The following is a 72,089-nucleotide window of genomic DNA, read 5'->3' as shown; positions in this document are numbered from 1 at the left end:
TCTAGGCAAAGACATATGTGGCTCCGTATGAAAAACAAAGGGGAATGGGGACCTACCTTCAGTTTCACAGGAAGGGGGTCATTTTCCTGGGTGGACCTAACAGTTGCTAGCTTACAGACAGAGAAACTGAAGCACTTTCAGGTATTTGCCCAATGTTTCAAATAAGCAATAGAGCTGGGTTTGAGTGCAAGTAGTGTAGTTTTTAACCACACCTTAGTGTAGTTTTTAACCACACCTTGCTCTGAACCACTTCTACTGAAAGTAGTTGGCTGCACTGCAGTCCTTTGTTTGGGTCCTTTGAGAGTGGAGGAAGGTTCTGTTGAATTAGTCAGTCTGCATCACTTGTGCTCCTCAGAGGTAGGTTAGTTTGCAGTCATGCCATTTGCCATCCAGTTTCTGAGTTGAGCAGGGAAGGGATGGACCAGCAGAAGAATATCTGGTGCTTTACTTAGAGCAAGAGAGATTGGAAGCTCTGAAGATATAAGATGACCTTTCTCACATGATTGGGATGGAAAAAAAAAGAGTACACTTTTCCATGGATGAACTCTTGTACAAAGCTAAAAGTTGAGGCTATGAAATGATTGCCAAGCTCTAGTGTCTCACACCTGTCATCCTAGCTACTCAGGAGGCTGTGGGCCTGTGGGCTATCAAGGATTTGATTGACATGCTTGGAGTATGAATGATGCCAGCGGCAAAACCCTGCTGTGTGCTTGCTTAGGCTGTGTGATTGATCTTCTGCAGTAATCTGTCAAAAGACAAGAATGAGTGCCTGAAGACTACTACCCAAACTACTAAACTTACTGTCTCCTGATTTTTGATTATCTGCCTCTTTTTATTTATTTTTTCCATAACTCCATTTAGATAGCTCCAGGAAAATCTGATCTTATAAAAAGCAGAGAGTGAAACAAACAACACAAGTTGTGGGTGAGGATGGAAGGGGAAATCTGGGGGAGAGTGAGGGAAGGGGTGGCATTATTAAAAAGAAATGTACTATTTACTTGACTTATATAACTGTACATCACCTTTACAATAACAATTGTTTTTTGTAGGTTGTGGGGCTTGAACTTTTGGGCCTGGGCGCTGTCCCTCAGCTCTTCAGCTCAAGGCTAGTGCTCTACCACTTGAGCCACAGCCCCACTTCCAGTTTTCTGGTGTTTTATTAGAGGTAAGAGTCTCACAGACTTTCCTGCTTGGGCTGGCTTTGAACTGAGATCCTCAGATCTCAGCCTCCTGAGTAGCTAGGATTACAGGTGTGAGCCACCGGCGTCCAACTTACAATAACAGTTTTAAAAAAGCAGAGGATGAGGGAGACACATTTAGTTTAACTGTCTCTCCCTGATTAAACTTGTTTCTTGGTGGTATTAAAATATTAATTACGTAATAATAAAAGATTAGGAGATATCACTTTATGGGCATTTCTTCATCCAGTTGCCCAAGAATGTTGGTCAGAAACAGCAGGAAGTTGAGATCTAAGAATTGTGCTTTGAAGCCAGACAGAGTAGGAAAGTCTGTGAGACTCTTATCTCCAATTAATCCCTAAAAAGCTAGAAGTAGAGCTGTTGCTCAAGTGGAAAAGTATAAACCTTGAGCACAAAGGCTCAGGACAGGGCCCAGGCCCTTGAGTGCAAGCCCCAGCACACACACACACACACACATACACACACACACACACACACACATACACACACTCACACACAGAGTAAAGGAAGTTCCTTAAGGGCTAAGTGCTTTACTCTAAGGCTCACACTTGCTAGGAAGTGCTTGACCATTCAGGAAGTCCCTGAATGCAACATGAAAAGACAGATGATGGGTCACATTGTAGTAATAAATGTCGAGTAGGCAAACACACAGAGAACTTTATAAATACACAACTATACTGAATCTTTCAAATTACTGTTCTCATAATTAGCTGGAATGGCTGAAAAAAAACATTCTGACCAAGAATATAATACAATGTTTTACTAATTAAAAAGTACTCATATGAACTGAGATTACTCATATGAACCAAATGATATATACATAAGGACTTCTTACATTTTGCAAAGGGAGAAAATATTTTTGTGATAACACTGAAAGAAATGGGTGTAATCCCACATGTATAATCCAGCACTTGGGAGGATGAGTCAGGAACCTCGTGATTCAAGGCCAGCTTGGGCCTCAGAACAAGACCCTACCTCAATGAAAAGGAAGGGAGGAAAAAAGGAAGAATAGGTTTTCATATTTTGGGTCCCAAAGAAAACTTTAAAAACAAAACACCTGACTTTGTAGGCCACATTCTTTGATCAAAAGCTGATCATCTATAGATGCATTAAAAAAAAGACCTAAACATTTTAAATAGTTAAAAGGTAAGTTACTCCTAGACATGCCATGAGTTAAAATGAAACAGAAGGTACCCTACAAATTTTCTATAAACCAGTCAAAGAAAACCACTTTCTGTTGGCTGACAGGATCTGAAAGTAGGACCTATGGGAACATGTACAACTCTCAACTGCTTTTGCAATACAAAGGTAAAGCAAAGGAATAAATAAATAAGGGAACTAAGTAGTCACTTCAAAAAGTTAGAAAAAGAGCCGGGCGCCTGTGGCTCATGCCTGTAATCCTAGCTACTGAGGAGGCTGAGATCTGAGGATCACACAGCTCAAAGCCAGCCCAGGCAGAAAATTCTGAGAGACTCTTATCTCCACTTAACCACCAGAAAACCGGAAGTGGTGCTGTAGCTCAAGCAGTAGAGCACTTGCCTTGAGCTGAAGAGCCCAGGGACAGTGCCCAACCTCAGAGTTCAAGCCTCATGACCGATCCCCCCCCAAAAAATGTTAGAAAAAGAAACCAGGAAGTTGGAATTAATAAAGAAAAGTAAAAGCTGGCATTAATGAAGTAGAAAAACAATAAAGGTAAAGAAGGGTAGGAAGGATAAATAGGAAAAATCTGCTGAAAAAGCTTATTGGATAGACTAATAAAAATAATTAACTTATTAGTCTTAAAAAAGGAAAAAAAGCAAATACAAGATATTAAGAATCAGAACAAATCATTACCATCGGTAACAGAAAATTAATATTCAAATGACTCATAGACAATTTTATGACAAAGGATATGAAAACCTATTGGAAATGTATAATTGCAGAATACAGGACAAATTTTTAAAGTTGGCCCAAGGAAAGAGGAAACACATGAACAAACCAGTGGCTACAGTAGTAATGAATGGTGAGGTGACTGGAGGTTTACTATTGAAAACAATTTAGGGCCAGGGGGTTGTTGTATGGCTCAAGCAGAGAGCACCGTCCAGCAAGCTTCAAGTCCTGAGTTCAAACTCTAGCACTGGCCCTGCCCCAAGTACTTTAGAGTCAGATAGCATCATCATTGACTTTTTGGGTCAGGTCATGGGGCCTGAACTCTGGGCCTGGGCGCTGTTCCTCAGCTCTTCAGCTCAAGGCTAGTGCTCTATCACTTGAGCCACAGCGCAACTTCCAGGTTTTTTTTTTTTTTAATGTGGTGCTGAGGAATTGAACCCAGGGCCTCAGGCATGCAAGGCAAGCGCTCTACCACTGAGCCACCTTCCCAGCCCCCATCATTGAGTTTAAATTTACCTCTAAGAGTAAAGTAAATCTGATCATTCCAATGTGAAATTATTGAAACCCTGTTCCTGTAACATCTACAAGGACCAGAAGTATCAGCATCACCTAGGACCTACTTATAAATGTAGGTTTTGCTGCTATAAGCCAAGGAAAAAGTGGGATTTTTTACCAGTCATAGGGTTTGAACTCATGGCCTGAGTGCTGTCCCTGAGCTTTTTTACTCAAGACTAGTACTCTACCACTTTGAGCCACAGCTCCACTTCTGTTTTTTAGGTGGTTAATTTGAAAATAAGGGTCTCACAGACTTGCCTGCCCAGGCTGGCTTCAAAGTGGGATCTTCAGATCTCAGCTTCCTGAGTAGCTAGGAATACAGGTGAGAGCCACTGTGCTTGGCTGAAGAGTTTTTATTTAATTTTTTTTAATATACAAATTGAGAAGAAAGATGACCACCAACCTAGCATTAAACATACAGCCAATGTGAATTGGCAATAGAGAGAAGAACAAACATGAAATAAAAAAAGACCCATAAACATGAAATGACACTTACTAGTTAGGGAAATGGAAATTCCGTCTCACTGCTGCAAGACTGGTTATCATTAAGAATACAAACAACATGGGGCTGGGAAGGTGGCTCAGTGGTAGAGCACTTGCCTTGCATGCTCAAGGCCCTGGGTTCGATTCCTCAGCACCACATAAGAAAAAAGCCGGAAGTGGTGCTGTGGCTCAAGTGGTAGAGTGCTAGCCTTAAGCTGAAGAGCTGAGGGACAGCGCCCAGGCCCAGAGTTTAGGCCCCACGACCGGACCCAAAAAAAAAAAAAAAAGAATACAAACAAGAGGCTGGGAAGGTGGCTCAGCGGTAGAGTGCTTGCATGAGGCCCTGAGTTCGATTCCTCAACACCACATAAGCAGAAAAAGTTGGAAGTGGAGTTGTGGCTCAAGTGGTAGAGTGCTAGCCTTGAGCTGAAGAGCAGAGGGACAGTGCCCAGGCCCAGAGTTCAGGCCCCACAACCAACAAAAAAGAAAAGAAAAAAGAAAAAAAAAGAATACAAATAACAACAAATTCTATCAAGGATGTAGGGAAAAAGGAAACTATTACACCATTGATGTGAATGTATACTAGTGAAACCACCATGGAAATTAGTATGGAGAACCTGCTTCCAAAAACTAGAGTTATATATAACATGGATATATATATATATATATATATATATATATATATGTATAAAATGTCCAATGATCCCATTCTTGGGCATTATATGAGAGACTGAATGTCTGGATACAATAAAGTCACCTGCGTATCCATTGAAGCACAATAACAAAGTTATAGAAACAGTTCAAAAGCCCACAATGGATGAATGGATCAAAAAATGTGATACTCACACATACACACAAACACACACACAGGTGGAATTTTGTGCAGCCACCAGGAAGAATGAAATCATGTCATTTGTAGGTGAATAGATGTATCTGGGAAATCTCACACTGAGAGAAAGCAAGCCAGGCTCAGAAAGAAAAGGATGAATGCTTTCTCTCATATGCAGAACTGAGACCTAAAATACAACTTCCTATATAATTTACACAGGGGCATGTGCTTATATACATGATTTAGTTGACTGACATATCGTATGTACCGGAGTGAATCTCCATGAAGGCTACCTTTTGAACAACTAACCCACAGTTTAACAAAATGAGTATTAGGAAGCTGAAACAAGATTGTAAGGTGTGGGCTAATGAGGGGAGTAGATTCATGACAAAAGGAAGAGGGAACAATGCAGCAAGAAGACAATGTGCACAGGGGATGAAGTGGGAGCTTTGAAATGGGTCTGAGAAAAGGATGGAGGGGTGACTCTTAACAGAGAGCACTGGACACTTAGGTGGACACATGATAACTCCTTACTACCATCTTTTGAGGTTCAGAAAAAATAAAATATCACTAAGACCATAACATGACAAAGGAGGTCATCTGCCTCTTGTGAGTAAAATATGAGAAAGAGTGTCATTGTCATGCCAATTTGTAGAAACATGAAATGAAACAGTCTTTGGGAATGGCAATGTAACATTGGAACAATATTTATGAGCTCTTTAATATTGTGTCCATGTGGCTATCATCTAGTAAATGCCAAGCCTTCCCCCCCCCCCCCCCCCCCGCCAGTGCTGGGTTTGAGCTCAGAGTCTTGACCTTGCTGGATAGACATTCTACGCCTTTCTTCTTTAATTATTTTTCTGTACTGGCCCGAACTAGAATCCTCCTATTTCAACTTCCTGCATAGCTGAGATGACAGGCACACACTACCATGTCCAGTTATTAGTTGAGATAGGATCTCTAGAACTTTTTCCCAGGTTGACCACCTCTAACTGAGTCTCCTGATCTCTGCTTCCCAAGTAACTAGAATGAGAAGTACAATTCACCGCACCTGGATCCATACACATTTTGTTAAACAAATAAGGCTGTTTTGAAAAATGAAATACATATACTTGTTGACTCAAAAATTCCACTCTGAGGGACCAGTAACCTTGTAAATGCTGGGGCTACAGAAGAGAACACTAGCTAACCAACTTCATGAAGCTTACTTTCAAGATCTTCTTGCCCTCTTTAGTGGTACAAATGGGAAGTATATTTTCCTTTTATCCCAAAAGTCCAGGCAAGTTCCTTACCTCTGACATACTTACTAAGTATTTATCTAACAACAGTACTTTTCACGTTCTGTCCAGTTGCTGGATGGTTTTGGATATGTCTGACCTTTCCTTTTGGCTCCCAACTCTTTGAGGGGCAGAGGTTATCTTAAACACTGTAGGAACAACAGGCATTTGTTAGCTGACAGGTGTGATGCAAGAGTTAACACAGACAATGGGGTTGGAATGGAGGTGAAGCTGAGCGGACAGTTGTGCATGTGTCTGTGAAGGAATCCATGGTGGCTCTAGCTGGTGATTCTCAGAAGCAGGGGCAAATGAGAAGAGCATGGGTTCAGAAGGAAACCACGAGATTGAATGCAAGGAAACGTAAAAGCCAAGTGGGTTTTGTAGAACAGTGAAGAGTTGTAGAAATTTTTTTTTTTTTTTTTGGGTCCGGACGTGGGGCCTGAACTCTGGGCCTGAGCGCTGTCCCTCAACTCTTCAGCTCAAGGCTAGCGCTCTACCACTTGAGCCACAGCGCCACTTCCGGCTTTTTTCTTTTTGCTTATGTGGTGCTGAGGAATCGAACCCAGGGCCTTGAGCATGCAAGGCAAGCGCTCTACCACTGAGCCACCTTCCCAGCCCCAAGTTGTAGAAATTTTATGAGGACATTCCTGAAATGTCTGGACGGAACTATCCAGAAGTTAAGGTTATCAAAACACCTGCAAAGGTCATGGTAACTCCTAGGTAGGGCATCTGAGAACTTCCTGTTGAGGTGAATGAAGGGGTGATGACATTGGGTCAATGAGTCCCTGGGAAGAAGACAGTGAAACCCCTAGGATTGGAGTTGGAGGCCAGTGGCATTCCAACAGATTTGATGACTGAGTTAGACAACTGAAGGGACTTTGGGTCCTCACATTCTTGAAGAGCCTATAATGCCCTGCCTCCTCTCCTCTGTCCCTGCCCCATCAGCATAACATGCATGTGGAAGCAGTATGTAAATCAGCAAATGCCATGCAAATAAAGGCTTATGAAGAAGAGAGATGCCTGAAGTTTGGACATAGAGTTATGACCTGGTATCTTTAGCTCATTCACAGATGTCTACTTGTCCCTCAGATCTCAGCCCAGCAGTCCTGCTGATCTCTCCATGGCCCAAAGCCTTCTGCAATGCCTTTGGTAGGGAGGGCCATAGTTGCAAGTTAACAGTTGCTTGATTTGATTCCCATCTGTTTCTCTGCTCTCAGGTATGCACCAAAGGAGTGGGCTCCATGTCTCCTCTGTGGCCTTTCGAGAACTCAGTGCTAGCACACTGCAATCAGCTCATCAGGATTCATGAAAAGAATTAGGGAGAAAAAAGCTGGTAAGCACAGGCTACATAGAATGGAGTCAGCCAAGAGGAAGGAAACAAAACCATAGCTGTAGACAAAGCTGTAGAAAACTTCTCTAAAAAGGTCACCAACATTGATGTTTTAAGAAGTGAAAGTGCATATAGAATCTGAAGACACCCCAGATTAACTAGACTTAGATCTAAGGGCACCGCCTAAATCAATGGTTTAAATGAGACAAAGCTTTTGGGTGCCAATAGTCTCTGGGTCTTTTTATGAATTGAAATTGAAATCTATCCTCTTTCCCAAATCCATCCTATCAGGGCATTGAACACCTAGGTAACCTTGTTCCATGAAGCAAGAAGAAAACAGTCTATGGATTTAGTAGAGAAAATGGACCAGAGCTTTAAAACTCCAGCATGGAAAGCCAGGGGTGTGTATACTCATTGCTAGACAGGTTTCTAATTCCTAGGTGTTTGTTCACAGACCAGGCACTACAATGCATCTCAATTCAATTTGGTTTGCCTCTAGAAAAAAAAAAGTCCATGTCAACTGAGGATCTAGATCTTTTGTGCCAACATTCAATAATTCAATAACTTCCACACACTATTTCATGGCTGTTTTCTAAATTCAACCTCCATTTTGCTAGAGGAAACAATTGGAAGATATTTTTGTTCCTGCTTGATCCGATTGACTGGTGCTTATTTCCATAAGAATTCTAGAGAATTCTAGAAGTGATAAGAATATTGTGAACTTTCTATACAATCTGTGGGAAAAAAGTAATATCTTTGTTCCATGGTGGCTTCATCTTCTTTCTTCAGTGTATGGTAGAAACTTCAATGATTAAATTTAAAAACTACTGGAGCTGTGTACACAGTAATGTAAAAATGTACCATTTGCACATTCTGGTTTTCTGTTTTTGGTGGGGTTTGAACTCAGGGCTTCCTGTTCTTGCTTCAGATCTCAGCCTCTTGAGTAGCTAGGATTACAAGCATGAACCATCAGTGCCTGGCTCACTAGAATATTTTTAAGAGTAGTGGTTTAGTATCAGTTATATGGCTGTCCACCAATATTCCTATTTTTTTTCAAAAGCAGAACTCTAGATCTGTTAAGCAACAGTTGCTATTTCCTTCTCCTCCCAGCCCCTCACACCCACATCAGTGGCTACCTGATTTTTGGACAGGGTCTCAAAGCTCCACCTGGGTGGGTAACCTTCACATATTTCTGGGAGGAAAGAATAAGGGGTCACTAAGTCACTATGGCCGTGAGGGTGGCCATGTGGCTAACCCACAGGATCAATGATTTGATACCATTTTAAATGAAAAGGAAAGAAAATTCATAAATCTCAAAAGAGGGGCAGAGTGTAGGTAAAGACATGAGTTAATTTTCTGTGGAAAGGAGTAAACAGTTCAAAAAGCTACAGGAAAGGTCAAGTAGTCATTATTTTTGAAATATGTTGAATACACCTGATCCTATCCTCATTAGGATTTCACACTCAAGGAAAATAAATCAAGATCCCTGGCTGCCAGGTTCTTGTCCTTAAGTAGTGGTTAATGGAGCAAGTAATGATTATGTGTTTATCCATTGCCATACCAGTCTCCTGCATGCCTATGAAGATCTTTTTTCTTCAAATAAACTGACTTTGAATGACAAAGATAAAGATGGCTGTCTGATGCTTCATTTTTTAATACCCGGTTCTTTTATAGCATTAATACTAACTTGCTCACTATGGAAATGAATATGGCTTATGTGTGCTAAATGTTTACAAAGCACCTTTAGTCTATTGTCATGTCTATTTGCAAATGCCTCAGTGGAGAACACTATTATCATCTGCATCTTGTAGATGAGGAAATAAAAGCTTAGAACAGCTGAGGGATCTTCCATTCACAAAGATAGAGGCAGAGTCAGAATGAGACTCAAATACTCTGGGCAAATTTGGCAATGTCTTTAACTTCCTTGTATGTTAACCACAGCTAGAAAATTGCCTATTGGGCTGGGTGCTGGTAGCTTATGTTTGTAAGCCATTAAGTAGGGTGAAATTCAGACTGTGATGGTTTGAAGCTGTCTGGGTCAGAAAAGTCTGTGAGACTCTATTTCCAAAATAACAGCTAAAATGTCAGCCCAGAGGCATGGTTCAAGTGGTAAAACAAAAGCAAACCAATCTAGTACAAGGCACTGAGTTCAACCCAACTGGCAAAAAGACACACACACACACACACACACACACACACACACACACACACACACACACACACACACACACACACACACACAAAGACAAAAAAAGTAAGGAGCAGGGCACTGGTTGCTCATACCTGTATTCCTAACTATTTAGGAGGCTGAGATCTGAGGATCATGGTTTGAAGCCAGCCCAGGCAGGAAGTCCATGAAACTCTTATCACCAGTTAACCACTAGAAACAAAACAACAGTAGCTCTGTAGATCGAGTAGTAGAGCACTAGTCTTGAGCAAAAGAAGTCAAAGACAGCACCCAGGCCCAAGTTCTAGCCCCATGATTGACAAAAAGAAAGAAAGGAAGAAAGAAAGAAAGAAAGAAAGAAAGAAAGAAAGAAAGGAAGAAAGAAAGAAAGAAAGAAAGAAAGAAAGAAAGAAAGAAAGAAAGAAAGAAAGAAAGAAAGAGAAAAAGAGAAGTAAGAAAGTTGCCAATCAGTCATTAATATACACATGTATTCGATACTTACTATACAAGGCATTTGGGGTGCTATTGTGAGATCCAAAAGAATTGGTCCTTAAATGCTGGAATGAGTAACAATGACCACAACTAAACAAACAACTACAAATTTTCTATGTATTACAAAGAGATGTTTTAGGAGATTAAAACATAGGAACCTCACCTGGGTTGACATTCGAGTTGGGAGGGTTGGGTGTTGGTATTCACATTCAAGTTTGTATTGTTCAGTGTGAAAGTACAGTTACTGTTCAGGTGGGTTCAATTAAATAGTGGGTGGGCAGTCTTCTCCCCACCCAGACGAGCTGGAACTAGCTTTGGTATTTGCACAGGTCCGAGAAATAGACTGTACACAGGTTTTGTTTAAATACACGATATTTGAAACAAAAGTTTGCTTCAACACCTGGATGAGGTAATACACTCTCATGTAGGCTAGTGATAGCACTTAAACAAAGGGGAAGATAACAGGAAGGAACTTGGTTCTATTAAAAGAAACAAAGGAAACATGTTTCTTCAGTTATGTGTGGTTATGATATGCCTGGTTCTTTAGTGTTAATATAGACCTACATGTACATTAACTATTGTCATTGGATACTGTCACACCCAGAATCTACCACATGCTCAGTGGATGAGTAGCCTGGCCACATAATACGAAAGTATAATAACAAAGATTTCTTGCTGCTTCTCTGTAGATTACAGATTTAGACTACAAGAATTGTGTTTTCTGGGCTTTTCTGGCCAAAACAACTCTTTGGATACATGGGGTCATCTTGCCTCAGTCATTTTATCTTCTTCTAATATAATTTGCATATTATATATGCATAATATGAGTAACAATATAATGCTTATAGCCATCACAATTGCAAAAGACATTTAATGAAGCCAGAGATGTAAGAATCAGCATTATACCAAAAGAATATTGGTTATTATTAGGTTACCTTAGCTTGCTTGCTTTACTCATGGGGAGATTACACCATCATTTCTCTCTCTCTCTCTCTCTCTCTCTCCCTCTCTCTCTCTCTAATTTCCCAGATCAGATAAACAACTAACTTATTTTTGATGCGATGGAGAACATGAATGACTCATTTTGGTTTGGTCCCTTAGAGCCTAGCACAAGAGCTCAGTCCAGGTCAAATGCTTTCCATAGATGTCACTTACCATCTATCTGTGTTGATTTTGCAAATGTAGACAAATTATAGCCCCCAAGGAAAACCCACTTTTGCTGTTTTTGTGTATTAATTTTATTGAAACCAGTTGTTCTCATGTATTCATGTTCCTTAGATGACTGCTTTTGAACTGCACTGGCAGAGATGAATAGTTGTGACAGACTATTGGTTCACAAAGCCAAAGATATTTATTATTTGCATTTTTAAAACTCAGCTTGCTCTTAAATATCCTTCTGCTTCTTCCTCTGTTGGGTGAGATCTTGCCCTAAATTTGAATATTTTCTGCTTATACCTTACAGTCTCTATGTCTCTGTGCTCTCACCTTGTTGATATCCATATCTACTGGACAGTGTTAGAAATTCCTATGTTCTGGGAGCACTTTGGCAGGCCTGTCTCTAGAACATGTCTTCACCTGTGGCTGAGGTGCTTAAGGCTCTGCTCTGGGAGTATTACTGTACCATAAATCAAAGCTTTGTTTGGACAGAAGTTGCTTAGACTAGGCTCAAGACTTGATCAACATGCTCCTAAAAACACCTGGCCTCTACCTGGTTCCAATGACCCTTCTACCAACTATGGACATCTCATAGTCTGGGCCTAGATATTTAAGCTGGTTTTTTGTTGGTACTAGGGACTGAATTTAGTGCCTCACACTTGCTATGCAGATATTCTATCGCTTAAGCCATGTCTATAGCCACTTTCTGCATTGGATATTTTTGAGGATCTTGCTTTCTCCCTGGGCCAGCCTGGCTGCAATCCTCCTATTTATGTTCTCCCCCTCCTTTGCCCCCACGCTTGGATAACAGGCATGGAGCACTGTGCCCAGCCATTGAGAGTCTTGAAAACATTCTTCCCTGGCAGGCCTCAAATCACAATTCCCCTTTTATTTGTCAGCTTCCCAGGTAGCTAGGATTGCAGGCTTGCTCCTCTATGGTTGCTTTTGTTTATTTATTTTAATCAAACATTCAGGATGCACTTTCCATGCCCGTGCCTGAATACTGACTCAGAAAGTATCAGTGACTGAGTGTGATGGTACATGTCTGTAAATCCTACCACCTGGGAGGCTGAAGCAGGAGGATTATAAGCTTGAGGTTGTATTGGGCTACAATAAAGAGACTATGTAACCAAAAAAGAAAGGGAGAAAAGGAGAAAGGGGGAGGGAAGAAACAGAGGAGGGGGGAGGGAGCTCTCAGCTCTGAGCATAATTACCTGAGGGACATAGAAAAAAAAAAAAGACAAAGAGTTGGATGTGTGGCTCAAATGGTAGAGTGGCAGTCAATAAGTGAAAGCAAGCGTCAGGTAGCAAGTTCAAGTTCTGGTCTCCTACAAAAAGAAAAAGAAAAGAAAAGAAAGAAAGAAGGAAGGAAGGAAGGAAGGAAGGAAGGAAGGAAGGAAGGAAGGAAAGAAAGAAAGAAAGAAAGAAAGAAAGAAAGAAAGAAAGAAAGAAAGAAAGAAAGAAAGAAAGAAAGAAAGAAAGAAAGAAAGACCTCTTATTTACCCTTTCTCCTTCGCAAGCCTGTCATGTCATTAAGTTGGTCTGGGGAAGTAAGCACTGAAAACAACAAAACAGTCTTATATTTCCTGCTGCAGAGTGCTTTACTATGAATTGGGGTTTGTGATAGAGTAGGAAAGGCTTCAGTGAGAAAGCTTGGTCTCAGTTAGACTTTCAAAGAATATGTTGAACTTGGATAAGAATATTTTGGACTAAGTAATGAATTATGTGTATGCAATCTAAGTCCAGAAGTCTTCTTCTTTCCATCTGCCTCTCCCATTTCCTCTCTTGTCAGTTCCTACTTATACTAGAGACACCACCAGCACTAGAATAAAACCAGCACCCATAACAAAAAGAATGGTAAGAAACCTAAGCTAACCCACTGCTATATCCTGCCAATGAGGACCTGCAGCCCATTGTGATGCAGCAAGAGGTTAATGTTGACATCACCTGGACATTGGCCTCCCAACTCCACAACCATGTACCAAACAAACCTGTTTTTGATAAACCACTCAGCTTGTGGTATGCAGTCATAGCAATGGAACATGGATGAAGATGATTTTTTTTTTGAGTGTATAGGTCTTAGAGCTTGAACTTGGTCTGGTCTTTTTGTCCCTGAGCTTTTGTGTCCAAGGCTAGTGCTCTGTCACTTGAGCCACAGTTTTACTTCTGGCTTTTTGATAGTTAATTGGACATAAGAGTCTCATGGATTTTCCTGACTGATAGGGCTTTGAACCACATCCTCAGATCTCAGCCTCCTAAGTAGCAGCTAAGATTACAGGCGTGAGCCACCAGTAACTGGCATGCCTGGCTTCTTTTTTAAAGTTGTTTATCCTTTCTTTTTTTTTTTTTCATTATTTAGAGAATACTTTATTAGTTTCTGTAATCAAACCCACGTAGATAAGACCTTACATATTCAATACAGTTCGTTTACCCTGGTACAAATGGAAAAAAATTTAAGTTTAACATTTCTAGACCACAGGGCTGGGAAGGTGGCTCAGTGGTAGAGCGCTTTCCTTGCATGCATGAGGACCTGGGTTCGATTCCTCAGCACCACATAAGCAAAAAGAAAAAAGCCAGAAGTGGCACTGTGGCTCAAGTGGTAGAGTGCTAGCCTTGAGCTGAAGAGCTGAGGGACAGCACCCAGGCCCAGAGTTCAGGCCCCACAACTGGACCCCTGCGCCCCAAAAAACAAAAAAAAACATTTCTAGACCAATATGGCTATTAATTTCTGTACAATGCCAACTCAACATGGTAAACTGGGATACTTTTTCCAAAGTGTTTATCCTTTCTGTTACATTATTTTTAGTAAAATTGTTCATCTTGAGATACTTGTAGACTTATGTACTATGATAAGAAATACCAAGAGATTCTAGGTGTTCTTTCCCTGAGGAGTATAATTTTAACTTCAGATCCTTTATATAAAATCTGCTGGTATGTGGGGCTGGGAAGGTGGCTCAGTGGTAGAGCGCTTGCCTTGCATGCATGAGGCCCTGGGTTCGATTCCTTAGCACCACATAAGCAGAAAAAGCCGGAAGTGGCACTGTGTCTCAAGTGGTAGAACGCTAACCTTGAGCTGAAGAGCTTAGGGATGGCGCCCAGACCCAGAGTTCAGGCCCCATGACCAACAAAAAAAAAAAAGAAAAAAAAATCTGCTGGTATGGATCTGAAAAAGCACTCCTCAAAATTGAAAATGAAGCTGTAAGGGACAGGGCAGGGTATGGAGAAACAAAAGAGTTTCAGTTTCCCCTTTCTGGGAAATGAAAACTTAAGTGGCCATGGGAGGGACCAAGTTGGGGACTGTGGTGACAGGTGCTCCTCCCCCTAGTGTATCCCCTGCTCACGTGCTGAGGCATCCAGGCTGGGGGAGACCACAGGAGGAGGATCATTCTCTGCTGAGGTTCAACTGGCAGCCTCCATTTATGTCCAGTCTCCATGTCAGAATGTTGCAAGAGTGCTGCTCTGCCCATTTCAACTTCTGCCTTCCTGGTTTCCATTCTCACAGGAGCAAACAAATGTGGGCAGCAATGGGGCCAGCCTCTCTCAGGTTTCTAGTGACCTTAGAATTGCCACCTGATTTCTCAAGAGCACAGGGCTTTGTGAAGCATTTCACAGATCCACATCTAACAAGATGACTATAGACTTTCCCACCTATTACTTCATGTGTGCGTATGTGCGCTCATGCGTGTGCGTGCGCACATGCACCAGTACTAGGGCTTGAATTCAAGGGCCTGGGCACTGTCCCTGAGCTTCTTTTGCTCAAGGCTAGTCACACTTGAGCCACAGCACCGCTTCTGACTTTTTCTGAGTAGTTTGTTGGGGATGAGAGTCTCATGGTCTTTCCCGCCTGGACTGGCTTTGAACCACAATCCTCAGATCTCGACTTCCTGAGTAGTTAGGGTTAAACGTGTGAACCACAAGCACCCAACCCATTTATGACTTTTAACACTGCGTTGCCAAGAAGGAACACCTAGTCAAAAACAGGTGGCAGGAAAGGGGTTTATCCTTCTCCAATTCATTTTATTTTCTATTATTTACCTATGAGCTGCACGGCAGGTGTCCTGCTGAGTGAAAATGCAAAGCAGCAGGCTTGCGAGTCTGTGAGAAGGTTAGTGGGGTATATGTTCCCTTGCTACGGATAATTTTGACCTCCTCTTCGGTTGTAATGCTAATGTCATTGCTATTGCTACATTATGACTTGGTGTTTTGGTGCTGCTGGTATACTTGTTATCTTGGTGGGATAGTAGGATCCAACATGTTGGGCTTCATTGTGTACGTGACTTAAGACACTGAAGACATTCAGCAGGAAAGAAACATTATACTCCAACCACTAATAACACCCAATTCCAGGGCTCTGTAATTATGAGAAATAGAAAACTATTCATACATGTGAGATCCAGGCACATGGTTTTCTACATTGATACTAACCACCACTCGTTAATAGACTCCGAACAGAATGTTAATGTTTTACAACAACAATCTTGTCTAATCCTTCCATGTTTTTCTTTTATCTAATCCTTACACGCTGTTTTCATCTCCATTACACTGCTAGAGCAATCAATGCTCCCAAAGGTGAAGTTACTGCCAAAGTCCACATGGCTGGCAGGTGAAGCAAGATGTAGAGCAAAATCTGTCTGGCTTTGCAGATGCTCTAATTGTGTTATGTATAGCTGATGGAGCCTTTTGACTCCTTCCTTAAATAATGTTTGAGTTTTTCTCTCCCCGCCTCCCACCATACCCTTTCTGTGATACTGGGGATCCATTGCACATGCAAAGCATGAATTACATCCCAGCTGCAGAATGTTTTTTTAAAAAAATATTTTATTTTATTTTTTGTAAAGATGCTGTACAGAGGGGTCAGAATGTTTTCTGTTATTGTTGTTTGTTCCAAAACAGGAGCTTGAGCTAAGGGGCTGAGCACAGCCCTTAGCTCTTTTGTTCAAGGATGGTGTTCTATCACTTAAGCCACAGCCCCACTTAGGGCTTTTCTGGTGGTAAATTAATTAAGATAAAAACCATAGAGATAGAAAAAAAGAGAGAGAATGAGAAACAGTTGTACCCAGATAGCAGCTGTGGTGGGCCGTTTTGAAGATATCCCCAGGATTTTGTCATCCTTTGGCATTGCCTGGCTTGCTTAATTTGAAAAGTGAAACTTAAACTACTTCTTATAAATGCCTACATTGAAGTAAAACAAAACTTAAAATTGGTCATGCAGAAACCATTGGTGACCCTTTAGTTGCATAACTAGGGGAATTGTTAGTAGACTAAGTAAAGCACTGCACATCTATCACTAGTTGAACATTTCTTTTGCTTCTCTTTCATGTTAGCTCTATAAAAGCCTTCCCTTTCATTTTCTTTTTTTCTTTCTTTTTTGTCAGTCATGGGGTTTGAACTCTGGGCCTGGGCGCTGTCCCTCAGCTCTTCAGCTCAAGGCTAGTGCTCTACCACTTCAGCCACAGCTCCACTTCCAGTTTTCTGAGTGGTTTATTGGAGATAAGAGTCTCATGGACTTTTCTGCCGAAGCTGGCTTTGAACTGTGATCCTCAGATCTCAGCCTTCTGAGTAGCTGGGATTACAGGCGTGAGCCACTTGTGTCCAGCTTCCCTTTCATTTTCTCTGGGAGCCCTTTGGTTATTCTTGATTATTGAATTGCTCTGTGGTCAAATAGACTCTTTAAATTTTCATTGGCCTCAGTTTGCCTTTTTTGGTGCTGATCCTGGGGCTTGAAGTAAGGTCTTGGGCACTGTCCCTGAAGTTTTGTGCTCAAGGCTAGCACTACCTTGTGAGCCATAGCTCCATTTCTGGTTTTTCAGTGGTTAATTGGAAATAAGAGTTTCACAGACTATCTTGCCCAGGCTGGCTTCAAACTGTGATTCTCAGATCTCAGCTTCCTGAGTCGCTAGAATTACAGGTGTGAGCCACTGACACCCAGCTCAGTTTAACACTGGTGAAAATTCCTACTTTGCCTGACTATTGAGTAATCTGACAATGGTCATTGAAGTAGATGATGGAAGCCCAGTCAAGCTCTCTGCCCCAAGGTACAGGTGGTGTCTGTGATGGCAGCTGGCTGGTCTCTGTGCTCACCCTTGGTGTGGGATCTGAGGGATGCCAGGCTAGGCTAGGGAAGGCTGGGCCTTGCCCAGCACATATCAGAGCAAGCATATTTTCTGATCCAACAAGGATAGCAGTCTACCTTTAGAATAATGACCAAAAAGCCAGAACTGGAGTGGTGGCTCAAGTGGTAAGAGTACTAGCCTTAAGACTAGTGGGTATCCGAGAGGGAAATTTGGTAGGGACCAATAAGTGGTACTCCACCAAACACTGAACAATTGTATTGGAGAAGGCAAAAAAATGCAAAAAATAAAAATAAGGCCTGTAGAAGGAAGTCCATGTCAGAGCATCTGACTCAAGCCCAGGATAGGTTGACCAGTGTGTCCCTTAAGAGTGTGTGGTTGCCCGAAGACCAATGGAATAGAATAGAAGATCCTGAAATAAATTCACATGCCTACAGTCATCTGATATTTGACAGAGGAGCCAAAGACATACAATGGAAGAAACACAGCCTCTTCAACCACTGGTGCTGGGAAAACTGGGCAGCCACCTGCAGAAAACTAAAAGTGGACCCCAGCCTGTCACCATGCACCAACATCAACTCAAAATGGATTAAAGACCTTAACATTAAACCTGAATCTCTGAAACTACTGCAGGGCAGAGTAGGAGAGACACTTGAACTTATAGGCACAGGAAGGAACTTCCTGAACCAGAGTCCCAGAGAGAGACTCGACAAATGGGACTACCTTAAAATAAAAAGCTTCTGCACAGCTAAAGCTATCGAAACTAGAAAGGTAACCAACTAATTGGGAAAAAATATTTACCAGCAATATATCAGACAAGGGGTTAATATCTAGCATATACAGGGAACTCAAAAAACTAATCCCTCCCAAACCTAACAAACCAATTACTAAATGGGCAAGGGAACTAAAGAGAGACTTCTCAGATGAAGAGATAAAAATGGCAAAGAAACACATGAGGAAATGTTCACTGTCCCTGATAGTGAAGGAAATGAAAATAAAGACAACCCTGACATACCACCTTATCCCAGTCAGAATGGCCCACATCCTCAAGTCAGCCAACCACAAACGCTGGAGGGGATGTGGAGAAAGAGGAACCCTATTACACTGCTGGTGGGAATGTACACTTATACAACCACTTTGAAAAGCAGTCTGGAGGGTCCTCAGAAAGCTAAATATTGACCTCCCTTATGACCCAGTCATACCACTTCTAGGCATCTATACTGAACAACAGGAACCAGTATACAAGGACACATGCACCTCCATGTTTATTGAAGCACTGTTCACAATAGCCAGGATATGGAAACAACCCAGATGTCCCACCACAGATGAATGGATCCAAAAATTGTGGTATCTATACACAATGGTATATTATGCAGCCATTAGAAATGACAAAATAATGGCATTTGCAGGGAAATGGATGGAGCTAGAAGAAATCATGTTGAGCGAGGTAAGCCAAGAGCAAAGATACAAACGGTACACGGTCTCCCTGATAAGTGGATGTTAAATCCAAAATATTAGGTGATACGACAAAATAAACAGGACTTAAGAAACAAAGAACTTCCACTCATCTGGTCGAATCACTACTAAATAACCCCATGCTGCTGATCACATGTATGGTATATATGTGCACACCAGAGGGAAACCAGGAGGACGACACAGAACTAGAGGGTATCAGGGAAAAGCAAGAACAGTAGGATCCATCAGCTGCACTGGACATTGACCAAAGTGAACTAAGCAACTCAATGGCAGAGATGGGAGGGAGGGAACAAGTGGGAAAGAGGGAACAGCTGATGCTTTGCAAAAAAAAAAAAGAAATGTACATATCACCCCATGGGGAAGAAATAACTATTGCAAAGCTCATAGAACTCATAAATGTTATAGACCGTGATAGACAATTTGCTCTAGGAAAGTTTGAATGTGTTTGTGACTTTAACTGAGCATCACTATCCCACAATACTGTGAAATTTGGGAAATCATGTAACCACTTAATCACAATAAAAAATTTGAAAAAAAAAGTGCGTGGTTGCAACAGAATTGTGGTAACTTGCATGAGCTCAAGGTGATTCAAATCTTTAGATCAGGCATATGGACAAATGCTGTCAAGCCATTTCCTGAATATTCCACCTACATACTCTGAGAACAGAGAAGGGGGAAGCCCCTGAGGGGAAACCTGGGGGGAAAAGGTATCAAATTCATCTATTTTGAACTCCCACATTCAAAATTTCTGTGTCACATGTTTAGTTTTTAAAATGTGTGTGGATCACTGGGCACCAGTGGTTCACACTGTAAACCTTGCTCCTGAGGAGGCTGAGATCTGAGGATCACAGTTTGAAGCCAGCCCAGAGAGGAAAGTCTCTGAAACTCTTATCTCCAATTCACCACCCCTCCACCAAAAAAAGAAGGAAACAAAAAAACTGGAAGTGGAGTGCAGTGCTAGCCTTGAGCATGAAAGCCAGCACCTAGGCCCCGAGTTCAAGTCCTAGGACTGGCACAAAAAGAAAGGAAAAAGGTGTGGATTTTCCATTTTACTCCACTAATATATCCACACTTTTCTCAGCATTAAAGTGTGTGACTTTAGCACTATCATGGAGAGTCATTCCTGTTTGATCTGGCCTGTTCGGTATACTTAGTCTACTTCAGTCTCTCATCGCCTATCTCTGGGGATATATTTACTGCAACTTGAGAAGCAGGAATTTGTATAAAAAGTACATTATGATTTATGTATAGAAATGATGTTGTATAGAAACTCTCAATACAGCATGTTTTTTTTCTTCATAATGAAAATTAAAGAACTTCTCTAGGATCTGATGTCTATCCATCTTATTCAATTTAGACTGTTATAAAGAAAAAGTGCTTAGATTGGGTGACTTCAAAATCTTTACCAATGAGCTACATCCCTAACTCCCAATAATTTTATGATGACCTAGAAAGACAAGTTCAAGTTTAAACTTCTTATACTTCATGGGATTCTAAATAAATTCTGGAGAGAGAGCTGGTTCTTTGGCTATTCATCCCTGGTCTATGTGGGCAGTTGCCTTTCTTTCTACCAGTGTCTCCTTTCATTCTGCAAAGGGCCTGGATGCACATGTGTGGATTCTCTGAATGGCTTAATCTCAGCTCTAGCCATTCCTCTCTATCAAACACATGTCCTTTGGGTATCTCTGAGGACTAGGGATGTATTCTTTAGCTGAGAAGTCTACTCTTGAAAGGACAAAGAAGAGCTTCATGAGCCCTATAAATGGGCGCAGGACTGCTTAGGAATGCATCTGTAGTTACAGGAACTCAGCGTGGTATAAATGACAGCTGTGTGGAACCCATGAAGGTGTATCTCCTTGCCCTGTGCGTAGGAGTGTGGTAAAAGGACTGGTGAGTGAGCCCCGTAACCACAGAGACTAGAATTTGCTTAGGTCTAAATAGTATGGTGGGAAAAGAAAAATGCATGCTCTTCCCACCGCCACCAAATAGATCCTCTAACTTCTAAGAAAATTCTACAAACTTTGAAACACTAGAGTTACTACTTTTATGTCCCTAGAAACTGGAGAAAGGCTGAACTGTGAGTTCCTGTTGATGCAGAATGAATAGGAACAGAATATTGGACACAAGATGTTGGAAGTCACATGTTCAGTCCAAATCAGAGCCTGAGCATTCTGAAGGCCACAAGCTGTTGGGCAGTGCCTCCTGGGCCCTTCACACATGAGATCACAGGGTATCTCTGCTATTGCTAACTAATTCCATGCATCTCAAGCACCATATCAATGAAAAATTATTATTTTTTCTTTATTGAGATTAAATGATTACATAAATTTCACAGTATTGCGGGATTCTGATACTTAAAGTCACAAATACATTTTAACCTTCACTAGCCACATTGTCATTATCATAGTCTATAAAGTTACGGACTCTACAAATGTTGACACTATAGCTATTTTTTCCGAATCAGGTGATATGTACATTTCTTTCCTTTTGATTAGTGTAAGCTGTTCCTTCTTTCTCTTTCATTCCCTTCCTCCCATTGCTGCCCTTGTGTTGTTTAGTTCACTTTTATCAATGTCCAGGGCAGCTGATGGGCCCCTCTGCTGTATTTTGTTCTCTGATTCTGTACCCTACTCCTAGCTGTGCACAAGTATATACCATATGTGTGGTCAAGACCATGGAGTATCCTAAAAATGATGTGACAAATTAAGAAGAGGTCCTTTGTTTCTTGAGTCCTGTTTACTTTGTCATATCTCCTTGCATTTTGAATTTAATATCTGCATATAGGGAGATCACGTGCCATTTGTCTCTCTGGTCTTGGCTTGCCTCACTCAATATGGTTTGTTCTAGTTCCATCCATTTCCCTGCAAGTGCCATTATTTTGTCCTTTCTAATGGCTGCATAATATTCCATTGTTTAGGTACCACAATTTTTGGATCTATTCATCTGTAATGGGGCATCTGGCTTGTTTCCATATCTTGGCTATTGTGAACAGTGCAGTAATGAATGGAGGTGCATGTGTCCTTGTATCCTGTTTCACAGGAACCAGGGTAGATGCCTAGGGTAGCTCAGGGTAGATGCCTAGGAATGGTATGGGTGGGTTGTAGGGAAGTCCTATATTTAGTTTTCTGAGGAATCTCCAGACTGTTTTCCAGAGTGTTTATATTAGTGTACATTCCCACCAGCAGTATAATAGGGTTCCTCTTTCTCCACATCTCAGCCAGCATTTGTCATTGGCTGAATTTAGGATATGGGCCATTCTGACTGGGGTAAGGTGGTATCTCAGGATTGTTTTTATTTGCATTTCCTTTATGGCCACATTTCCTAATGTGTTTCTTTGCCATTTTTATCTCTTCTTCTGAGAAGTCTCTCTTTAGCTCCCTTGCCCATTTCATGATTGGTTTGTTAGATTTGGGAGGGATTACTTTCTTAAGTTCCCTGTATAATGGATATTGGGCCTTTGTCTGATATGTTGCTAGTAAATATTTTTCCTCAATTAGTTGGCTGTCTTTCTAGTTTGGTTGCTATGTCTTTAGCTGTGCAGAAACTTTTTTATTTTAAGGTAGTCCCATATGTCAAGTCTCTCTCCAATTTGTTGTGCCTCTGGGACTCTATTCAGGAAATTCCTGCCTGTGCCTATAAGTTCTAGTGTCTCTTCTACTCTATCCTGCAGTAGTTTCAGAGTTTCAGGTTTGATAATGAGATTTTTTTTTTTTTTTTTTGGTCGGTTGTGGGGCTTGAACTCTGGGCCTGGGCGCTGTCCCTCAGCTCTTCAGCTCAAAGCAAGCACTCTACCACTTGAGCTACAGCGCCACTTCCGGTTTTCTGGTGGTTTATTGGAGATAGGAGTCTCACGGTCTCTCCTGCCCGGGCTGGCTTTGAACCGCGATCCTCAGATCTCAGCCTTCTGAGTAGCTAGGATTACAGGCGTGAGCCACCAGCACTCGGCGATAATGAGATCTTTAATCCATTTTGAGTTGATGTTAGTGCATGGTGACAGGCTGGGGTCCACTTTTAGTTTTCTGCATGTGGCTGCCCAGTTTTCCCAGCACCAGTACTTGAAGAGGGTGTTTTTTTCCACTATATGTTTTTTGGCTCCTCTGTCAAATATCAGCTGACTCTAAGTATGTGATTTTATTTCTGGATCTTCCAATCTATTCCATTGGTCTTTGGGTCTATTTTTATGCCAACGCCAAGCTGTTTTTTGTTATTATGGCTCCGTAGTAGAGCTTGAGATCTGGTATTGTGATCCCTCTTGCCTTGTTTCTTTTGCCAAGAATTGCTTTGGCTATTCTGGGTCTTTTGTTGTTTCATATGAACTTTGGATTGTTTTCTCTATTTCAGTAAGGAATGCCATTGGGATTTTGATGGGAATTGCATTGAATTTGTATATCATTTTTGGCAGTATGGCCATTTTCATGATACTGATTCTACCTATCCATGAACATGGAAGGTATCCATTTTCTGGTATCCTCTTAGTTTTCACTAAATAGATCCTTTTAATGAGAAATTATTTAAGCATATTAACAACTAGCATACTGAAATAGCAGTAATTAAACCACTTGAAACTAAACCTCTGACATGTGGCGATCTAAGAAAAACACATTATACCCTGGAGAGTACGTACCTGATTAGGGAGCTTCAAATGCTAAAATGCTAACATACATACATATCACATGGCATATAACACTAATGGATATTGTGCATGTATATATACACACATGCGCGCACGCACGTACAACACATACACACACACACACACACACACACACACACACACACACACACACACACACACACACAGAGGAAATACAGATCTGAAGCATCAGCCCAGAGATGATTATTATCAGGTAGGACCCATTCTGTGCCATTATTGGCATATAAATATTCCCAGAGGGATTTCATAAATTTTGGATTTCATAAAAAATGCAAAAGTATAGAATGACTAAACCAGTTATGTTCACACAGTTCTAGATCAAAATACCATTTTCTACTTCCTGCCCACAAAGGAGCTATCAGTAGGGTTAACCTTTGTGGCCTGGGTTGGGTTTCCATGAAAGCTTGGATCCTGTTTGCAGGGTCATACTGTTCTCATCTCCACTCTTGAAGATGGCCTCTTCCTGCACTTGGGTCTTTTTTTTTTTTGCTTTGGCCTTGGTTCAAAATGTAGTCCTCACCACTGATTCTTCGTCAACTCCCTTAGATCAGGTCACTATATTGCCTGTGAAAGGTGAAAGTCAAAGACTTGCAATTTCTTCATGTGCAGGAGGAGTTGATTTAAGAACAGCACCTGCCCAGAGTAACATGACATGGTTGTTATGGTATACTTGTTCCCCTAAAAGGATGATCGTAGGACTTTGAACCCCCTCAATTTTGTTTTGCTGAGAAAAGGAAACCACTATCAAGTATTGTCACACTTCAATGACACTCTCTACGCAGTTTGTGCCCTGCATAATATTGGGCACCTGCTGGGCAGGCTCAGATTGTCCTGAGATTGTCCTGACACTCAACATGAGTAACTCCGTGATCTCAGGATATAAAAAAATTACTCTTCTTTTATCCTTTATCTGTTGTCTGCTTTTTAAGACACTTTAACAAGGCTTCTTCATGAGAGGGTAAAGGCATGAAAAAAGAGAACTGAATTTTATTTTTAAACAAAAAAAATAAAAAGCTCAGGGCAGCTGTTGAAAGTCTAAGAATTTCCCCTATTTCTTGCATTAAATTTATCTACATACTACCTGTTCCTCTTAATCACTGGAGAGTTTTGCTGATACTAAAACCTTCAGAAAATTCTAAGAAAATCATTTAATTATTATCACTTTTATTTTTGGTGCTGGTCCTGGGGTTTAAACTCAGGCCTGGGCATTGTCCCTGAGCTGTTTTGCTCAAGGTTAGCATTCTACCTCTTGAGCCACAGCTCTATTTCTGGCTTTTTGTGATTAATTGGAGATAAGAGTTCCACAGACTTTGCTACCTGGACTGGTTTGAACCATGATTCTTGGATCAGCCTCCTGAGCAGTTAGGATTACAGGCATATGCCATGGGTGCCTGGCTAGAGCTTTTCTGCAGATACCAAACTGGACTCAGAAGACCTCACAGTACATTTCTTATTGTCACCATTGTTTGCTCTAAGAACTCAGTGCAGCAGCTACTTGGGCCCCTGAGACATGTTTTTTTTTTTGGCATTTCATTGCAATTAGCTGCAGGGGATAGCTTGTGATACCCCTGTATGGCATCGATTAATAGCTTTTCATTTCCCACTGGCAAGGAGCTCAGTACTATGTCCCAATCAAAGGACCCAACCTGTAATTCCTATCTGTAGATATATCTTCTTCCCAATACCATTTTTGTACCAGTCAGACTTGGTAATAGATCAGAGTCCAAACATAATCTGGACAGTAAAGTAATATGAGTTATTATTAGGAGCCAGGCACCCATGACTCATGCTTGTAATCTTAGTTATATAGGGATAGGGGACTGAGACTGGGAGGATCCTGGTGCCAGACCAGCCTAGGCAGAAAAGTCCAAGAGACTTGGTCTCCACAGGGTAAAGCTGGATATGGTGGCCCATATCTACAATGCAGCAATGATAGACAGACTAAAGGAAGCAGAGCCTCAGCTCAGGTGGATGCTTGGTTGGGAAGCGAGACCCTATCCTAACAAGAACCAGTGGAAAACAGGGTTGGAGGCATGGTTCAACAATATTGCAAGCATTGCAAGTGTCCAGCCCTGAGTTCAAACCCTAATTTGGTCTCCCCACCCCCAAATTTGTTAACTAAGGAAATTATTATAAAAGGTAAGAGGAACTCATAAGAATACTTTAGGGCTGATAAAAGTATCCAAGGAAGAAAAACTTGAAAGGAGTCCCTCTTAGACTGGAACTCAAGACTTGTTAGAGAAGAGGCTGTTGCAGCCCACTGGACAAGTTTGCCAGGCTGAGCCAGACAGGACTTGTCTATAGTCACTAGAGAAGCAGGAGACACCTTCTAGTAGCTTGAGAAATGTGAAGGACAAGGAAATCATGGCCAGAACTGGGCAGTATGGAACATGTACCAAGGATGGCACCCCCACTACAGGGTAGAGGAAGAACAAGGCTGGTGAATAGTCTGTGTGGAAGTTTAGGATAGTAAGAGTCCATTTACCATCTTGGTACCATGAGGCCTGCTGTTAGGTGGGTTTGAAATGGGGTTTGGTTACCAGGTTGGGTTGGAGAACTTGCCAAGGACTCTATGTTCTGTGTGTGCAGCTGCTGTATTTGATTCTAAGATTGACATGACAATAAACCATAGTCTGGTACTTAACAGAAATTTATTTCCTCATAGTTTGGAGGCTAGAAGTCCCATCAAGTGTTGGCAAGGAAGGATCTCTTTCCTTGGCTCGTACTTGTTCTTCTGCTTTAAGGTTGAGTGAGCAACTACTGATCTCAACCTTAATCATCTTCAAAACTCTATCTTCATATTAGGCTGAGGTAGAAGAGGAGGAAGAGAAAAGAGGAAAAAGTGAAAAGAAAGCCACATTCTGAGGTACTAGGGGATAGGAATTCAACACATCAGTTTGGCAAGGACAAAATTCAGTCATCACATCTGGGATGGATTGTTATGGCTGCTGACAAAAAGCAAGAGGCAGACTTGAACCAAGAAAAGGAGCCCCTTCTCTCTGAAGTATCTCTCTAATACCTTGCACCTCTAGCTTAAGATCATGCAAACTAGGCAGAGAGATAAACTAACAGGGCTCAGCTCTAGTAGGGCAGAGTAGGCACTGAAGGATGGATGTAGAGCTGACGAGCAAAAAAGTTTCCCCCTTCCTTCTTTTCTCCCTCTTTCAGTGGTAAGAGCGAGAACTGTGTAGCTCAGGCTCACTTCAAACTTGAGACATAAATGGAGGCTAAAGAGGTAGGTATAGTTTGCTTTAAGTCATTTAATTAACAACTGCATGGACTTAAATGTTCATTCTATTAATTCTACCATGGCAACAACCTTTTCTGGATAGGATAAATTATATCTGTAAGCTAAGTTCTCTGAAAGTAAAGTTAGGGGATGAGTGATTTTCACTATGGTGTGACTTTTTAGAAAAAGGGAGGCTGAGAAGTGCCTTTAATCTGCACTTGTATGCTGGGACTTATATATAGTATTTGAAAAGTTAGGCCTGGTGGTGTCCCAGAGGCATGGCATGAGGGGGCTGAATGTGATCTGTGATCAGTGAGACCACAGAGCCTCTAAGAAGGCTGAGCTAGAAAACAGGGTGTGGGATGATTGTGAAGATTTTTTTCTTCTAATTTACTGCTAATTTTAAAGGTGATGTACGGAGGGATTGCAATTATGAGTGAGGTAATGAGTACATTTCCTTTCAGTTTCTTCCCTTGCCTCCCAATGGTGAAAACATTTTATCATTAGCAGGGAAACCCAGAAAAAGAGGGAGACAGCACTTGTGATACATGTTTTAGAGCTAGTTCTCACCCCACTGTCCACAGTCTAAAAGTCCAATTACAGGCTTCAACCTCACAAACCCAGAGTGGCTGAGGCATAAGGGCTTTGGGATTGATGTCAACTCAGTCCTTATGTGTTCCTGGCAGCATCCTGCTGTTGTCTTGGATACAGCGACCTGTCTCATATATGGATGGCTAATATGCCTCTCTCCAATCCAAACTGCTTTGAGCTCTTGATTGTAGTGGCAAATCACCCATTTTACCTTTTCTACCTACCCTCTTACCCACCTGTATTACCTCAGCCTTTCTACAGTCAGGAGAAATGGAAAAGAACTAAAATAACTCTATTAAGTTTAAGCTGCCTTTTTTGTGAGTGTGTGTTAGGCGTTGTTCCTGAGCTTATTATAGAGGTGATGTACAGAGGGGTACATTTACATATGTCAGGTAGTAAGTACATTTCCTTTTGTAGTGTCATCTGTTTTCTCATTCTCTCTCATTTCCTCTCTCCCATCTCCACTCAGGAAATCTCAGCCTCTTGAGCAGCCAGGAATACAGGTGCGAGCCACTAGTACCCAGCTTTAAGTAACAGCATGTATAAATTAACCTATTCTCCTGTTCCAACTAATCATGAATATCTCCAATATTTTTATTGATTCTAAGATTAGTTTGATTTTTAACTTCCATCAACTAACTAGAAAATGAAATAAAACTGAAAGACATTGCAATTATCTCCCTCTAATTGGAGCCAGGGCTAATATAAAATAGATTTTTTCTTTGTCAGTCATGGGGCCTGAACTCAGGGCCTAGATGCTATTCCTGAGTTTTTTCCTTGCTCAAGGCTAGCACTCATCACTCTGAGCCACAGCTCCACTCCCAGTTTTTTAGGTGGTTAATTGGAGATAAAGATCTCAGCCTCCTAGGTAGTTAGGACTACAGGCATGAGCCTCCAGTCCCCTGCAGAAAGTTGTTTTTAAGAAAACAGAAATCAATATAGCTTTAAATAGTGTGTATCTTGATAGTATGAAAATTAGACAAAAATACAGGTAACACGTTTCCTTAATAGAGAACAGAGCTCCCGGTTTTCCCTTTCACTCCCTGTGCTGCAGGTGACAGCTGTGGCTACCATCCCCAGTCTAAATACTTCCAGTGGCTCAGTGTTTGCCGAATAAACAGCTAAATAGATTTTCCTATGCTTATTTCTGGCATACTTAAGGGCTTATGTTTGCTGCCTACTGCTGTCATCGTTATTAGGCAAGTTAACACTTACTGCTGCCCACCACCCATACAGACATCACTTCCCTGCCCTTGAAAACCAGGTAAGTCAAGCAAAATATATTCGGGCTACAACTATAAATGTCAAAGCAGGGTGGGGTAGGGAGGGAAACAATGAAGAGCAGAGACAGGAAACAAGAGTGGTATTTGGTGGCAAGTTTTGACAGAGTAGCTAAGAAGAGCCTTTCTGAGGGCAATATTTAAGAGATCTGAAGTGCAGAAACAGGACATAATTTTCACTAAAGAAAAAGTGAACAGCATATGCAAAATCCATGGGGGTAGGGCGCTGGCCAGTCTGACTCAGATGTTGAAGTAAACAGCCTGGTGTACAAAACATATGCAGAAATGAGGCCAGATCATGGAGGCCCAGCAGATAACAGTGTTGAGCGTGAAGTGAGAGGCCTGGGGAGATTCTGGAAGGTTCTGGGTGGAGGGATGAACTGACTTTACTTATGCTTTTAAAGAATTACTCCAGTGGCTGTGTTGGAAACAATGAAGTGGGTAGGAAGGAAATAGTTATTTAAATAATCTGTCAATGTTTTACAAATTGTTTTGATGGGATAAAGAAATAGAGATTAAAACCACCCCCAGGTGACTGCTTATAGTGGTCACTGTGATTGCCCATGGACGAATCTCTCAAAGACAAGTCAGGTTTGGTAACAACATGGCTATAATACATAAAAATTTTATTTGCTATTTAAATTATTATAAAACACAATGTAATATTTTCCTAAATTACAGCTTTTAGTTGAGGGTGATGGTTACAAAGAATAACAATATTCTCCAATTTTCCATTAGAACTTTTTTCCCCTAAAAAAAGTTCATTTTCCTACAGATCAAGAAGACAGTTATTTAGATAAGATACATATCAGGTTTTCTCTAAAGTGCTAAAACTCATCCAATTCCTACAACTTTTTAAAAGGCAAAAGAATGTATCAACTTAATCCCAAAGAGCCCCTAATTTTTGAGACTAGAGACAATTTTGCTAGGAAACAGCTGAATTACTTGAATCAAGGAAAATATGCTCTAAATCTTCATCTGGTTCTTCTTTAACATATTGTAACTGGCTAGTCATTCAAATCTAATAATGTGGCTATAAGAACTGAGAATGTTTTTAAAAAAATATTTTCATAATTCCTAGATAAACTATTTGCTAATTTTCGTTTTTAGGTGCTGAGGATATTCAGAGCCTGGCACATTCTGGGTATGTGCTCTGCTACTGAACTTCATTCCCATCCTATGGTTTTTAAGGAGAATTGTCTTATGATGTAGCTTGTAGCCCAGGCTGGTCTTGAACTCTTGATCCTCCTGTTTCTACTTCCTGAATGCTGGGATTAAAGGTGTGTTACTTCTCCTAGTTCATTGGCCAATTTCCCATTCTACTATCTTTGTTTGTTTATTTGATCTGTCTTCTTTTCTTTCCATAAATTTCCAAGGATGATCCCTAAAAAAAGGATCATTCCTACTGTTCGGTTGGAGACAAATTTATGCCAACAATCTGCAGGACTGTGGATGTCTAGAGTATAAATCTGTAAGAGAATAACACAATGCTTCATTAGAATCTAGCCTGGACTTTGGGGCAATCACAAATAAACAGATGAATACAGAGAAGGAAATAGTATTTAGTTATAGAATTTTAAATAATGAGAAACCCTTCTTATGTCCCAAATTATCTTCCAATATAGAAAAACCTATCATAATTTTCACTGGGAAATATCTAAGCTGTTTAAATTTATTAAAAAACCTCTGGCTGATAAGCTTAAAAAGCCAAATATGGCATGTTTTTGCTTATATGTGGAATTAAGACCTGTTGTTGTAACAATAACAATAAAGGGGGGCAGTGGGACAGGGAATCAGAGGTACTGGTGATGAACATGATCAAGGTACATTACATAATACACACATCTACATACATGTATATGTTTACATACACATATATGTATACATATATATGTATATATGAAGGTATAATAAAACCTGCTAAATACTAAATACTGTTGGATGAAAAGGGAGGCATAAAGGGGCTAAGGAATATAATAGTGAGGGTGAATTGGATCAAAGTACATTGTACATACTTGGAAATATCACAATGAAATTCCTTGGTATAACTAATGTACACTCATAAAAAAGAAAGAAACAAAAAACCCTTTCTGGCTGAGAAGCTTGAAAATGCTTTGAGAGGCAGGAGGTTACTTTAAAGGACGTTGGTGGCTCATGTCTATAATCCCAGCTACTCTGAAGGCTGAGATCTGAAGATCACAGAAGCCATCCTGGGCACAAAAAACTGGAGAGTTAATCATCAAAAAGCCAGAAGTGGTGCTGTGGCTCAAATGGTAAGAGAGCTAGCCTTGAGCACAAAAGCTGAAGGACAGCACCTTGGCCCTGAGTTCAGCCTTAGGGTCAGAACGAAAAAGAAATCTGATTTGCTCCAATGTCTAATACTGACATCAAAGTTGATAGGACACCACATGTGGAAAATCCCCCACCTGTGACTGCATAAGAAAGGCCGGTGCGCTAAAAATATCAGTAACAAGTTCGACAAGAAATATACTCACTACGTTACTTATGAAACTGTAACTGCTATGTACATCACCTTGACAATAAAATTAAAATTTAAATTAAAAAAAGAGCAATTGAGCCCTCAAGTTACTTATGTTCAATAACACTGTAAACAAATCAAATGGTTTACAAAGAGTGTAACATTCTATAGTATGATTAAAAATTAAATCTAGTAAAACATACAAATTTATAAAAGATGCACACAAAAAAGTTACCTTCAGGCTACAGGAATAACTAATATATAAAATACAAATGTTTTGTGCTTAGACTAAGGTTTCATTCCCCCAAACTGGGGGGGGGAAAAAAAAACCCAAAACAACTGTAAGGAAACGCCCACTTTGTAGGCCTAATCTCTGCCCTCCAAGGCAGCACTGTGCAGTAGGTGAGGCACCTCCCATTTCCGGTCTCAGATAGAAAAGGGGCCTCCAAAGAGTCAGATGGCGCTATTTTTTCCCTTTCCTTTTTAGAACAGGGCCTTGTCAGCTCTGCTGGCAATAAATCTTTTCTTCTACTTGACTTCTGTCTGTGTGGTCTTTTGGGTTACTTTGTTTGGGTTACTTCCTACCCAGGTTACATTTTCTCCTTCATTTGTGGCCCATAGGGGGATAGGCTCCCGGGTGGATTCGCTCCCTCCCCCAAATGACTGCCAGCAACCCCGGGACCTAACCCCCGATTCTAGGCAGACCCAAAAGACTGCTGAGCTGGTTTCCTAGTAGTCCTACCCCTAGGTAAGTGAAGAGTTTAGAGGCTTAGATTTCACTGTGCAGGCTCTGTTTCGCTCTCAGGGAGCTTCAGGGCCCACCCCAGAAAAACTTGGCCAAGTATCTAAGCTACATTTCTGAGGGCCTCCCTGGAGAAACGTGACAACATTTCCCACCGGTTGTTTCCCACTTTCTGAGTCAAATTGCACTGTGTAGGATGCTTCGCAGCAGCTTCTGGTTCCAGATCACTTACCATGGCCAGGACACAATCTAATATTCCTGACATTCCTCAGGACTCCCCCTTGGGTTTTCTCCTAAACAATCTAGAAATGCTTAACCTTGAGTCTGACATTGATTCACAGAAGCGAATACATTTCTGTACTGAGATCTGGCCCAAATACCCACTAGACAATCAGTCCACGTGGCCCATTCATGGGACACTGGATCCTCATATTATACAGAATCTATCCAACTTCTGCAGGCAGTTGGGCAAGTTAAAGGAAGCTAGCTACCTAGATGCCTTCTCTTTCTCTCCTTCCTCTGAAACTTCTTCCCGAGTCCTTGCATTCTCCTGCCCAACTCCTGGCCACAAGGCCACGGGCTTATAACCCAGACTCCATTTCGAACATGTGGGGCAACAGCCCCTCCCACTGCGCCCAAGGAGGTGGGACTTCTGCCAAAGGGGATGGGACTTCCGCCAAAGAGGGTGGGATTTCCTCCAGAGGAGGTGGAACTTGGGCCAGAGGTGGCAGCCCCCAGCCCGCCGGTCACCTGTCCCCGCACTCTCCGCTCCACGCCATCCAAGGCCACGCCCGCCCCCTTCCGTCGGCACCCCTTCCTCCCCCACAGGACAAAAGCGCACCTGGCCTGGCCACTGCCAACCAGCTGTCTCAGCTGAAAGATGCCCTGAAGGCTGTTGCGTGCCTGACAGAAGCATTGAGTACCACCCTTACCCAGGCCCAGAGCCTGCTCCAGACCAGAGTTCTCCCGTTCCGTGAGGTGGCAGGGGCTGGTGGTATAGTCACAGTGCGCACGCCGTTCTCATTAAATGGCCTAGCACAGATGGAGACGGGCCTGGGACCTTTCTCCGCCAATCCCACTGCCTCATCAAGGAGCTGGGCATGTGCTCCTATGGCGTGATGTATGATGTATACATCATCTTGCGTGATACCCTTCTACCAGGGGAACAGCGGGATGCTTGGGAAAAGGCCCGCCGCTATGCAGATGAGACCCACAGGACTATCCCCCATCACCCAACAGGGACTGAGGCAGTGCCAGACCTGGAACCTCACTGGGATTACAATTCCCCAGGAGGTCGCCAAAGGCAAAACCAATTTATTGCCTGCATAATGGAGGGTCTCAAACAGGCAGGCCCCAAAGCCATCAACTATGACAAAATGGCCACGGTCATACAAAAAAAAAAAAAAAAAAAAAGAAAACCCATCTGTCTTTCGGGCTCAGTATATTAACCTAGACCCCAAGTCTGTGGATGGAAAACGCTGTTTAATGACTCATTTTATTAATCCGCTCCAGACATCCAGGATAAGTTAAAAAAAAAAAACAACAACTAGACAGGGGCCCTTAACACCCACTAGTGAGGCTAGGGAGGCAGCCTTTAAGGTGTATCACGGCAGGGAGGAAAAGGCCAAACAGCTCAAGTACTAGATGCTAGCCAAAATCTACCAACCCCTTCCCGACAGGATCCATCGGAGACCTGCTATATCTGTGGTTGAAAGGGGCACTGGATGGAAACCTTCCCCCCCCCCCCCCCAGAAGCTCTGCTACTGATGTGGCCAGCCAGGCCTTGGGGGCCCAGCCTGCCCACAGCCACGTGAGCCAAACTGACCATGCCCCAACTGCAAAGTTTGAGGGCATTGGACTGTGGACTGTTCATCATCCTCTCCGGGATGGCGGCCATCTACTAAGGCCCCATTGCCCCCTCCTGGCACTCTGGGACTGGCAGCCAGAGAAGACTGAGGCAGCCCTGGACTCCTGGCCCCGACCACTCCTATCACTGAGCAGGAGCCCAGGGTGACAATCATCCTTTGCAGGTAGGATGACCTTGCTTTTGGTGGATACAGGTACTATGTAATTGGTACTCACTGAGTTCCATGGCTGTCTACCTAGCTGATACCTTCATAGTTGGGGTGGAGGGAAAACCTTACAACCTCCTCCCCCCACCCCTCTGCCCTGTCATTTGTCATTTTTCAGGAGTGACCGTCACTCCTTCCTTATTATTCCCCACTGCCCAGTTCCAATGCTGGGCAGAGACCTTTTGGCCAAATTTGGAGCCTCTATTACCCTACTACCTTCCCAACTGGCACAACAGGATATTGATTTGGCCTGCCCCGCAATCTCTTTGTTGATGGCTTTAATAGGCTCACCTAGCAACAGCTCAGAATTCCCTTTTCCACCCTCTGAGGTGGACCCCAAGGTGTGGGATACCCACAACCCCTCTTGCTAAACACCACCCTCCTATTCATATCTCTGAGGGACCCCCAATGCTTCCCTTCACAACCCCAGTACCCTGTCCCTCGCTGCAGTCTTCTGGGACTGCAACCAGTCAGAAAAGACTTACTAAGAAAAGGGCTGTTTGCCCCCACTGACTCTCCCTATAATACTCCCATTTTAGCAGTAGCCAAAACTAACAGTTCATTCCGCCTGGTACGGGACCTTCGCTTTATAAATGCTGCTGTTATCCCCCTACACCCTGTTGTGCCCAACCCCTATACACTGCTTTCCACAATCCCAGTGACTGGATTTAAAAGATGCCTTTTTTACTATCCCTTTAGCCCCCTCCTCCCAGGACCTTTTTGCCTTTATGTGGACTGACCCGGTCACCCAAACCTCGACTCAGCTCACCTGGACTGTGCTGCCGCAGGGTTCTGGGATAGTCCCCATCTGCTTGGCCAAGCTTTAGCAAGGGACTTAAGAGACCTAAATATAGAACCATCCACCCTTATCCAATATGTGGATGACATTCTCCTCTGCAGTCTCACCAAGCAATTGTGTTACAACCATGCGGTAATACTTCTTAACTTTCTGGCCTCCAGGGGATATCGAGTCTCACCCAATAAGATACAGGTCTTTCAAAAATCTGTGACTTATCTGGGTGTTCAACTCACTCCCACACACAAAGCCATCACTATCCCCAGGAAACAATGATTACTAAATACCCTACCCCCTCTAATAAGTCGGAGCTTCTCTCCTTCCTGGGTCTAGCTGGCTATCTCAGGTCTTGGATTCCTAACTACTCCCTTCTATCATGCCCCTTATATGAAGCAGCTAAAGGGCCACCAGAAGAAACCCTTTTATCTCCATGCTCTCTTATTTCTCCCTTCAGAAGACTCCAACGGGCCTTATTACAGGTCCGAGCTCTTAGGCTGTCAGATCTTTCACACCCGTTCTTTCTGTATGTAACTGAAAACCAGGGTTTTGCATTGGGAATTTTAGGTCAACAGATTGGACCTTCATTTGTCAAAATGCCTAGACCCCCACCGCTAGGGGCTGGGCTCCTTGCTTTCACGTTCTAGCCGCCTTCTGTCCTGAAACAGGAGTCGAAAAAACTAATCTTTGGTGCAAACCTTACCATCTTCTTTCCCACCATCATCTTTCTGAGCTACTAACCTATAAGGGGTTGCAAACTATATCTCCCTCCCGTATTCTCTCCCTTCAGGTGTTGCTGGTAGAGGACCCACGCTAACCTTCCAGTCCTGCCCTCCATTAAGCCCCTCTACCCTATTACTCATTCCAGATACAGAGACCTTACCAGCACACTCCTGTGTGCAGACTCTGGAGGACCTGCTACCTCACCCAGACCTTATTAGTGAAGGGCCATTAAAGGACTCACAGTTTACCTGGCTCACTGATGGTAGCTCCTTCCTTTGGGAAGGCTCACAGGTAGCTGGATATGCTGTTGTGTCAATCTCTCGTGTCGTGGAGTCTGGCCCTCTGCCTCTCCACACTACCAATCAACAGGCCAAATTAGTAGCCCTAACACGGGCCTTACAATTGGCCTCGGGACATTCCCTGACAGTGTATACAGACTCTAAATATGCTTTCTATACCATCCTTTCTCATGCAGCTATTTGGAAGGAACGAGGCCTACTAACAATGAAGGGAACCTTAGTAATAAATGGGTTCTATATTACTGACCTCTTAAAGGCCCCTTTCCTCAACCCTCAGCCTTCGGCATAGTTCATTGCAGGAGCCACAGGTCAGATGACTCAGTAATAACCAGGGGAAACAACCTGGCCGATGAAACTGCCAAGCGAGCTGCTATATCATCAAAACAATGGGCAGTAACACTGCCAATAATAGAGGATCCTGCTCCTCCCTCTAGGCAGGACATCCTTAAATACCTTCACCATCTTTTCCACCCCCAGATAGGGGCCTTAAGGGAGTTCCTAAAAATGGGACCAAAACACAATTCCTCACGCAGCTGTCACAAACCTGTGAAGTATGCCAAATACCAATGTGCGGCCATCTCCCTTCCCAACCCATCAGGCTCGAGGTAACCTCCCAGGAGTAGATTGGTAAATTGACTTCATCCATATGCCAACCGACCACAGGTACTTGCTGGTGCTGGCAGACATCCTTATGGGATGGATAGAGGCATTTCCCACCACCAAGAAGACCTCCTCTGTGTCTCAGCAATTCTTATAGGAAATAGTTCTGCTTTGGCCTGCCTGTTTCCATCCAGATGGACAATGGACTGGAATTTGTCTCCTCCCTGACCAGCTACTGGCCAGGTCTCTAAATATCTCCTGGTCTTTCCATATTCCCTATCGCCCCCAGTCCTTGGGAAAGGTGGAACGTGCTAACTGCTCCCTTAAGCAAACGCTGACCAAGCTGTCCCTTGAACTACATCTAGATTAGCTAAAGCTTTTACCTTTAGCTCTTTTCTGCTTAAGAGTCTTGCCAAAAAAACCCCAACATTAAGTCCTTTTGAAGTTATGTATGGCTGCCCACCTTTGCCTCCCCTATTTCAGACCTCGGACTCCCCTTGGCCCCCCTCCCCTCCCCTCTAATGTTTTCCCCTCTCCTTCAGCACCTGCACACTTTTCTCTGTTAGTATGTGGACAAATATGAATCTAAGCCCTCCACACTGCTCTCCGAGCCTTCCATCAAGGCTAGGGACCTAGTGTACGTTTCAAGAAATTACCTGCCACAGGCACTTAGTTCCACCAAGCTCTCTGCTAAGTGGGAGAGACCCTACTCAGTAACTCTCTACTCCCACAGCTGTGCAGTTTCAGGGCTGTCCACATTGGATTCACATCCGGCATGTTAAATGTCATGTGCCTGATGGACCCTCATATACATCTGAGCCAACCGGACCCCTATCTCTACAGATAAAAAAGGCTGGACCCAGTCTTCCTCCAGTCATTGAGGAACCAGAGGACCCTGCTATGGACAAGTAACACCTTCATAACCATCATGACCTTGGCCAACTTCATGTATAGTACCTGGCACCCTTCTCCCTTACAGTGTCCCCCGCCCTCAGCAATAAGTAGCTCCATTTGCCCATATTCCCTGCCCAGTACTGTACATATTAAACCAAAAAGCGGGGAAATGCAAGGAAACTCCCACTTTGCTGGCCTAATCTCTGCCCTCAATGGCAGCACTGCACAGTAGGTGAGGCATCTCCCACTTCTGGCCTCGGATATAAAAGGGGTCTCCAAAGAGCTAGACAGCGCCATTTTTCTCCCTTTCCTCTTTAGAACAGGGCCTTGTCAGCTCTGCTGGCAATAGATCTTTCCTTCTACGTGACTTCTGTCTGTGTGGTCTTTTGGGTTACTTTCTTTTCTTTTCTTTTTTTTGGGTCCGGTTGTGGGGCCTGAACTCTGGGCTTGGGTGCTGTCCCTCAGCTCTTTAGCTCAAGGCTAGCGCTCTACCACTTCAGCCACAGCGCCACTTCAGGCTTTTTTTCTTTTTGCTTATGTGGTGCTGAGGAATTGAACCCAGGGCTTCATGCATGCAAGGCAAGCGCTCTACCACTGAGCCACCTTCCCAGCCCTTTTGGGTTACTTTCTTTGGGTTACTTCCTACCCAGGTACACATTTTCTCCTTCAACAATAACCCCCCCCCCAAAAAAAAAACCCCCAGAATTTCAGACAAGGAATACTAAACTTATATCTAGAAAGTTCTTTCTTACACAGACAATCTGAAGTCTGCTATCTTGGAACACCTACTTGCTGGGTCTAGCTTTATCTTTGGAGCAGTCTCTCCACTGATAAAAAGCTGCATTTGGGCAGGACAACTCCTTTTACTAGGTGAGTTTTATAATAACCAAAAATGTAGTAGCCATACATTTACAATCTCCCTCATATATCATGAGGGCATCCAGAGACCCAGAACTGAAGCTAGTGACCAGAACATACACTTTCCCTTTTACTAGAGTAACTTTGCAAATATACCAAGAACTAACATTCTTTTGTTTGTTTGTTTGTTTTTGGGTGCTACTCCTGGAGCTTCAAACCCTGGGGCTTCAACTTTGCCTGGGCACTGTCCCTGAACTTTTTTTTTTTTTTTTGGTCGGTTGTGGAGCTTGAACTCTGGGCCTGGGTGCTGTCCCTCAGCTCTTCAGCTCAAGGCGAGTGCTCTACCACTTGAGCTACAGTGCCAGTTCTGGTTTTCTGGTGGTTTATTGGAGATAGGAGTCTGTCTTTCCTGCCCAGGCTGGCTTTGAACCAAGATCCTCAGATCTCAGCCTCCTGAGTAGCTAGGATTACAGGGGTGAGCCACCAGCGCCCGGCTTTCCCTGAGCTTTTTTGCTCAAGGGTAGCACTCTACCACTTGAGCCACAATTCCACTTTGGTAGTTTATTGGAGATAATAGTCTCATAGGCTTTCCTACTCAGCTGGCTTTGAACCATGATCCTTTCAGATTTCAGCCTCTTGAATAGGTAGGATTATAGGTGTAAGCCACTGGTGTGCCTGGCCATTCATTCATTTTTGAAAGGGAGTCTTGCTATATACCCCAGGCTAGCATCCTGCTCCAGATTCTCTTACTCTTTGCCTACTGAGTGCTGGGATTATAGGCATGTGCCAAGAAGCTTGGCTTCAACTGGTTATTTTTTATTATGGGGTCTGTGGACTAAAAATTAACATGACATTTTTTTTCTTCAAGTGATTTCCACATATTTCTTATATATCTGGTTATTCTCATATAGTTTGCCTCGCTCTGCCATCTAAATATTCAAGTATTTAAATATTAGGGATAGCCACTATCCAGACCAGACAATCTACTGATGATAATAATCCTTGGGAAGTTGAGTTATGGCCAGAAAGGGAAGCTGAGAAACTCAGAGGAAAATGGTGAAATCCTGGGCATCACCAACTCATAATTTAGAATTCTGGAAGTGGTGCTGTGGTTCAGAATTCATAGTGAGGAAAAAAAAGCAGGGAACACTGTATATAAGGTTTTGGTGTACTCATACTATGTTTCACAAGTCTTGCCTACATTGACAAGTAATCTGCCCTAATCTGCAAATCACAGATCTGCTAATTATAGCTCACAAATATGTTTTTTTGATATTTTTTATTGTAAAAATGCTGTACAAAGGTCACAAATATCTTATAGTCTCTTAAAACAAACAACACCCAGCACTGCTGATATAGATGTAATCTATTCATTAGTAATTGATTTATCTAAATTAAGGTTTTATTTACCCATTTAGTAAGTCAACAATGTAGACTCCCAATGTAAGCTTCTGGGAAGGGATGTAGTGCTGGTTACTGTCCAGCACTGAACTTCCTGCTATTGAGGCAGAGACTAGAAAGTTTAGCATTTCATGTTTCATGTGTCATTGGTTTCTATGCCAGTGGAATCCAAACTTCTGAATTAGTTTGCCAATATGACTAGGAACCCAGAAGGAAGAAGTTAGGTGCCTGTTCATATCTATAATCCTAGTCACTCAGGAAGCTGAGATCACACTTCAAAGCCAGCCTTGGCAAGGAAGTCTGTGAGACTTTTTATCTCTAATTAACAAGCAAAAAGCTAGAAGTGGAATTATGGCTCAAATGGTAGAGCACTAGCCTTGGCACAAAAGCTCACGGACAGTGCTTAGGCCTTGAGTTCAAGCCTGAGATCTGACACACACACAAAAGTAGTTCTTCAGATTGCTTCTGGGGTCAAATAATAATTCAACTCAAATCATAAGCTTCAAACAATTTCCCAGACACATCAGTTGTAGTTCCAGAAATTCAACAAGGCAAGTCCAGGGTCAGATTTTCATCATTTTCTCTAAAAATAATATAGCTAATTTTTAAAAAAATATAACTTGGGCCAGAGAGGGAACAATTTAAGGCAAGCCAAGCCAAATACTTGTTTCAAAAGTTCTTTGCCTTGAAAACACACACAGCATTTTAAGTAATTGCTATAATTTATACTGGTAAAAACTGAGGGAAAAGTAGGAAAAAGGTCAAACCTGGTGAGCCAGGTGGGCTCCGACAGCAGCCAGAGCGGTGTAGTAGGGTGCAGTCTGACTGCTGTTCACACCCACCAGGCTCAGTGCTCCCAGCATGGCAACACTGAAGCCACTGAGCCACTGCTTAGTGTTTTCTTTGAACAGCAGTGCTGTGGACTTCAGACCAATCAGAACATCGTCTTTCTTGTCCTAATATGGAAAATAATAAAGTTACTGAGAGTCACATATCATGAAATCCACATTTATTCTTTTTTGGGGGGGGGGTCCGGTTGTGGGGCCTGAACTCTGGGCCTGGGCGCTGTCCCTCAGCTCTTCAGCTCAAGGCTAGTGCTCTACCACTTGAGCCACAGTGCCACTTCCGGCTTTTTTTCTTTTTGCTTATGTGGTGCTGAGGAATCGAACCCAGGGCCTCATGCATGTAAGGCAAGTACTCTACTACTGAGCCACCTTCCCAGCCCTCCACATTTATTCTTTAGCAGTGTATTTTAGTAGTTTAACAGTCACAAAGTTGTATAGCCATCACCCCTATGTATAGAGGAAATATCTAGAAGAACAAACATGCAGATATATTACAATTAATATATATCAGATATATTCCTGAAATAACAAATTGATTAGAAGCAAACATGGAGGACACATCCAAGTTAAATACTACTGCTAAAATTAGTATCCAGTTCCAAGTCTGCACGCCATTCTGTTTCCTATACTCATAAGACTTTAACTACACTTTAAATATATTAGGATTAAACTCAACTCTTAATACACGTAGCTTCTTCCTACCTTAAGAGTTCTCAAGTCTCAATGTTATCTTGTACATTTAGTTTCAATCTTGCTAAAATCATGTATGTATAAAAATGCTCATTAGCCGGGTGCTGGTGGCTCATGCCTATAATCTTAGCTACTTAGGAGGCTGAGATTTGAAGATCATGGTTCAAAGCCAGCCTGGGCAAGAAAGTCCATGAGACTGTTATCTCCAATAAACCACCAGAAAAACTGGAAGTGGCGCTGTGGATCAAGTGGTAGAGTGCTAGCCTTGAGCTGAAGGATAGCACCCAGGCCCAACACACAACAACAACAAGCTCATTATACAACCATGTCCATCACACATTCCACTTGTGTTTGTTTTTGTTGGTCCTGGGGCCTGAACTCTAGGCCTGGGTGCTGTTCCTTAGCTCTTCAGCTCAAGGCTAGTGCTCTACCACTCGAGCCACAGAGCCACTTCTGGCTTTTTCTGCTTATGTGGTACTGAGGAATCAATCCCAAGGCCTCATGTATATGAGGCAAGCACTCTACCACTGAGCCACCTTCCCAGGCCTCCACTTGTTTTTTATAAACATAATTACATATTTGCTTATTTGTTATTATCCTAAAGTAGTTGTACAAAGGGGCTTCAATTCAACATGTCAGTTTGTGAGTACAATGCATCTTAATCAATGTCACCCTTTCATCATTTTCCTCCATCTCTCCCAAACCCACCTATCCCCTTAATTTACCTAGTTCTATTTTCACATACACATACACACTCTCTCTAATCCTATCTGATTTATTCCTTTCCTCTCCCATTAGTCCTTTCCCTTTAAGCAAAGAGAGGTCTCACACATTAGCTAAGCTCTACCTCTTGAGCCACAAATACCCAGATCTTTTGCTTGCATTGTTTTTGACAAGGGTCTAAGCGGGGCTGGCTTCAAACATGGGATCCCCTACTTACGCCTGTGTGGTTGGAAGGAAGCAGGGAGTCAGTGCCTCATGGTTTATGTCTTAGGCTGGGAATCAGGAAACCCTAAGACCAAATCCTGACGTGGCCATTGCATCTATGTGGTGCTGGGCTATATGACTTCTCTCTGGACTTGAAATAATAAAAAATTCCTTTCTTAAAAAAGGGTGAGGGATTAAAATTGTGTATGACCACATCCAGCTCAAAGCCTTGAGGCTTGAGCTCAAAGCCTCTCCCTTTTTGTCTTTTTCACTCACAGCTAGCACTCTACCATTTATGCCACATCACTTTGCTTTTTGGTGGTTAAATGGTTAAATTGTCACAAACTTTCCTTCCCTGGCTGGTTTCTAACCGCAGTCCTTAGATTTCAGCTTCCTGAGTAGCTAGAATTATAGGTGTAAACAACAGGTACCTGAAATAAAAACTAGGTCTTGGCAATACTCTCACATATAGCTGCTTGATCTTCTTACCCCCATAACTGTCTTTTGAAATTAGGATTGTGTGGTACTATTGGTGGTTGCCTGCTGAACTTCAAATGTATTTGCAGGCAGACAGCTTTGTAATGGCTTTTGACAGTCATATTTAAATTAAACAAAGTTAAGTATGTGTTTAGTGTAAGTTTTCTCCTTTTAGATTGCAATCACGTTCAGGGTGTAAGCTGTCTCTTTAAGTCTGTGAATCACAGTCTCCATGAGTATATGATATTTTATTGAAGAAGTGAATCTAAGTGAAGCATAACTTTTTTTTTTTTGGCTGGTCATGGGGCCTGAACTTTGGGCCTGGTGCTGTCCCTCAGCGTTTCAACTCAAGGCTAGTGCTGTACCACTTGAGCCACAGCGCCACTTCTAGCTTTTTCTGTTTTTGTGGTGCTGAGGAATCAAACCCAGGGCCTCATGCATGCAAGGCAAGCACTCTACCACTGAGCCACCTTCCCAGCCCCGAAGTATAACTTTTCTAATCACTGGCCCCAGACTTTATGGTATCTCTCCTAAACTACTGCCAAGCTTCACTTTGGAACTGAGGCTGATTTCAGATCTCTTTCTTTATATATTACATATAGGCAATGAAGTGATGAAAACAGGATGGAGAAGAAAACAGGATAAAATCCACACTGAAATTCAAGAAAAAGAAATTCATTACATCATGGAATATTTTCTTCTGGAGATGGTCTTGCTATAAAGCTCAGACTGGCCTTAACTTACTCTGTAGCCCAGGTTGGTCTTGAACCCATGATTCTCCTGCCTCAGCCTCACAAATTCTGGGGTTTTAGGCACATACCACCATGCCTGGCTTTTTGACATATCCTTTAAGTAAATAATTGAGAATGCACTGCCCTATTTTAAAAAAGTACTGATAAAAATATTTTTTAAAGCTCATGAATCTATCCATACCTCCCTAAAAGGTAACTAATTGCAATGATGCATGTGTCAATTTAATTTTGGCAATCACTTTATAATGAAATATCAAATCATGGGAGCATGGCTAAAGTAGTAGAGCACTTGCTTAGCATGCCAGAGGATTGGGTTCAATCTTCAATACTGCAAAAACAAAAATAAAAACAAAAGCACATTACTGGATTAGAGGTATATCAAGGAAGCTAGAAGTACAAGGCCCACCAAAAAATAACAGCAACAAAAGAAATCCCCCCAAACAAAAAAATATCTAATTGTCACACTACATAAACTTGAATATAAACAATTTGGCAAGTGCCAACTGTATCTCAATAAAGCTGGAAAAAAAAGTATAAATGGAAAAGTAACTAGTGGGTTCAGAGCTCAGTTTCAAACCCACTGTCTCTAGATTGTTACCTTAATCAATACATTGTCTTGTCTCTCTGTGTGTACCTCTAATCATTGTCTTGGGCAGATCTTTTTTTTTCTTGATTAGAAACATTTCTCCACAATTTGACCCATTCTTTGTCACAGTCATGCTAAAATGGCATGAAAATGTTTTAACTCTGTGTCTGTTTTGGTCTTATAAGTCATTCCTGAGTTTCACAGTTGTAAATAATAATATTCTAATCATTAACACTTCATGAATATGAGTTTTCAGGTGAAAAGTTATGTCAATCAAAGCATACAAAGGCATTCCTAAAATTGAACTTATGACAAAATAGTACCAAGAGCTATAAAATGTTTATATCTTTCACTCAGTAGTACTACTCTTTAAAAAATTCTCCACATTTTCCATCAGTAAAATGAAGATTATTAGCCCTTTCTGTGTAGGCTACTATGAGATTAAACTTATATTGCTAAAATATTTGAAACAGTGCTTGCCATAAAGTAAAAAGCACTTAAATGCCTATAAATAAAACAAAATAAAACTGTAAAAAAGCATAAGTGTAAGTCATAAGCCAATTTTGGCTTTTTCGTAAACACATATAAAACATAAAAACAAATATTGTTCTTCTTAAGATTAAGAAAAAATTTCCAGGGCTGGGAATGTGGCTTAGTGGTACAGTGCTTTCCTAGCATGCATGAAGCCTTGGGTTCCTCAGTACCACATAAACAGAAAAGGTTGGAAGTGGCTCTGTGGCTCAAGTGGTAGAGTGCTAGCCTTGAACAAAAGAAGCTCAGGTATAGTGTCCAGACCCTGACTTCAAGTCCAGACTGGCAAAAAAAACCAAAAACCCCCAAAACCCAAACCCCCCAAAAACCCAAAAAACAAAAAACCAGTAACACATAAAAACCCACACACACCAAAAAAACCCAACTGCCCTTAATTTGGTACTTATTTTAAGTGTTTAGAAAACAATACCTAAAACTGAAAGAGGGTGAAGGAGAGGGTAATACTGTCCAAGAAGAAATGTCCTCATTACCTGACTTATGAGATGGAAACCCCTTTGTACATAACCTTTATAATAACAATAAAAAAATTAATTAAAAAAGAAAAACACAACTTCTTTACCTGATGGGCATAGATGGTATCATATATCAGTGTCCACATAACTCCAGAAAAGTAAAGAGGCAAGCACACAGATGGATCACAGGAACCCTTGATAGCAGACCATCCAAGCAATGCTCCCCAATTAAAAGTTAACCCTACAATTGACAAAACAAAAAGAGGGGTAAGGTCAAAATGTACTTCAGGGGCTGGGAAGGTGGCTCAGTGGTAGAGCGTTTGCCTTGCATGCATGAGGCCCTGGATTCGATTCCTCAGCACCACATAAGCAAAAAGAAAAAAGCTGGAAGTGGCACTGTGGCTGAAGTGGTAGAGTGCTAGCCTTGAGCTGAAGAGCTGAGGGACAGTGCCCAGGCCCAGAGTTCAGGCCCCACGACTGGACCCCTTCACCCCCCCCCCCAAAAAAAATGTAGTTCAGTATTCCACAGGGAAGGAGAGGGAAGTCAGCAGTATTAAGTACTTGCTGTATACTAGGCTCGGTATGATATTGTCCATGTTCCTTCACTTTACAAAAAAGAAAACAGGACAACAGAGTTTAATTAGTAATTAATTAGCTGATAGTTCTCAGGGTCCCACTCTCTGGGTTGGCTTGTGCCATACCTCCACTTCTGGCTTTTTGCTGGTTAATTGGAGATAAGAGTCTCTTAGATTTATGTACCTAGGACAGCTTTAATTCTCAATCTCAGTCTCCTGAGTAGCTAGGATTACTTGTGTGAGCCATCAGTGCCTGGCTCTTTCGCCTTGTACATTGCCTATTTCTAATAAGAATACCCTTCTTCCACACCTACTGTATTCCTTAATACCACACTGTACTCAATGACCTGCTTATCTGCTGTCTCTTCTGGCTCTTTAAAATGAGACTGGGTTTTAGTCATCTTTAATTTTCAAGTACCTTCTGTAACTCATCAATAAATGTCTAAAGTAAAGGTGCCAGCCTTCAAAATACTGTTAAAGCGAGGAATTGCTTATGCTCCCTCTATTAAAGATTCCTAGGTTCATCCGTGAATGTACTTTTAAAACTTTATTTTAATAATGAAAAGTGCAGAGACAGAAAAGAAATAGGAACTTAGAAAAAGATAAATATATATATTCCATCAGAGCTTTCCCATTAAGTTAGGCTCAACAATTTTTTTAGAACATCTTTTGGGTCTTTTATTTACTGGAAAAATGATTCAAAGAACTAGGACTACTCTAGGAACAGAATATTCTAGATATAGGACACAAAAGTCTTGAACTTTTTTTGTTTTTGCAGTAGTTTGATTTACCCACCTACTTGCCCCTCTTAACCAACAAATAACATCAAAAAGCTGCATATGTTAAGATACTAGGTCAAAGATAAAGAATGACTTTTTGGGGGTCATTTTCAATTTATTAAGAGGAGGAAATGGTGGCTGTCACTAGATATTTGTTGAATTAATGTTACTGAAATGGGTAAGAATGACAGCACTGGAGTGCTGTGGAAACTCAAAGACTCATGTCTTCCAGACAAGTTGAAGAATGACTTTATAGATGAGGGACTAAACTATCACATACACTTTTAACTCTTGCTTTTCTCCTGCCCAAATTCTTTACAATACCTAGATCAACCATCTCTTCATGACATGTCTAGTGTTTTAAAAAGCATTTCAGGAAATAGTAATAATGATGACAATAATCAATAAATACATAAGATTTTTTTTTTGGGGTCCGGTCGTGGGGCCTGAACTCTGGGCCTGGGCGCTGTCCCTCAGCTCTTCAGCTCAAGGCTAGCGCTCTACCACTTGAGCCACAGCGCCACTTTTGGCTTTTTTCTTTTTTTGCTCATGTGGTGCTGAGGAATCGAACCCAGGGCCTCAGGCATGCAAGGCAAGCACTCTACCACTGAGCCACCTTCCCAGCCCACATAAGATTTCTTTACTAATAACAGTAACTAACTGCCCTCCTTAAAAATATGACAATTTATTCTTGGCTCAGGAAATTTCACGACTGACCTGAGACTGCATTTCTATCTATATACATATAATATATAGGAGGAATAGGGTTAGAGAGTATCAAAAGAAATACTTAGCTATTTGCAGCTTACCCAAGGCTAACTGAGGCCAGTATGTGATTCTTTTCATTAGTGGGTAAGTGATGACGAGAAGTAAGGATGCTGCTCCCAGAGCTATACTGAAAACAGAGAAACACTGCATCAACCTTACCATCACGTAGAAAATCACTATTTGAACATGAGTATGCTAACTGGAAGATATTTTCCTTTTAAGTAGTATTTTGTTATATAAAATTCTCTTCCTAGACTTTGACTTTTCCTATTGAAAAGAATGATTAGAAAAACGTTTTAAGTTAACTGACAAACGAAATAATAGCTAACATATACTGCACTTTCATATTAGGAAATATTTTTTGTTTTTTAAATAGGATCTCACTATGTAGCCCACATTAGTGTTGACATCACCAAGTAACCCAGGCTGTCCATGAACTCATGAGCTTCCTGCTCTACCTTCCAAGGACTAGCAGTATAGGCATAAGCCCCCATGTCTGACTTACCAGGTTCAATTGGGAATATTTTACATTGTCAACTTGTTCCAATGTAAATAATGATCCTAGAAGGGATCATTCTGTACATGAGGAAAAGGAAGCATAAAAAGAGTCTTTTGTGTATGCTTGGTCCTGGGGCTTGAAACAAGGGCCCTAACCTTTTCAACTCCAGGCTAGCACTCTACTACTTGGGCAATAGCTCCACTTCTGGCTTTTTGGTGGTTAATTAGAGATAAGAGTATCAAGGACTTTCCTGCCTGGGCTGGCTGTGAACCTCTATCCTCAGATCTCAGCCTTCTGAATAATTAGAATTATAATTGAGAATGCTAAGCAAACACTCTTACACTGAGCTACATCCCCAGTTCTCAAAGTAATCAGAGCACAGCCTATTATCCAAAATATATTAATACCTCTAAACTGTTTTTGAACCATATGGTATCTAATAAACTGTAAAATCCTAATAGAGAATTCATTAGTTCCTCCTTATATTTAGAAGGAGGTGTTACTTTTCACAGAAAGGAAAGTAACTATGTAAACATAAGATATTCTTAGGTACCTAAAACCAAATTCATCTAACTCCACTCCCTCCAAGAATAATCTTCCAAGGGGGTTTTCTTGTAATTGATGCTATCAAGGCAAGGCATGCATACAATAAAGCCTACTCTCTACAAAATCATGCCTATCTGCTGACACCCCCCCCTCCTTTTAAAAATTTTATTCCCTCTCTGAAACACTTTGTAAGCTGCCATCTAATGCACAAAAACATAACTGTGTGTCTGTCTACAAAATACTAGAGCAAGCCTCTCACTTTTTCCTTGTCATTTGGATTAGTGGTATGGTCCTAGAAAAGACAGTTCTGCTTCTGCAAAATGAGTATAGTCACTTCTACTTTCATATACTTCAGACAGAACTTTCAGTATATATAAAATCACAGAAAGACAGGGGGGTGTATGAAAGTACCTTGTGTCCTGTAGGGAATATACAATACAAATACTGAAGGTAATTCATAATAAATTAATGCTGATTTCTTAACTCCTTTTGCTGAAAGTATTCTTGAAGAAGATTTTACTATGTTAGTAAACATAAAAACAGTAATTCATTATCCATTGTAAAATCTTTTTTTATGTTTACTGACATAAAAATGCTCCCATAAACACTGGCTCAGCATAAATATTTCTACTTTATTCTATTTCTCTATTTTAAAGGAGCAATTTTTACATACAATTGTGAAGAACACATTGAATAAACCTGTAGTAATTCCAAAAATACCTGTAGTAATTCAGACACAGAAGAACACCCAGTGCCAAGCTCAGCTGTCCTCCAAGAAAAACAAAGGACTGGACAGTTGAAATGTCTCCAGCAGCTATCGGACGATTTGCTGTTCTTGTAACCTTCACACAGGAAAAGAATACCTTAGCCTCACATAATGACTAATCCGTTATTTAAACACTTAAGTTAAAGAGACTGGACCATGGTAGGCACTAAGGCACAAATGTGAACAGAGTAAAATCAACATTTGAAATACTTCCAAGAAAAAAAATCATATAAAGTGAAGTAAGCCAAGCCCAAAGAAACATAGGTCCCATGGTTTCCCTTATTTGCAGTATCTAGTATATGTATGAGTCAAGCAGAAAAGGTCAGATAAGGTGAAGTTAGGAAAATGAACCCTAAGATATGTATTTCAATGTTTTTTTTCTTTCATGCATTTGTTTCTAACGCATTTATAAGATTATTTCTTTGTTGCTTTGTATGTCCCTCCCCCACAGTATAACCCCTGCTTTCACTGTATTTGATGTCAGTATAATTTGTGGGGGAAGGGGAAAAACAAGTCATTTAAATAAGGATACAGGTGGACCCGTTGCAACAATGGGAAGTACAAGTTGTCATGTCGAAAACGAACTTTACAACTTTGGTGGTGGGGGGGGGAGGATTGGGTGGGGGTGTGGGGTGAGGCTGGGAAGGGATGGGAAAGGTAAACAAAGGAGGAGGCTACAATGCTTGATAAGAAATGTACTCACTATCTTGCCCATGTAATTGTAACCCCTCTGTACAGTATTTTCACAATAATAAAAAAGAAATACTTCCAAGAAATCAAATTGCATATTTAAAATAGTTTTAGAAAGAGCTAACTATTCCCACTACTCATTCCCTTTTGACTGCTCATTCCTACCTTAAAACAAAACAGACTCTAGGTTAGTTAGAAATAATTATGTTCAAGTAGGCTTACACCTGTAATCCTAGCTACTCAGGAGGCTGAGATCTGAGGATTGTAGTTTGAAGCTAGCTCAGGCAGGAAATCCTTGAGACTTTTTTTTTTTTTTAAATCTATAACAAAATTCCAAAAAGTGAGCTGTGGCTCAAGTGGTTGAATGCTAGCTGTGAGAAAAAAATGCTAAGGGACAGCACTCAGGCCCTGAGTTGAAGCCCTGGCAAAAAAATTTCCATGGAGAAACGAGGTATAATAACAGTGAGAATTCTTAGGAGAGAAAAAGATTTTGGATAAAGCAAATATCACATAAATGTTTTAGCATGGGAAGTGGAAGCATTAAACTAGAAAGCAGACCTGAAGAAAGAAGACAGATAGATCTGGGTTTTCAGTTGGAGGGCTTTTGTAAATTTACTTAAGAATGGATCTATGCTAACCAGGTAAATTCATGTAAGAATGTGGACAGAGCAAGTGATCTGTCTAGATCATATGCACTAGCTGCAGTTTTCCTTCATGAAAAGTGATTATCCTAAATTCAACCACAAATAAAGAACACAACCCATATTTTCAACATAGTTCAGGATTTGCAGCATTTGATCCAATTCCATCATTTCCTGGCTAGATACATTTTGGTAAATTATTGAACCTCTCCTAGTCTTAGGTTATTTTCCTGTTAGAGAAAAAACTGAGGAAAAAGGAATAAGAAGACCTATTTTATAGGGCAAATATACTGCCTGAGGCATAAAAAATATGCAGTAATTGTTATATATCACTAAGATAACATGTTTTTATATGATTGATATAAAAAGTTACAAATATAGCCTGTGGAACAAACCTAGCCTTCTGCCCATTTCTTAGTATAGCTGATGAGTTAAGAGTGGTTTTAAGACACTTTTTAAATGATATTTTCTTTGAAAAGAATAACATAAGAAAATAATATGAAATTCAACTTTTGGTGTCCATAAATAGGTTTATCAAGGAACAAGCCATGTTCATATTTTTCCCTACTGTCTATACCTGTTGTGACACTCGAAGAATTTATTAATTGTAACAAAGATGATATAGATTACAAAGCCTAAAATATCTGTCAGCTGATCATTTATAGAAAGTGTTTGTTGAGGGACTGGGAATGTGGCTTAGTGGTAGAGTGCTTGCCTAGCATGCATGAAGCCCTGGGTTCCATTCCTTAGAACCACATAAACAGAAGTGGCGCTGTGGCTCAAGTGATAGGGTGCTAGCCTTGAGCAAAAGAAAAGAAGCTCAGGGACAGTGCCCAGACCCCCTGAGTTCAAGTCCCAGGACTGGGAGAAAAAAGAGACAAAGGACAAGGGGGGAACCAATGCAACAGCGATATACACAAGACAATATGTTAGAAATGATCTGTACAACTTGGGGATGTGGGGAGGAAAAGTCGGAGAAAAATGAGGGAAGTAAAAACAAGTTTGACAAGAAATGTACTTATTACCTTACTTATGTAACTGTAACCCCTCTGAATGTCATCTTGACAATGGAAAAAAGTGAAAAAAAAAAAGGAAAAATACATACACACACAAAAAAAACTATGAGCAATGACTGATCCTACTGAGAGTAACAGTACTCGATTTTTACCTGACTTAGTTCCTGAAACTTCAAATTAGAAATAGAACTTACATTATATTTGTTTCCAGATAATACCATTATTCTAGTAGTTACAAATGAGAAATTTTCCTGAAACCTCAACTGCCACGCCAACTCCTGCGGAGTCTGCGTGAGAGATCGCGTTAGATAAAGAGCTTCAAGGAAGCATACCTGCAGGAAGGGGGTGTTGGTTTAAGGCTTTCCATACACTTGGCTACGCCTTTATAGTCTGTACGTTTATTCTTACTATATTTTTCTTGGCTGTACATGTTTCCTTTATTTTCGTTTTGGCTATTTTTCTATTGATCCGTGAACAGAGCATGTTGTTTTTTTCCAGTCCAATAGAGACAGCTTCTCTGAATAATAAAGACTAGGACCATAGATTAAATGTGGGCAATGCCCCAATCAATCTATCATCTGATGTGATGCTGTCTCCAGAAACTCCTACAACTTTACAGTTTTGTGGCTCACGCATAGTAAATACAGAAACTTAAAATTTCCAGATATGTTACAACAGGCATAATTAATGAATTAAACTAAGCTAGAAGGAGTTATCCCAAAAGCTCAGAGTTCTAGAAAAAGGGACCCCTGATAATAAAAGGAAAAGAAAGATTCCCCCAACAGTTAAGTTTAGTCCTGCTTATGTTATAGGGAATAAATGGTGGTTTCCCACAAAATATAAAGTTAGTGACATCACATTTCCTGAACCGACCGATGAACCATTGCCTTATACAAGAGCTTATAAAGATAAAAATAGATAAATTAATATAAAAGGAAAAAGGGTATTTTGGAACTCATTAGATTTTATGCAAAGATTAGATAGATCTAGACCATTATGGTATTTATGATCAAAACAACAATAAGAGAGTTTAAAATAACAATTAAAAAATTTATGTGAACAAATATTGGGATTAAAATTATAGAAAATGGAGAATGCCTGACTCAACCTGGAAGTGGTTTTTAGGATGGTTTCAAAGGGACTTGAAAATATACGGAAAAAATAAAAAGAGTACACTATAAGTACAGCCCTGTCTTAGGTTTGTTAATTATTAAACATAAAAAAGACTGAATAGATGATGCATTCTATTAAACTATATGCTAGACTTGTTTCGCACCACTTAGCTTAAACAGTTGGTAGGATAGTCATCAATTTTCATGTAATCCATCAATGCTTTGCTTTTCTTAAAAATTGATTACGTGCTTAAATAAACAAAGGATCTATGTCACAATCACACACTGTATAAAAATGTTAATTCTTCTCAATAAAGATACACTCAGGTGCAACTCTTTTGAGTCTGTGTCTGTTTGTCACTTCGCCAACTCCTTGCCCATCTATCCCGAGATCCCTGTCCCGTCAGTCCCAGTGCTCCGGCCGAGCTGGTCCGTCGCACTCAACCATTTACAAGTTTTTACAATTTCTACTGAAACCACAGCAGTCTTGGTAAGTGTCCACAGATGTTTTGAGGAAGCAAAGCCAGGCCAGTCTTACTAGATTACATTGCCTCGTCAGTACAGAATTATCTAGTAAATTGGAAAGCTGCAGATTAACAAGTACTCCAAGAAGAGTAAAAATGAAGTAACATGAGGATCAAAATATATCCTATGAAACCAGAGCAATCATAGTTTACGAGAGCACATCATTAATACCTGACTTCACATTATTTCAAAGTTCTTAATTTAAAAATAATCATTAGTATGTAGTTGTACAAAGGAGTTACAATTCCATAAGTCAGGTTATTTCAAAGTTTCTAACCTGTTTGTCATATAATCACCTGACTGGTAAATTATTAATACAACATTGACAAATGCACTTAACTTATGTGCCCTAATAGCAAATGACTATATTAACAATTGACTCAAATGCAGTGTGCTGCATAAAATCCTGGGATATAAACATGTCTTTCATAATAAATTTATTGCCTAACAAAATCAAGTAAGCATTATAACTAGGCTAAACCTAACTCATCCTTTAAAAGAAATAAGATATGAAAGAATTCAAATTAGCAACCCCCCTCAATAGGTAGGAGAGTATATTTTTGTAGCATAACAACACATAATCTGGACTGCTTTAGTCTGAGAAAAGTGGTATGAGGGTGGATCTAAATCCTAAATCCTCTCCCTTTTGGTTCTTTACAGAAAAGTCAAGCATGGGAAACGTATTTTATGTGCTGTTTGTAATTTGTGTATATTCTTTATCATTATCAATAGTCTAGTAAGATTTATTTCTTTAGTTTTAAGGGTTCTTTATTTTCTCCTAGTGTATAGTTTGTCTTTTAATCCTCTTAAGAGTCTTTCCAGCTCAAGTTTGTTTTGATGAAGTCTAATTTAGCAACATTTCTTTATGGGTTATGCTTTTAGTATTTCTCTCCTGCTGCTTGTGTTTGACATTTTTCTTTAGTTTTCAGACGTTTATGATATATCAAGATATATGATTTCTTTATCATGTTTGGAGGTTTTTTTCCTTCTTGAATGCTGGGTACCAGTGGCTCACACCTGTAATCCTACACTCAGAAGGCTAATTTTTTTTTTTGGGGGGGGGGGTCCGGTTGTGGGGCCGGAACTCTGGGCCTGGGCGCTGTCCCTCAGCTCTTCAGCTCAAGGCTAGCACTCTACCACTTGAGCTACAGTGCCACTTCCAGCTTTTTTTTTTCTGTTTATGTGGTGCTGAGGAATCGAACCCACGGCCTCTGCATGCAAGGCTAGTGCTCTACCACTGACCCACCTTCCCAACCCTCAGAAGGCTAAATTTTAAAGACTGGTTTGAAGCCAGCCCAGACAGGAAAGTCCATAAGACTCTTGGCTTCAACTGACTACCAACTGGAAGTGGTGCTGTGGCTCAAAGTGGTACAGCACTAGCCTTGAGTGAAAAAACCTCAGTGCTCAGGCTCTCAGTTCAGGCCTCACGACAAATAACAACAACAACAAACCAACAAACTTGTGATCCTGCTCCCCACATACCCTGAGTAGCTGGGATTAGAGGTGTGCACCACTACATCATGTATTTCTTTTTTTCTATCTCCACTTTACTGCTTCTTCCTCTGACCACTTCATTCTGCTGTTGAGCCTACCCAGTGAGTTTTTATTACACATTCTCTACTTTTCCATTCATGTTTTACTACTCACTGAAGCATACTTAAGATAGTTGCTTGTTTTTTTTTTTTTCATGGTACTAGTTTGAACTTAGGACTTCACATTTGCTTGGCTTGCTTTCTTGGCTGGTGTTCTACTATTTGAGCCAGGCCTCTAGCTCAGTTTTTGCCAGTTCTTTTGGAGATGGAGTACTACAGACTTTTCTGCCAGGCCTGGATTTTTAACAGCAATCATCTGGACCTCTGTCTCCTGAGTAGCTAGAATTATGGGCATGTGCCAGCAATGCTGAGTTGTGATTATTGGTTTTAAAATCTTTGTCAGATAACATCTCTGTCATCTTGACCATTCCTTTAGTGACTTTTCTAGTTCTTGGTATGATACATGACTTTTAATCAAAGCTTAGAAATTTTGGGTATGACAAGACTATGGATCTCATTTAAACCTGTTTTAGCTGGCTCCTGGCAGAGGAAGAGGCTGGGGATACTGCAGAATAATTACCAGGTGAAGTTATAATAGTCATTTGTTGGGGCTATCTTTTGGTTTGTACCCATTGAGGTTACCACAGTGCTGTTCTTTAGTTCTAAGACTAGCTCACACAAGGAAAAAATCTAGAAACTTCACCACCAAGTTGTTGGGGAACTTAAGTTCCTAGACAATTATCTTTTCTCTGGTCTTTGTAATATATACATACATATATATGTATATATATATATGTATATATATATATGAATTTTAATTGTACTTAGTGGAAAGAATAGGGAAAAATGTCTATTCTATCTTACAGCAGACAGAAGTCAAAATCTAAATAACTAGGAGATAATATAGTCTGAAGAACACAATAACATAATTCTGAAGTTACAATTTTGCATTTCATCTTCAAATCCCCCATAACCAAGGTCATGTAAGTCTTAGTTTTACTAGGTTCCTGAGAACAAACTGCTTTTTGAAAAAATATTCCCATTTGTCTACATGGATCATTTCCTTGCAATTAATACAAATTTATAGAAATATTTTTCATTTTCTAGCCTATATTGAGCTAGCAGTTTTTTTAAAAAAAGGAATTGATAAACTACTCTAAACATGTTCAAAAATTATTCTGAAATCTCCTTCACATGATATACAGAATGAAAAGCTGACCTTCAAATGAAGAAAGTGTACATTTGCTGGCACAAATAGAGGCATCCCCACTATGTTGGTATGGTATAGAGATGCTTTACTGTCTGGCTCAGGCCACTTTTTCGCTACATCCTACCCTCTAGCCACACATGCAGTTGCAGTTAGCTAACACAATATCTCAGTCACACCTCCGTACCTGCTGTTCCTCTGTCTAAAGTAACCTTCACTCCCTTAACCCTCTCTATCTGGCCAGTTTGCTTTGATGGAGTTCAAAGCTCATTCTCTCCCAAGCTTGAAAGTCCTCTCCCTTAGGTTCCCTGGTGTATACTATTCTCATGACACTGCCACTTTATTATAACACTAAAGCCTAGGATCAGGCATGTTCACTGTATTGTAATACTAATGCCTTTGATCAGGCATGCTCTTCATGTAACTCTAGAATCTTAGTTTTCCATACAGCAAGTACTCAAGAAATAAGCTATATTAATGTGACATTTTAATAAATAAACATTGTAAGTGTAAACCTTAAGGAAAATTCAGATTTTATGAAAGGTAACTAGGGGTGCTCACTTTTCTGATATGTTTATATATTTACTATGGATTTCTTTTCAACTAAAAGTTTACCTGATTATTTTCTCAGGCACTGAATGGTCATGTAATTAGGGCACAGCTGCTAGGATAAAATAACTGGGCCCTTCCCTTGAGAAAATATGGTCTGGTTGAAGAAGAAATAATTAAACAAAGGTACTAAAATATGCATAGCAAATAATCTAGAGGTATACAATGCCACAAATTAGCTGCAGTTTTCTCTGGAAGCTTGGGGAGGAGGGAAGACTTGCACTTTCTATCCTTTGCATTTCTGTGCAGTGCTTAAAATAAGCATCTATTACTTTTCTAAGGAGACAAACAATAATCACAGTAGTTCCTCTTTACCATGAAGGATACATTCTAAGAATCCCAATGGATGCCTGAAAGCACAGGGAGTACTGAGCTCCAAGTAAACTATCATTTTTCCTATACATATGTGGTAATATTTATTAATGTCTAATTTACATTAGGCCCAGTAAAAATTAACTAAAAGTCAATAATATAATTATCATAATTTTTTTAAATAAAAGAGGTTTCATATTCTCAGAAGGTTGCTTAAAATTTATATTGGTTTATTATTGTAACTTTCCATTTGGATTGTGGGTAATGAAAGTTTAAAAGAAACAGGCTCAAGGAGGGATTCCTATATAGCCAATACTAAAAAGTTTATTTAAATTAAGATTAATCAATTAAGAATTGATTTACATAGGAATAGTTGGGGCTCAAAAATACATCTCATAGGAAGGGATGGTATTATCTTTTGGACACTTAAATGGAGCTATAGCTCAAGTGGTATGGAGTGTTAGCCTTGAGCAAAAAAGCTCAGGGACAGCACCTGGGTCCTTAGTTCAAGCCCCAGGACTGGCACACATACACACACACAAAGGGTGAAAGCCAGATGTTCCTGGCTCTCACCTATAATCCTAGGTACTTAGGAGGCTGAAATACAAGAATTATGGTTCAAAGCTAGCCTGAGCCGAAAATTCCTCCAGAGTCTTATTTCCAATTAACTAGCAAAAACTAATAGAGCTTGAGATGTAGCTCAAGTGGTAGAGGCACCAGCTGTAAGCCAAAAAGCCGTGTGAGAACATGAGGCCCTAAGTTCAAGTCCCAGAAAAACTTTTTCACTAAAAACATTCAGTGAGAGTTAACTTTCACTCTAAGCTTTCACAACTCCTTTATCCTTAGCTCTCAATTTCTTAATTTACTTTGTAAAAATAAAGTACACACCTTGCCCTATGGCCCTTCTTGGATGGAGAAAGGAAGTAAACTGTGCTATACATCTGATACTAGCACCATATATTGCATTCTAGGTAAGATAATCAAAGGACCTGCTTGGTTGCTTTACGTGGCATTTGAAAGTAATGCCATCAAGTTACCCTGTAAAACTGAAAGGAGCTTTTCTGTTCCTTTCCAGGAGGAAACTACCTTTTTATCGTAGTCACGGTCCCACATGTCATTAATAGTACAGCCTGCTCCACGCATCAGGATAGCTCCAGTGCCAAAGAGGGATAACATGTACCAGTCTGGAAAACAACCTGGTTCAGCTGCCAAACCAATGCTCCAGGTACATGGCAAGTACAATAGCCAGGTCCCTAAACAAAAGTAAAAAGACAAAAAGGTACAAATTCAAGTCAGTTTTAAATAATCTTCATTGTTTAATTACATGCTCCCAAGAAAAACACTGTAAGTAAAAACAAACAAACAAACAAACAAAAAAACACCCAACAAAATTGGGAATATAAATTTGCAACTTGTGTTACATAGTTTTCCCTAACGTGCAAAGAAACCAGAAACAAAGAAAAGAACAGTAGTCCAATAAAAAAATGGACAAAAGACATAATAAAAGTTCATAGAAAAAGGCATACAAGTAAATGGCTCATACATACAAAGCAATATTCAGCTTTGAAAAACACTCATTAAAAGAACATTCTCATAAGAACATCTTTCACTCAGTAGACTGGCAAAACTCAAAGTCCCTGGGAAATTAGATAGTCTCATGTATTTTTAGATGAAGCTATAAAATAGCCTTCTGCTTATAGAAGACAACTTAAAAATTATGCTGCGTATGCATATACACATAACAAATATGTGCTATTTGAATGTTAGTATGTTCACACACTGACACATTTCAGAAAAGTCATATTGTAACTGATAATAGCTGCTTCTGAGAAGGGAATGTGGGAGAACACCCTACTCCAGCACTCTGAATTTTCTGTTGTATGTACATACTATACACTTAAGTTAGTAAAAACCTTTTCTGTTGTTAATATGCTTGAGATGGCTTTGAGAAAGAGTGAATGTCATAGTGAATAGTTTATAGCTATACAGAAATAAATTAGTTCTTAATTTGTGTGTGGGCTTTGATCCATACTTTCTAAGCAGCACTTACCATTTAAGCCTTGCCGCCTAGCCGTTTGTGCTTTAGTTATTTCTCAAATAGACTCTGCCCTGAGCCATAATTGTTCTATCTCATTTGCCCCACACAACTGGGATTGTAGATACTACTATGCCCTGTTTATTGCTAATAGGGTTTCATTAACTTTTCTCCTCTAGGCTGGCCTCGAATTTTGATCTTTCTGATATCTATCTGTTAAGTGTCTAGGATTATAAGCAGGAGGCACCATTCTCTGCCTAGTTCTTAATTCTTAACCCATAAACTATATCATGAAGCTAAAAGCAAATATAGATGAAAGATTTTACATCCTACCAAAAAGCAAGTGTTTCAAAGTTTATTGATGAAGAGTATTAGATAAGTTTTGTTTTACTTCCTTACTTAGGGATAGAGAAAAGGGATTTGCATATAAAGATCAAATTCTACATAAAAATGTTAAAATAGCTAACGTCTATAATCAAGTTTAAGCTTGATTTATGTACAAATATTTATGAAGTACATAATCTGTGCCAGTACTGTGCTAGGCACTGGAAATATAATGGCAACTGAGAGCTGGTTTTTGCTTTCTTTATAAGCTTTATAAGCAAGCTTTGCTTGCTTTATAAGCTTATAAATAAAAAGTAAGGAATAGTTAAGCAATAATAAAAGGTCAATCAAACAGGACAAAAACAAGGTGCTATAAAGACATAAGACCTAACCATGCCAAGTTATTTGGAAAGGAGATAAAGAAGAATGAGGGAGGGGCTGGGAAGGTGGCCCAGTGGTAGAGTGCTTGCCTTGCATGCATGAGGCCCTGGGTTCGATTACTCAGCACCACATAAGCAAAAAGCCGGAAGTGGTGCTGTGGCTCAAGTGGTAGAGCGCTAGCCTTGAGCTAAAGAGCTGAGGGACAGCACCCAGGCCCAGAGTTCAGGCCCCACAACCGGACCCAAAAAAAAAAAAAAAAAAAAAAAAAGAAGAATGAGGGAGTACTCTTTACCTGACTTTTATGTAGCTGTAATCCCTCTGTACATTACCTTTATGATAACAATAAAACAATTTTTTAAAAAGAGGAATTAGAGGCTTTTCCAATTAGAACTTAAATTCACACAGAAGAAAAGGTTAGAGAAGCCCCAAGAAAAATCCTTGAGAAATCACCAGTCCAGTACTTGAAATCAGCTATTCCTGAACAGATTCATCTTCAGTATGCCCACTTAAAACAAGACTAGCTAACATTTATTAAATGTTCATGAGATATCATGCAGTGTTCTAAATACTTATAATGTACAAACTTGTCTAATCCTCAACACTATCTTTAGGAAAAAAGTACTATGAAGATCTCCAACTCAGAGGTGAGAAAGAGATAATCGGAGAGGTTACATTAAATAATACTATTGACCATTTCCCTTATGGTGGAGTTACCAGTAGAGTTCCTCAGGGACAGAGTAGTATCTGATACTGTTCTGAGCTAGAGAGGAATGACACTTTAGGTATATAATTGCTTGGTGGAACTAGAAATAAAGGGTTGATAAAAAAGAAAAAAAAATTTTAGAGCAGGATATGTAACTACCTATAGCAAATTGTCCCAGGAGCAAAATGCTTTTGGCTATAAACATCTATATCTATCTATCTATCTATATATATATATCTCTATACACACACATATAAGTCAGGTAAAGAGTTCATTTCTTTTTGGACAATGTCACTCATGCCTTCCCTCATTCTCTCCCAGTTTTTCCCTCCTGTCCTCACTCAGAAGTTGTACAGTTGATTTTCAACATAGTGTCTAGTGAATACCACTGCTGCATTTGTTCACCCACCCTTTGTCCATTCATTTCTATCACAAGCCTATATTTTAAGTATTATGTACACTTACTGATATGAATTTGTAGGAAGATTTCTACAGAAAAGGGGAAAGTCACACAGACTTCCTAATTCTATGTCTGCCACTTATAAGCTGAGTGATACTAGACACTAAAGTATCTGAAGATGTAAATCTTGGTTTCATCTGTAAATGAAGGAAAAAGAACATCTGCCTCAAAGGGTTGTAATAAGATGACCATATTAACAATAATGGTTATAAGAATAACAGATAGAGACCAGCTACTATGGGCACAGGACCTTTACAGAACATGTTTGATTCTTACAACAAATCGCTAAGGCAGCAGCTATTCTCATCAGACCAACTTTATAAATACAACAGCTGAGCACAGAGGAATTTATCTGAGGACACATAGGTAACTGGTGGCCAAGGAGGAATTCCGACGGAAGTAACCTGGTGGTAGTCCATAACTTAAGTCCAAAGTTATCTTCGCCACTTCTGGCTTTTTTTCTTTTTGCTTATGTGGTGCTGAGGAATCGAACCCAAGGCCTCATGCATGCAAGGCAAGTGATCTACCACTGAGCCACCTTCCCAGCCCGTAAAGTTATCATTTTTTATACCCAAATCTCTATATACAGTTAGGTTCTACTTGTTGCCCCCTACTGATTTCCAGCAACACATTTTCTTTCTTCCTTTTTTTTTTGGGGGGGGGGAGTCTGGTCGTGGGGCCTGAACTCTGGGCCTGGGTGCTGTCCCTCAGCTCTTCAGCTCAAGGCTAGCACTCTACCAACTTGAGCCACAGCTCCACTTCTGGCTTTTTTTTCCTGCTTATGTGGTCCTGAGGAATCGAACCCAGGGCTTCATGCATACAAGGCAAGTGCTCTACCACTGAGCCACCTTCCCAGCCCCACATTTTCTTTCTTGTGGTATTTTCATTCCTCATGCTCTTTTATATGTTGCTACAGAATGAGACAAATACATAGCAGAAGCAAGTATTTACCATAAAAAGTAAAAACTATCTAGAGATGTAATAAAATGATCAAATTATGAAATATAATGAGCAGAAAACAGTGTTTGTGTAAACTGAGTCTAAGACTAATGGCAGAATTTCTTTAAGACAACATAATCACCAGACTAATGGCAGAATTTCTTTAAGACAACATAATCACCAGTAACTACAAAACTATACTCCCAGTTTAATGGATAGAGTGCCCCCTGGTGAAACTTCTTGAAATAGTATAGGTTGACTAACCCATTTCAAAGAAGTTATAACACCTTTTTAGGAATAGCAAAGCCTACTGTCAATCTATGAAATATAACTCAATGAAGTAAAATAATAAACATAAAATGGCATGAAAAGAATTTAAAGAAATATAAAGCCAGAAATTCCACAAATGTTCAAAACAAATTCACTTGTTAAACAAATTCTACATTTTCTGAAAAACTCTGCAATCATCTTTAGAGATAAATCACATAGACTTTATATAACCATAAGTGCAACTTTTCTAATCCTTACTTCTCAAGTAAAAATGACAATTTTTAAGTCCTTTTTGTATGTCAGACTGTTCAAATAATATGTTAATGAATCTTTATTATGACGAATAAAGTCAGTATTTAGTATCTGCATTTTACAGATTAAAGCAATGAAAAGGAAGGTTAAGTTATTTAGCCACAATCCCTCAAATGAGTGAAAACTCAAATCCAAAAGGTCTAGTTCCAGAACTTTGCTTATAATCCCTTTCATCCTGTTTCATGGCAAAATGCACAGACACCAAAAGAGACACCAGAGGTTTAACTATGCAAATGGAAAATGGTGGCAGCTGTTATCTTTTAGATGTCTGTAAGCTATCTGTGTGTTTCTGGATGCAGTAACCAAGAATAGAATTATAGCCAACTTTTAAATTTAGGCTTGTTGATCTGAATCTGACCCCAATATATAGGGGGTCAAACACAGCATCCCAATAATGGATATATATATATATATATATATATATATATATATATAAATGGATATATATATCACATTCAATAGGATTTTATACTTTAATTTCCAATTGTTATGATTTGCAGTGCTCTAATCCTAAATACACAGTGTATAAACTTAGAATGTATTAAAAACAAAGCCTTTCAGTGCCTGACAGCACACATTGGTAATCTGAGCATTTAGAAGGTAGAGCCAAGAAAATATACTTAACAGGTTTTACTTCCTTCTTTTGTAGCCCTCCACTTTCATTTCCTGGTCAAGCAAGTTTTGGAGTATCAGGTTATTCTGCCATCTGCAAGTAATAACGGTTTCAATTTCCTGACTGCCTGCTCTTCTACTAAATCCTATCATTTTGAAGTACAATTTCCTCATCACTTTTTCCTGTAATAAAGATCCACAATTTCACTTTTTCCTGCAGCCCTATCTGGCCCACTCATTTGATTTCATACTTTCAGTGGCCTCCAACTATCTCCCCACCCCAACCAGACAGGAGTATGTGTACTCCTTCCTAGCCCTAAGGTTGGGCAATGTGGCAGGGATTTAATTCATTTAGCACTACTCCTAGGCAGTGTTCTAGGTATCTGATGTATAAGTAGATTATATTGTGCTGCAGATGGCATTAAAATAAGCACTTAAGATCGGGCGCTGGTGGTTCACATCTGTACTGATTAAGGAGGCTGAGATTTGAGGATCTCGATTTGGAAAGTGAGACTTTTTTTTTTTTTGCTAGGAAGAGGGCTTTTTATATTAATATATATTTTTATTGCAGAGATGATACTGATAGAGGGGTTACAGTTACATGAGTAAGGTAATGAGTCCATTTCCTAATGAGCACTGTTACACCCTTCTTTGTTTTTCCTCTACCATCCCTTCGCTCCCCACCTCCCCACTTCCTCCCTTCCCACCCCAAGCTGTAAAGTTTGTTTTCAACATAGTGCCTTGTACATCTCATTGCTACAATGGGTCAACCTATATCCTTATTTCAGCATTTTGTTATTTCCCTTCCCCTCCCCAAATTAGAAAAATGTATATACAAGATGCAGGGCACGGGAATCAAATACAGTGAATAAAGGGGTTATACAATGGGGGTAGAACATACAAAAGAAACATGAAAAATCACATAGTATAAGTACATTAAAAACAACTGCAAGAAAAACCTCTTGTGTCCCTATCTTGGGGTTTATTTCGCTTAACATCATCTTATATGGTCATATGTATATAGCTTTTGAACTTTTCTGCATGTCTTAGACATATACTAGCTAATGCAAATAAGGGTAACCATGGGACCTATGTTTCTTTTGGGCCTGGCTTACTTCGCTTAATATAATTTTTTCCCAAGTCTTTCCATTTCCTAACATATGGGGTGGTGTCATTCTTTCTGATAGAGGCATAGAATGTGTGTGTGTGTGTGTACTCTGTGTGTGTGTGTGTGTGTGTGTGTATATATATATATACATACATATGTATATATATATATGTTGACCCATTCATCTGCTGAAAGGCTTCTGGGTTGGTTCCATAGCTTAGCCAAGGTAAGCAAGGCTGAGATAAACCCGGGAGACTCATCTCCAATTAACCATCAGAACACCAGAAGTGATGCTGGGCTCAAAGTGATAGGCCATTAGCATTAAACAAAAGAGCTTAGGGACAGTGCCCAGGTCCTGAGTTCAAGTCCCACGACCAACATAAATAAATAAATGCGTAGGAAATTAAAAGCGCATAATGTTAGTGGTGACAATTATGAAGGAAAACAAAATAAAGACCTAGAGGGATGTGTTCATTTAAATAGGAAGATCGGGGGAATCCTCCCTCAAGTGGCGATTGTGAGGTGTCAGGGTAGTCCAGCACAGTAATACCTGCTGCGATCAAATGTACTAAATCATTGTGCTAGGACTGAGGCGGGAAAAGAGCTCGGCACTGAAACGCTTGGTTCTTCTGGTCTGGCTGTGACCAGGAGAATGTTTCTTCAGCATTTTAATTGACTTCATTATGTTCCAACAACTACCACGAATATAGAAGTGCTTTATGACAGTAGTTCTGCAAGTGCTGGTCCAGGAGTAAACGTTGCTCTGCTTAGATTGACTGTTTTGAAGACTATGGAATGAGTAAATTCCGACCCGGCTCTGGGCAACACCCCTGACTCGCAGGGCGGGAAAGCCGGCAGGGTTCTTCAGGTTATCGCCTCGACAGGGGTTCAGGCCAGACCCGGCCTCCGGGCTCTCATTCCCAGTGCTCCCCGCAGACCACCTCCACGTCCCGGCGGCCCTGGCTGCGCATGCGCGCGGGCTCCCCGCACTCACCTATGGGCTTGTCCAGCCTCATGAGGCGCAGGTAGGGCTGCAGAGGACGCGGCGCCGAGCTTACCACGGCCGCGGCCGACAGGCTGAGAGGGCGCCCGCGAGCTTCCGGCGGGGCAGAAGCCGTCCGCTCCCCAACCTGGGGCGCTCCCGCTGCACGCGTCAGAACCGGGAAACAGCGGACACGGCCCCACGCTGAGGCCCGCAGGCCCAGCGATAGCCGGGCTCCCAGCAAGCCCAGCATGGCGCTCGCGCGGCGTGGCGCCGCTGGGTGACGTCATCCCGGCGACGCGTTCCCGGCGGGCATGCGCAGTGACGTCAGAGTGCAGCTGCGCTGGCTGGGAGGAAGGGACTGGTATCCTTGTGGTGCTTTCACCTTGTGGGATTTGTGTGTGGGCACCTTCCTAGTACTCGCCTTCTCCATATAATAGGGAGTGATGCTTTTATTCATGGGCAACAGTTGTACCAGGAAAAAAAAAAGAGGGGTGGGCTGGGAAGGTGGCTCAGTGGTAGAGCGCTTGCCTTGCATGCATGAGGCCCTGGGTTCGATTCCTCAGTACCACATAAGCAGAAAAAGCCGGAAGTGGCGCTGTGACTCAAGTGGTAGAGTGCTAGCCTTGAGCTGAAGGGCTGAGGGACAGCGCCCAGGCCCAGAGTTCAGACCTTACGACTGACAAAAACAAAACAAAAACCCTACCGAACCCTAAATATTAATTTAATTTAGTATTAACATCCAGGTGTTAAAAAGACAAGTGTCCAAATCCAAAAAAAGTAAACTAACATTGTTTATAGGGTTTAGGGACATTTGTTACACAAATGGAAACCTCAAATTGGACAGCCATCCAAAGTTCTTTAGTTGGAGAGGTAGCTAGGGAGAGTGACCCTAAAGAACCTGCCAGGTGCTTCCCATTTAACCTTCTCTGAGTGAGTCTAGGCAAGTCACTTGTCTGGATTTTAGTATTCCGGGTAGTTGGATTCCTCTTTAGGTCCATTTCCTTAAAACTTGTATATTGAACTCTTGAGATATCTCAATTACAACAGGTTGGCTGCCTAGGCTTTAAGTGGGATGAGGCAGAGGGCACTACTACTGCCTGCACTTTGGAAATTTCTCTAAGTCTTTTAGACTGGAGATGATTTAGGCCTTAAAAAAAAGTAATGGTAGCCAGGTGCTAGTGGCTCAACCCTGTAATCCTAGCTACTCAGGGGGTTGAGATCTAAGGATTGCTATTCGAAGCCAGCTTGGGCAGGACAATCCCTAAGACTCTTACCTCCAATTAACCACCAGAAAACCATAAGTGGTGCTGTGACTCAAGTGGTAGAGCACTCATCTTTAGCTGAAGAGCTGAGGGACAGCACCCAAGCCCAAAGTTCAACCCTCACGACTGATTAAAAAAAAAAAGTAATATTAATCATTTGTTGCAGCCTCAGCTTTCCTGATAAGATTCAAATGCCTCAACTTGACTTTTGAGGCCTTCTAAAGGTTGCCCCCTCCCTAATGCACATATTGACACCTGAGTATTTTTCCAGGTTACAGAGGTGCTTGCTATATATATCTCTTATATACTTACACACCTGCATACTCTTTTTCATAACCTGGAGTTTGCACCACTTCTCATTTAAAATTGATTAAAACTTTGATTAAAATTCAAGAAACATTGTGAATATGTTCCACTGGAGGAGGAGAGAAGATGATAAAGTAATTTCATTTCTTATAACAATTGAAGTAAAATGTACCCATCTATTAATAAATTCTCGTGGAGAATATTAAGGTCTACTTTTAGAATTAATAGTGATTACAGTTTTTATTTATTTATAAAAACAGAAATGCTCAATGCGGCTGAAAGCCCGGAAAAGGCTGATATGTGAAAGGAAACATCAACTTTTTTTCTGACTTTTGTTCCAATCCTACAGGCTTACTCAATACAGTATTTTTCCATATAGCTGGTAGTGGTCCCCAACGCCACTGTCAAGTTCAGTGATTCACTAAGAAGACTCATAGGATTCAGCATGTAGTTGTGCTCATGGCTGTGACTTATAGCCAAAAGATGCAAAGCAAAATCAGCAAAGGGAAATTAGGTCTAAGCTTCCAGGTGTCCTCTATAGTCACATCGGACAGAACTTAATTCCATCAGGCACTTGTGGCTCATACCATAACCTTAGTTACTCAAAGGTTAGGTCTGAGGCTAACAGTTTGATGCCAACCTAGGCAGACAAATCTGAGAGTCTCTTATCTCCAGTTAACTAGCTGAAAACTGTAATTGAACGTGTGAGTCATCTTAGCATTTTGCCCACCTCTGGTCCTCACCCTACTCACACCTGAGCTCTTCCCTGCACTAGAGCTCCTGTTAGGATAGCTGGCCACTCCTACTCTCTGCCCAGACCTACCTGCACAGGCAAAGTACCTGACCCACTAGCCCCAGAATCACCACCTGGATAGAGGCAGATGCCATATTGCTCCCTCTTCCGGGGGAGATATGGCAGCTCTGAAAAACCTCATGCTCTTTCTCCTGTGCCTGCCTGCCTCCACATGGCCCTCTAGTATGGCTGGGATGGATCCTAGCAGGTCAAATGGTAGAATAGCAACCTTGAACACAAAAGCCAAGGGAGAGTGAGAGGCCCTGCATTCAACCCCAAAACTAGCACATACACATAAAACCCCACGAATTCCATCAATATGAATTAGGAGTTGTGACAGTGTGTATGACATGCCACACCTACCAGAAGAGCAAATTAGAGACTCCATGTCCAGAGTTTTTATTGGAGTCTGGACTTGTAGGCATCATCTATCTTGTATGTTCCAAAATTCCAGTCTTCAAAAGGAAAGCAGGTAACCATGTTGTTTATAAGACAGCTGAGGCATAGTGATAGATTTTATTCTAGGAATGGTGAGAACCCTCTCAGAATTAAGTGTCTAACTGCCATTCAGGGTCCAGCCTTGCAAGTAGGTCTTTCTAAAGAGAACAGTCTCAGTCCCACTCTTTTCTGTACAATAATACTATACAAATACAATATTACTATAAGTCCTAAGGAAGGATTTATTTTAGCTCATAATTTCAGAGCTTTAATTCTACTGGTAGTTACTTCCTCAATCCTAAATTATGATTATGTCTTTATGATTTTCTCAAATGCTTTTTATACTATAAAAAGCTGGCAATTGGGCTGGGAAGGTGGCTCAGTGGTACAGCGCTTGCCTTGCATGCCTGAGGCCCTGGGTTCCATTCCTCAGCACCACATAAGCAAAAAAGAAAGAAAACCAGAAGTGGCACTGTGGCTCAAGTGGTAGAGCGTTAGCCTTGAGCTGAAGAGCTGAGGGACAGCGCCCAGGCACAGAGTTTAGGCCCCACGACTGGACCAAAAAAAAAAAAAAAAAAAAGCTGGGAATTTCTTTTTTCTTTTCTTTCTTTTTTTTTTTTTGTCAGTCATGGGGCTTGAACTCTGGGCCTGGGCATTATACCTCAGCTCTTTAGCTCAAGATGAGCATTCTACCACTTGAGCCACAATGCACTTCCAATTTTCTGGTGGTTTATTGGATATAAGATTCTCATGGATGTTCCTGTCCTGGCTGGCTTTGAATCTTGATCCTCAGATCTCAGCCTCCTGAGTAACTAGGATTACAGACATGAGCTACCAGTGCCTAGTTGAAGCTGACAATTTTTATTGTTGAAAATTTAGATTAATGTCAGTTATATTCATATATGAAGTATCTATAACATATATTGAAGAACACTTTCTTACACCAGTAAGCACTACAGAAGTACTAAGTATTGGCATCATTATTCAGATAACTAAATAAAACAAAAGGAATTTGTTAAATATAACTATTTTTAATATTTTAAGGTATATTTATTCCACTTTTTCTTTCTATAGAAACTATTGAATAGAAAGTTATAGTGTACATATTTTCTTAGATAGAACATGACTTTTTTCTCTTTTTCTTAATATATATTTTTTATTGTAAAGATACTGTATAGAGGGGTTACAGTTCCATGAGCAAGGTAATGAGTCCATTTCCTATCAAGCTCTTTTTTCTTAATACATTTGTTCACATGATTTAACATTCATCTATTACATTATTTATTTATTTTTTGTGTGTGCCAGTTCTGGGGATTGAACTCAGGGTCATGGTGAAGGGCAGAGAAAGATTTGTTAGTGGAACAGGAATGTTATGAGGAAAAGCAAAGTAAGAATCACAGTGCATCTTAGGGTACAGTGGCTCAGACATAAACTTTTTGTTTTGCTTGCTTGCTTTATTTATTCATTTATTCATTTATTTATTTATTTTTGGTCAGTCTAGGTGCCTGAACTCTGAGCCTGGGTGCTGTCCCTCAGCTCTTAAGCTCACAGCTAGGGCTCTACCACTTGACCCACAGCACCACTTCAGGCTTTTTTCTGCATATGTGGTGCTGAGGAATTGAACCCAGGGCTTCATGCATGCAAGGCAAGCACTCTACCACTTCCTAGCCCCAGGTTTTTGGTTTAAAGAGAAGAAGAATTGGAGTAGGGGACAGGAAGTATGCATAATAAAACAGTCCCAGGCAATATATTATCTAGTTGAACACTATTACAGTTCTGATTCTCGTAACGGTCATGGAGAAGTTGTTACGCTAACAATTGAGAGGAGCTTTCTAATTTCCAGGAGATGAGCATTTTTGATCCAGAGTACAGACGTATGATCACAGTAATTGTCCTGACTGGGGGAGGGGGTGATCTGCTGCTCCTTGGGGGAAGATTTAGTCCATTGTCATAAAGATGTTATTGACCTGGCCTGCAGTTCCTTCCTGGAACCCAAGGTGATTGCATAAGAGAGCCCCATAACAACAGACAAATGTGGAATGGAGGAAGGGAAGGGAAGTTTTTTGCTTGGTTTGGGTTCACTTGTGGGCCCTGGTGAGGAGTCAGTGCATTTTGGCAAAAGTATTTTCTAACTGCCTGTTTTACTGTCATGTTCTGATTCTTAAAGCTGGAGAAGTGATTTCCTGTAGGGACAAGTTGCCATCAGGTATTCCAAGTTCTGCCTTTTGTTTCCTCTAGTGAGAGCCTGTAAGAATAGGTACATCACCAGCTGGGCTTGTGTACTCAGTATTCCTACAAAAAATGTTCCGGCATTGTAGAAATTTAAGGATTTGTATATGCCACAAGAAATTAAAATATAAAATGTACAAACCAACAATTACATAAATTGAGTCACTCTCCATCCAGCATCTCTCTTTCCTAAACCCATTAATCTTTAAAATAAATGTTAAACTTCATGGCAAATTAAGATTAATTAGACTTTGCCAGAGAACCACACAGACATCCAGGTACAGAGAACAAAGAAAGGTTTATTGCTGGGGAGAGGGGGTTGGCAAGACTCCTCACAAGGGAGGAATGAGAAGAAGCACTGGCTATTGTCTGGGGTGCCCTATATAACCGGAGGTTTAGGAGGGGCTAGAAGGGGCTAGGAGGCAGAGACCCTGGTGTGGAAGTGTGGGCCAGGGGCTTCATCATGGCAGACTAGGATTTATAGCTGCTATCCAAATGGTAGATAAGGGTCCTGCAACTGCCCAGACCTGAAGGTCACTCTAAGGGGCTCTTGTTGCCTTATATGGTGGTAGCTGCCCCAGAGAAGTGCCATCCAAGGTGAAGGGGGTTGGAAGTTGATTATTTACTGCCTTACTACTTGGGCCTAGTGTTGCCTAGGAAGGGAGCATGCTAAGTTGTGGAGAAGGGAAGGAGTAGACTAAGCTATGGAAGGGACTCATTTCACTAACAAAACTTATTTCTAGATCATACTATTTTTTTTCTTCATGGTATTTTTTCTTCTTCGTGCTATTATTTTTCTTTCATAGTCCATAGAGCTATAAGGAAGAATTTGGTTAAGAAAGGAGAGTGAGATTCTTGTCGTGTGTTCCAGTCTACAGTGAACAACCCAGGTCTTTCATTCGAAAACCATGAACACATTATTCCTTATTGTTTAGTTGTCTATATTGAAATGTGGATAACTCTTCAATATACTTATATCAAACCTGATGTAAGTATACAAAAACTAATAAATGGATAAATAAAATATAGTACATTTTTTACAAGAAGGTATTACTCAGACATCAAAAAATGAAATTGTATCATTTCAATAAAAATGTATGGAACTAGAGATCATTATATTTAGTGAGATAAACCAATCTCAGAAAACCAGATATTATGAGTTTACTCGTTGGTGGTATTGAGAATTAAAACATATATATATATATATATATATATATACATATATACATATATACACACACTAACACATATACACAGACATAAACCATAGGGAGAAAAGGCAAATAAACTAGTATAACAGTTGTCCAATAGCAGATTCTTTACTTGCACTTCAGATACCTAATAGATGATTAAATGGAATAAAAGGGCTAGGCATCTCTTTCTTCTTATCACATCGGTCCCCTCTACTGCCTTAATCTTTGGGTCAGATTCTGCTTAGCTCTACATGAGGGCATTTTCATCATTTAAAAATGTTTTGCCACCAGACATCGGTGGCTCATGCCTGTAATCTTAGTTACTCAGGAGGCTGAGATCTGAGGATCACAGTTTGAAGCCAGCCCTGGCAGGAAAGTCCATTAGACTCTTATCTCCAATTAATCACATAAAAAGCTGAAGTGGTGCTGTGGCTCAAGTGGTAGATTACTAGCCTTGAGCAAAAAGGAGTTCAGTGCCCCAACCTAGAGGTCGAGCTCTAAGACTGGCAAACAATAGAAGTGTTTTGTCCACTGAAAGTCCTTTTGTAGGGAACTCTGAGGCTGAGTTTGTGACCTGGAAAGGGTTAAGAGGTTGGAAGGCCACCTCCTGAGATAGCTTTGAAAGGGCTGAGAGGTGGACCTTGAAAGACAGATAAAGTAGGATAGATGTTTGAATTATGCCTAGGTTATTGCTTCCAAAACAATAAGGGAGCCAGTTATTATGTACATAAACTCTGTTTTGTTTCTATGATTGTAGTAACAGTATAGCCTTGTTTCTGCACATACCTATGCTAACTTTTCCTGTATTAAGCTAAATAAATAGCTTGCTTATGGGAACTCAGGGTTCAGGAGCCAGTGAGCTACTGGATCTCCTGGCTCCCCACTTGCTTAATTCTGTTCTCATTTCTTCGATTCTGGTGTCCTATCCTGCTGTCCCAGGTTGTGGAGAGCAACACCTTTAGTTTTATCAAGATGCCAGTTTGTTGATGCAAGGTGATGTCATGAGCTATAGAATAACTTGGCAGTTTCTGAGCAAAGTTAACTATCTGTTAGCCCACAAATTCAAGGTCAGGATGCTTGTGCACAAGTAGGAAATCATGGTTTCATGCATATGACCAATAGAAAACTGCCTAATTTCAACCCAACCTAGTCAGTCAATAATAGTTTACTGTTCTCTTCATTTAAGAAGTAACCTAATTTTTTTTGATCACTGTTGTCTTTCTTGCAGCAGCATGTGCTGAAGTTTCGAAAAAAGTTATTCTGTCTGGTTTGTAAGATTACACTGTCTTATTTCTACTGTTTCTGTGCCACATGATCACATCATTGAGTATCACGTAGATCAATGGAACTGAATAACCATTCC

General features: G+C 40.7%; 1 protein-coding gene across 2 annotated transcripts; it reads right to left on the bottom strand.

Annotated features, from left to right (window-relative positions):
• Positions 1–29,266: 29,266 nt before the first annotated feature.
• Positions 29,267–64,768, bottom strand: Coq2 (coenzyme Q2, polyprenyltransferase). 2 transcript variants are annotated; one of them, XM_070013072.1, is made up of 7 exons: positions 64,515–64,768; positions 57,463–57,629; positions 48,687–48,808; positions 46,963–47,048; positions 44,907–45,040; positions 40,286–40,474; positions 29,267–30,126 (listed from the first exon to the last, which is right to left on the bottom strand). In XM_070013072.1, exons 1-7 carry the CDS (start codon positions 64,753–64,755, stop codon positions 29,980–29,982), a joined length of 1,086 nt encoding a protein of 361 aa, XP_069869173.1. In that variant the 5' UTR covers positions 64,756–64,768; the 3' UTR covers positions 29,267–29,979. The 2 variants fall into 2 exon arrangements, with proteins under 2 accessions (XP_069869173.1, XP_069869174.1); XM_070013073.1 differs by lacking the exon at positions 40,286–40,474.
• Between the last annotated feature and the right edge of the window lie 7,321 nt (positions 64,769–72,089).

The sequence above is a fragment of the Dipodomys merriami genome, unplaced genomic scaffold (assembly GCF_024711535.1).
Source record: "Dipodomys merriami isolate MVZ:Mamm:240054 unplaced genomic scaffold, mDipMer1.0.p SCAF_9, whole genome shotgun sequence".
Lineage (NCBI taxonomy): Eukaryota > Metazoa > Chordata > Mammalia > Rodentia > Heteromyidae > Dipodomys > Dipodomys merriami.
This window is presented reverse-complemented; position numbering and strand designations above follow the sequence as displayed.

Bases quoted from the DNA above. Each gene is read 5' to 3' on its own strand.
- Coq2 (XM_070013072.1), bottom strand. From the start codon at position 64,755: ATGCTGGGCTTGCTGGGAGCCCGGCTATCGCTGGGCCTGCGGGCCTCA. The intron at 48,809-57,462 runs GTAGTTTCCTCC...TCCTGTGTGAAG, and splicing joins ACCGTGACTACGATAAAAAG to GTTACAAGAACAGCAAATCG. The intron at 40,475-44,906 runs GTAAAGAAGTTG...TTTCCATATTAG, and splicing joins ATACCATCTATGCCCATCAG to GACAAGAAAGACGATGTTCT.